A 67,791-nucleotide genomic window follows, 5' to 3' on the forward strand; every position below is an offset into this window, starting at 1 on the left:
TGTAGTTTGGAGTAATGGAGTTTCCTGTAACCAATAATCCCTGCTTCCTCCTTGCACTTAAATTAAAAAGGACACTCAAACCCCAGGCTAGTCTTTTTTTTTTTTTCCTTTGTTGCTTTAATTCCTCCTGGGTCACTGCACCAGCCTCAAACAGGTTGGACACGATAGGGGGTTGGACCCAATGATCTCCTGAGGTCCCTTCCAACCCCTATGATTTTGTGATTCTGTGACTCTCATCTGTGTTCCTGTCCTGTCAGGAGCAGGGCAGAGCTTGATCTCTGGGCGAGATACACAAGCCAAGATCTCCAGGAATTTCTTGTTACCTGCAGATAACACACAGTGCTGCTGCCTCAAGGCTGTCCTGCATGCCCCTAACCCATCCCACACTCTTCAAAAGAAGCATCTGCAAGTGACACCCTTGAATTCCTGAAGAGGTAGAGTGGAAAAATAAAACCTTACTAGCATGTGCCGGAGAACACGTGGAGCTTGGTGCTGCTAAATCCAGAGGCATTGAGTCCTGTGGGACAGCTCTGCCTCAGTTCCCCTGTAGCTCTGAGCCACAAGGCTGCTGGTGTCAGCAGCCAGCCCCTGGGAGAGGATTTTCTGATGGTGGAGAACAGCAGCATCAGGGCAGAGCCAAGGATGCTGGAGGAAGCAAAGGCATGAAGAGGGGGGTGCTTGATCATAAGCAGCATGTTCATTACAGCTGCAGGAGGGGGTCTGTAGTCTCTGGAGGAGATTGTGGCACACACCTGCACAGTTTTTTGTGCTTTATAGAGGGTGGGGGCTTCATTGGGGGGTCTGGCCCTTGTAACCAGGGGCAGGTGCTGGGGCAGCGAGTGCGCATGGCAGCAGCAGTGCCTTTGGTGGGACTGACCCTGCACCTCAGGGTGGGCTTCTCACTGCTGAGGGCTCTGTCCTCTAGAGGTGTGGGTTTGTTACTTGTCACAGGTGAGGGCCTAGCTCTGGTGGTCTGATGGGGGAGGAAGGACATGAGTCCCGTATTTTGCTGCTTCTTGTCAGAACTATGGCAGTGCTGGGTGCCAGCACTTGTGGTGCCTGGAAGGCCATGCTGGTAACGGCTGTGTGCTGATGTCAGGGAGTTGGTAAAATTTGGCAACCTCATTGCTAACCACCAGAGCATCTTCTGACTGGGTGGTTTCATTTTGAACGCAGCCACCTGCAAAAAGCTCTGAGTCATTCTTCCCCCCCCCCCGCCCTTCCTTATGGGGCAGAAAGCTTGCTTTGCCCCAAAATGATTCAGTTCAGTAGAAGTCAGGAGAATATTTGGCTTTCTGACTGCTTACCCAAGGTGTCATGCTGGCTGGAGGTATTGTGGTGGGGAAGCTTCTGTGGTGCCTGGCAGCAGGCTCTGGTCTCTGCACTGATGGTCTGGGATCTGCTGCCAACCTTCAGCCATGGCATCACCCAGCCCCACCATCACCTCCAGCCCCACAGCAGCAGCTCCTTCAAGTTGTGGCTCTTCCTGGTCGGTGTTTGTTGCGTTGTTTCTTCTGTATGGGCCTGTGTAAGTAAGATGCTGTGTGCCTTGCTGGCTTGTTCTGGAGCTGGATTTTTGGCTTTTATGTTTAGCCAAATAAATGGAAAGTCATTTTGTTCTACGTGTACCAGATCCCTTCTGCCATCCTCACACAGCTGGCTCCTGCTATGGTCTCCTCACCCTCCATCTTAGCAGTGGTTTGAGTGATAAGATACTTGGGGGGCAAGGGGGAGATAACCCAGAGGTTTCTATAAGTCATCATTGCTCCCCGTGTCCATCCCCACCTCTGTTCTAGGTATGGAGCAGATTCTGTGATCAGAGCAGATCCCAGGCAAGGTTGGTGAAGGCAGTATCAGCTTACTGCCTGTGTTGTGAAGGTGCTCAAAGGCCCCTTCCTTTCCCAGGCCCCAGGCTGGTAGATGTGGGTGCTCCCACTCCAGAGCAGCTGTGGCTGCAGAGCACATGGCCCGGGGATGGGCCAGACCCATCCAGATGTCTTGGAGGGAAACATCACTGCCCTGCCATTGCCTTTGCCATTGGACCCAGTAGCACCCAAAGGGCAGTTGTCATCACTGGGTGTTGGGCACCCTGTGACACCCCTGGGCCCTGACTGCTGGTCTGGGCTCTGTCTTCCTCCTTGTGTGGAGTCATATCCTACCCAGCCAGGGCAGGAATCAGTCTGAGCCCAGTCACCCACGTGAGTCTCAGGTACAATTTATCTTTATTCAGTGCCGGTTTATATCTTTGTTCAAGAGCCCCCTGGGCTGGAGGTGGCTTCACAGATCCTTTTGGCTTGTGGTCTTCAGGTTTTGGACCCTTCCACCCCACGCTGAGGTGCCCTTTCCCCCTCTGCCTCCTCTTTACCAGTAGCTGCCCAAGGCTGGAGGAGACAAGGGTTGTGCAGGGCAGCCCAGCCCTCCTTGCTCTGCACCTCAGCACCCCCTTTGCTCCCTCTTGCTCACGCCTTGACATCTGTGCCCTCAGGGGTGAAGCTGACGGGGTGGTAGCCCGGTTTGTCGTCCTGCTTGCGGTAGTACATCCGCGTCACCACCATCAAGATGAAGGTTTGCGGGATCAGCAGCTGCACATTCATCTCTGGAAGAGGAGGAGGATCGTGAGGAGCCACCTTCATCCACCATGCCCATGCCCCTGCTATGCAGTGGAGGGGCTTGGTTGGGAAAAGGTGATGCCACTCCCCCATCTCCTGACTTACGCTGTGACCTGGCCTTGGAGGAGAAGGGCGGCGAGCAGGCAATGCTGCCATTGTTGGCCAGGATGCTGAAGATGGCAGGCTGCAGCGCTGTCATGAGGAGGAGGACCTGCAAGCACCCAGGTGGTGGGGACACGCTGCTGCCAGGCTCCTGCCCTTTGCTTTCCTTGCTCTCCTACAGCTGGATGAGGCTCTTGCCTGCCAGCAGCTTCTGCCCCACCATCTCCCTCTGTGCCCCCCTCGTTTCATTCATGCCAGAGGAGCCCCTCACCTAGGGGGCACCAGGCAGGATGGGGGCTCACCTGGAAGCAGGTGAACTTGGCCTTGATGTTCTGCTCAGTCAGGTGCATCCGGGCCTGTCGGAAGAGGATGCCCAGGGCCCAGAGCCCAAAGAGGGTGGAGACACCGACCAAGGTGTTGATCCAGAGCGCCACGCTCTCTGCTGAGATCTGGGGGAGACACAGAAAACATGCCTGGGCTGAGAAAGCTGCTGGGCAAGGCAGGGGCTGGTGGAGGACCCCCTGTCCAGGACATCATCCTGCTTGTCCTTGTGCCCTGGCACTCACATCAGCAGGGTTGTAATTCCCATCAGCAGCCAGCACCAGCCCCAGGAAGATGGCAACAATCCTGAAGAAGGCGTACTGGAAAGTCCCAAGCAGCATCAGTTGAAGCTTTCTCCTGGTACAGGGAGAGAGACCAGTAGCACCCCGAGGTCCCCAAGCCCCTGTCCCAGGACTTTTCTTCCACCCCTGCAGAAGCAGGGGGGGAAAGCCCTCCCCAGGGCCAGGGTTTACCCTGGCTCTCCCTCACTTGCTCATGGTCATTCGGGGCAGACAGGGGCAGCAGCAGCAGCAGGGCCCAGTGCTGACCACCATGGGCACACCCTTCAGGGTGCTGAGCACTGCCTCCTTTCCCCCATAACCTTCCACCATGACCATCATCAGGAGGTAGAAGCAGATGGCAAAGTACCTGGGGAGAGGAGAAAGAAGGGTAGGTCAGGCCCCATGGTCCCTCCAGTGTCCCTGCCTCAGCGCAGCTGACACTCACCCCGTGGTAGCCATCTCCACCACCATCATGGAGCGTGGGATCCACAGCCCAAAGCAGCTGACCACAGACACAACCTGGGGGACACACAGGGTTGGCACACAGCCGCTCCTTCTGCAGGCTGCCACCCTTTGGATGGCCCTGGCACCCTGGGGTGATGCCCCCCCCTGCCACCCCTACACCCCAGCTCACCGCGGGGGCTGAGCTGCTCCAGCAGAGTGTCTTCATCTTGATGGGGCAGCGGATCTTGCGGGTGAGGTAGAAAGCTTCTTCCACATAGATGGCAACTGACAGCAGCGTCATGATGGTGGCGATGCCCATGATGATAAGTTGGGTCATGTCCAGCTCTGCTTGGCAAGGGGTGAGAAGCCGGCTCCATCACCTCCTGTCCCACCTGGGGCCACCACAGCAGGGAGCTGCCACCCACCCCACCGCTCCACAGGTTTGCAAAGCCCTTTGCCTGATCACATCTGGCCATGTCAGAGCTGGTGCTTCTGCCTTGTTGCCCCCGTGTCACCTATCCCCGTGCTGACCCTCCCTCTGCCCCCTCATCCCCGCAGGTAGGGTGGGAGGCTACCCCAGCAACACCCTGCTGCTTCCTCCTCACTGCTTCCTTCTTCCTCAGCTCCCTGCCTGCACCCACCACAGCCACCCTGTCATCTCCATCCCTGTCCTGCACCCACCAGGGACAAGAGGAGGGTCCCCACCACCACCAGCTCCCCACACCTACGCTGCAGCAGCTTCCCGGAGGTGGGCGGCAAGGAGAAGCAGGCTGGAGGCACGCTGAAGTTCATGATCAGCATCTCCACCAAAGGTCGGGGGAACCTTGGGAGAAACAGGAGACCACTGTATAGGGCAGCAGGGACACCCAGCCCAACGGGCTCCCCAGCATCCCCTGGCCACCTCCCCTCGCCCCCAGGTAGCTCCCTTTCTTTACAAGGGAAATCAATCCAAACCCTGCTCTGAAAAGGGATTTTCCTGCCTGCAGAGTGGCCCAGGGGTCCCAAGCACCCACCTGGGGTCCTCTGCTAGCTCCACAGTGGGGTCCATCCTGCTCCGCTCCTCCTCGGCTCCGTCCCAGTGGCTGTGGGGCTGCTCAGCTCTGCCTGCCTCGGCTCCCTCGCCGGCCCACGGGGTCAGAGTCCCCAGGGCAGGGACCGTGGGGAGGCCGCCGCGCCTTGTTCCAGTTTAACCGGCAGCCTCCACTCCCTCTCCCGCTGCTGCGGGCGCCCATTGGCGTGCCCCCACGCTGTCCCGGCCCCATCAGTGCTTCGGCCGCCGGGTTATCGACCTGGGGTGCTGGGGGAGGCGGTTATCGCCCTTGCCAGTGCGCTTGCGCATCCTCAAAGCTGGGGAGCACGGCACCTGTGCTGGGGTGACGCTGTCTATGCACCCCCCTCGGGCAGCCTGGAGACGGGCTTGTGGCCCCGAGGTCCCCATGGGGCTATTCAGGGCCCAGGGCTGCATCCTGCCTCCCCCCAGCAGCGGGAGGTGATGCTGCGGGAAGCCTGGCTGGCCTTGCACGGCTCTGCGCGTCGCGTACCGGGCTTGCAGGGGCTCCGGTCCCGGCAGCGCGGCGCTGAGCCCCGCTGAGATCGGCTCCCGAGACGCTAGAGGGCAGGGCTGGCCCAACGCGCAGCACCCCGGCTCAGCACCCCCGGTTCTTGGAACAAAAACAGAACCCAGGCGTGGGGAAGGTGATGATGGGCTGGAGGGAGCACACTGTGCGGAGAGCTGGGGTGCTAGGTCTGGGGAGCGGGGTATCGCTGTCCTAGATGGACCCCATCATCCTTACAGCTTCCAGCGATGCTTAAATCTCCTGGTGTCCTTCCAGCACCCAAAGGAAAATGGGTGCTGGTTTGTACTTGGTCCACAGGGACCTTCAAGCCCCGACCCTTTGCCCCTCTGGCAGTGGGTTCCTGATGAAGCCCAAGCAGTTGCTATGGAATGGGCTGGGTAGGGGGATGCTGTGGTTGTCGTGGTAATGGGATGGGGGGATTTCTTGCACTGCCACTGCCTTGGGAGCGGGATGTTGTCCATCCTTTGAGGATGGAGCTCTGCAGCTGCCCAGCCCATCATGGAGCTTCTCATCACCCTCTATTTCAGCGCCCTTGTCTACAGGAGTTCACTGGTCTCCTTCCTGAAAGGCATCCCCCAGCTGCCAGCAAAGCCCCATCCCAGGGACGTGGGGCAGCAGAGCTGCTTTTTCACACCAGCATCACCAAGGCATTAGAGCCAGGCATCAGCTCAAACAGCCTGCATCTGCATCCTCTTCTCTCATCCCACCCAGCTCCAGCAATCCCTGGAGCTGAGCACCCTGCCTCCACCTCTCCCATGGCAAGCCCAGGGCTCTATCCTCCCCGTATCCCTGCTGCACATTGAGATGGGCAGTCCTGAGGCCACCAGGGTCTATGGACACCCTTCTCCCGCAACCACCTGTCTCCAAGCAGGCTGATACCACTGGCAAAAGCTGCCAGGACAGGCAGGAGCCAACATCAGGTGATCATCCCCTGACACAGGCAGGACATGGCAGCCATGCAAGGCTCCACTCAAGCCCCACCAGCTCAACATAAGTCCCAGACCCAGCCCAAGGTACTCGTGAGCAGAGCAGCACCAGGCACAGGGAGTCCCTTTTCTGCCACAAACCCCTTCAGCAGAGAAGGAAAATGGAGCACCAAGATGGTACCACACACCCACCACCTCAGAGCAGGAGTGGTGTGAAGGCTCATAGGACCTTCAGCATCAGATAGGCTGATTTGCCCCAAGGAGCTGGCAGAAGGGCCAGTGGCAGTACTGACAAATCTCCCCATTTGCTAAGTTAGCTCTTTTACTTGAAACAAAACTGTTTGACCATTGAAATCCTGCCACCACCACCCCTCACTCCCCAAAACAAGTCAGGCAGATCCTTCCAGCATGCCGGCATCACCCACGCTCCTGCTTCGTCAGCGTTCCCCAATACTTGGAAAAGTATTCAAAATGGAAATATTTGCACAGTTTTTAGAGCTTTTCACCCGTCTCTAATTCCCTGTGGTTATGGTTGGAGGGGCTGATGCCAGCAGACACAGCAGGCTCCCAGATGACCACCATCAGCTTCCCCATGGCCACAACATGGTGGGGAAGGAAAGTCCTCATTCGATGCCCTGGTAGGAGCAGGTAGGAGGCCAAAGGGCATTCCTCCCATCCAGAGCCTGGGTCCATGGTGGATGGTGTGGGACAAAAAAAACCATGGAGGTCAGACAGCCTTGTGAAAGGGACAGGAAAGGCTTTCCCAGGGCACTGGCCCTGTCTGGCCCTCCCCAGACTCTGCAAAGAACTGCTCTGGTGAGGAAACCACGGCTGAGAGTTTGGTGGAAATGGATGGGCCAGATCCTACTGGTGGTAACGGGAGGCTGCCATCACCATCTGCTTTCACACGCCCCACCTCAACCCACAACCACCCAGCGTGACAGCCTCAGCTGAACCTCCACAAATCTGGCAGCACCATGCTCACCACCGGGCTGGAGGGGGGTCCCGAGCCCCTCAGGCATCCCTCTGCAATGCTCAGCAGGGGCCACAGCAATGCCCCCAGCCCTGGCCCCAGCGTGGCAGCGATGGGTCTGGTTCCCCTTGGCCCCAGGTCTGGAGCCATGCCACTGATAGGGACAGCAAGGAGCCCTGCCCATGGCTGGCCCGCAGATAAGGCCGGTGTGCTCCCCAGCGATTGTCCCGGGAGGCAGCCGGTGGGGCGGGAGCCACCATCCCTGGGAGGGGAGTAGTCAGGGGGGCAGGGGGGCTACTGCAGGGGTGTGAGACACCGGCCCCCTGCGGCTCCCTGTCTTGGGGCAGGGAAGGCTCAAGGTGGGTGGCACACAGTGTGGACTCCTTGGCAGAGCAGTACTGAGCTGGCATTTCTGATGGGGACACGCTGCCCTTGGAGGCAGCTGCCTGCTTTCAGCCTCTGCCTCAAGGACACCAGCCTTGGAGGGCCTCAGCCTCCCCTCAGCAGGGAAAACCCCCCTTTTCCCAGCATGGGGGGTTGGATCATTCCCACCAGACACAGCAGGCAAGCGCCCTGCCCGGCTGTGGGTGATGGGATACACGAGTGGGGTGGCTGTGGGGCAGCAATGGTGGGATGAGACTGGAGGCGTGCAGCGTGCCAAGGGTGTCACCCCCAGCAAGGGCTGCATTACCTGTCTCCCCCCAGGATGGGAGTGCAAGACAGAGCTGGGGATTTATGCTAACCAGAGCAGCATACTACTTCCGAGAAAAGCCAGTGCCCTGGTGTCCCATCATCCCTCCCTCGCCAGCTCAGAAAGCAGAAGTGGTGCAGAGGGTGCATGGTAAAAATCCTCCCCATGCCCAGCTCCTCCAGCCCCAGCTCCCTGAGACGCTGACCAGCCTACAAGGCCCAGCTCTGCAATGCATGGCAGCGACTCACATCACCTCTTCCCAAACTGCTGAGACTGTTTGACCATAATTACTTTATTTTTTTTAAGGAGAAGCCATACATAACATATCCCCCATGCATCTATAGATATGTATATGAGTTTACATACTATATAAGATCTTATATAGTGTACATAAATTTTAGTGAGCTGGGGTGGGTGTGCCCTCAAGCATGGAACAGCTCGTCCTGACAGGCTCGCTGGTCGCCCAAGCTGTAGCTTCAATCTTGCTTCCCTACCAGTGCTCCTAGAGGAATGGCCTTGCTGTTCCTGCCCAAGGGTGCCCCGGCCCCAAAGGTGACCAAAGGGGATGCCCAGGGCAAGATGCTGTGCTTCTTGATGCCCAGCATCCTGTTACTGTCACTCCGAGGGTATGTCTCCCAGCTGGATGAGAGGAGGATAGTGGAGCTTGTCCCTGGTGTGTGAGGAAGGAGAGCCCACTGTGAGCAGGAAGAAGCCAAGCAGAAGCTGGATGAAACCCTCCTTCCGTCTGGACTGAGGCCATCGGAGAAGCTTTGATGGCTCCAGCCTTCTCCTCCCTTTTGAACCGAGCCTTGCAGATGGGGTACCTGATAACACCCCGTTTTCTGCCCAGCCCTTCTGGCTTCCCTTCTGTTTGCTTTTCCTCCCAGCAGCCCCACATCCAACAGCCACTGGGCTCAGCATGGCGGGGACCTTGTCTCCTTTGTCTCCTTCAAAGGGGACAAACAAACGGCCAGCAGCCCCCAACGTGGCCAGGGGGATCCTGCGGAAATACTGCAGTCAACACCCTCAGGCACCACTTCCTCCCCTCTCCAAAGCTGCAGATCCAGGGCAGCGTTTTGCTGCCGTTAAGTCAACGTCTGCGTTTCCAGCGGGCATCCTGGTGAAATGCCGCCAGGTTCTTGGAGCCGCTGCCAACCTCGGGATGAAAACGCACCTTGTTTGAAAAACAGAGAGGCTTTTTTCCTGCCACGGCTCCCTAAAATACTGCACACCACAGCTGATATTTGCTTTCTGAGAGGGACGAGGTAAAAACACCCTCCGCGTGGGCTGGAGGCATTTGCTTTGGTTGGGAGTTTTATTTTCATACTCGTCTGTTTCCTGTAAGGATCCTTGCAGGTGAAAATGCTGAGGCTTTTAAAAAGCCCTGCCTCAGAACCACAAATGTTTTCCCAGAGAGCCAGCAGAGACACGGCGTGTCTGTTTTGGGGAGGGGGGGTGCTGCTTCCCCGATGGCCCCAAACCCTCCTGGATCCAAGACAGCCACCCGCTGACCTCAGCCACTCCATGTGGACACCCACGATGGCTGTGGGTCGGGCACAGGGAGCAGTCCCGCTTGTGGGGGAAAGCCTTTGGTCCTCAGTGGGTCTTCCTGAGCTGTTCAAGGTCTGTCCCTGCATGATGCTGCAGGTGGGAGGTGGAAAGCATTCCAAGTGCAGTGGGAACCAGGAAAAACACCTCCCTTCCCCTCCTGTTGCCACTACCAGAGCCATACCCTGGCCAGGGTGCCAGGCAAGCACTCCTGCCCTGCTGCCCACTCCCTCTTGCTTAGGCAGGCAAGCAGGCAGAGGGTGGGAGGGAGTGGACATGCCCAGAGAGGTGTGGGCACACACATAGATGTTAGGTGCATGTGTGGACAGAGGCACAAGTGTGGATGTGTGTGCACACCCATACCTGAGACATAGATGCGTGGGTGCATGTGGCTTTGTCTACCTGGCTGGCATCCCCACCTGTGAGCACAGCACCCCACGGAACCCCACAGGGTGCAGCCGAGGCAGAGGGTGGCAGGGGCCCAGCATCACCAGCTCTTGCTCGCTGACAGCAAAGCAACGCTCAGCCCTGGCCAAGCCTCTCTCCTGGGTCTTGCTTCTTCCCCAGGTCCCTGCCAAGGGAGAAAGTGAAGAGACAAGGTGCTTCACTCCCAGGCTCCAGTGGCGAGGAGGAGAGAGAGGGCTGGGCCAGCACCATTTCCTCCAGACAGATGTGCATTGCCACATACCCCTTCACCCCTTTTGCATCACAGGGTAATAAATAAAACCTCCAGATTCACATCTGGAAGCAGCTGTGAAAGCTGCTGGGACATGCACAGGCACTTTCCCTGGAGAGGGGTAATAGCACCCAACAAAATCCCAGAGTATCTAATCCACACACAGCCAGTTTGGCAGTGAAAACCAAAGCCCTGGCATCCCTCACTGAGCTGTCTTCACTATAATACTAAAAAGATAATACTAAAACCACAGCCATAGGTCAAGAAGACCCTTGTCCAGATGAAGACCCTTCCTCCACTCAGGTGCAGTGACTGAAGATACCACAGCAATTATTATAATTACATGTAAATTGCCAGCCAATTACCTTATAATACCTGCATGTAAATACAATGAAAGAGCAGGCTTTGGCTGGGCTTTATTCATAGAAATCTACTGAGCACCCAGGCCTGAATAAATAGCAACCCATCCTCTGGGTGTGGGGGTTGGTTTGTTGCACATTGGGCAGTGGATATGCTTTTTGGACAACAGTTTCTGGTGGCCCAGCTGGGACAGCCACAATGGGGCTGCTGTGATGCCTTGCTGGGATCAACTTGCCAGCAGGGAGATGCTTCCCTCCAGACTCCAGTGTGCACTGACCCTTTGATCAAGGACTCTGTGAGCATCCTCCCCAAGCTGGAGCAGGTAAGTGATACAATGGTGCAATGCTTGGTGTGAGAGGTATTGCTTCCCTGGTTATTATATACATGCATGTGGGAGGTTTGACAGGCAGTTATATATGCTTGGACATGACTGGGTTTATGAAATGGTAAAGCTTCTGGCAATTGTATGTGTTGGATGGTGACATCTGGAGTATACAAAGTCTTGGTTCAGAGTGTTCTTCATGGGAAAAATATGAGTGCCTGGCAGTCAGCATGAACTCCTTGTTCCCCACTTTAGTTGTATCTTTAAACACTGTGGCAAATTTGGAGGGGAACCCCTAACAAAAAGGAAATTCATAGAACGTTGTACTCAATAGTGGCCAAAATCTCAATTAGAGGATAAAGAAAAATGGCCAGAAAAAGGATTGTTGAATTATAATACAATATTATTCTGTGGAAGGTTTGACAGAGGGGATGAAGTACCATATATTGATTTGTTTTTCTTGTTAGGAAATTATAATGACATATGAAAACAATGTATCTTGCTGTTTTCTGATCCAAATGCAATGGTGATGACGACAGATAATGAAGGCACTGAGGTTCTGTTCTGCTTGCAGCATAGGGGAAAGGTGCCTGAAGCTGGACGAGGAGGAGCAAGACACACAGATGTGAGTGGATAAGGAAAGTGTCAGTAATGGAGAGGAAGGCAGTGAAAGAGGTACAAGGTATATAATACTAGGGAAGGGGTAGTAGAGAAAAGGGACAGTGAAAAGGGGAAAGTGAAAGACACAAAGCTAAAGATTCTCATGTGAGCTCAGGCCTCCTCCTGATGCTGGGGCTTGGAAAGGGGACAAGGTTGAGGAATGGGAAGGGACTTAACTAGAATTCCACTAGAAAAAGATGTATTAAACAGCTGTAAGGGACCACAGGTAAATATTCAATGGCTGTAGTTGGTGCAACGGGAATATGAGAGTTTAGACCTTTTCTTTAACAGATTAAATGCAAAAATGCTAATGTAAAAATCCATGTACAAATATTTGTACATGCCAGAATTCCCTGTACCTCCAATGGGAAAGGGATTCGTTAAATGAACTAGGGGCACAAATAACCTTTGATAAAACCAAAATTTGAGTTCATATTCTACAAAATAATGCCTGGGAAGCACAAATATGTCTCTTACAGGGATTACTTGAGACAAGAGAAAACAAAGAAAAAGAAGTACCTGTCAGTTCCCTTTCTGAGATAAAGAATGCTGTAACCCCTTCTGTATGGGCAACCAAGAAACCTGGAAGCGCTACATCAGTGAAGACAGAATTGAAGTCAGGAGCTACTGGTCAGATGAAAACAGTATCCTGTGAAATTGGAAGCCTGTGTTGGACTGGAACCTATTATAAACAATTTCCTCAAATACAGACTATTATGGGAGTGCTGGTCAGAATATAATACCCCCAATTCTCCCTATTAAGAAGCCACACTCAGGAATACAGATGGGTACCAGGTTTGAGGGCTATCAAGCAAATAGTAGTGCACATCCCTCCGGTGGTCCCTCATTAACCACCATAACCGACTCCAGTGTTTATTTACAGTCTTGGACTTAAAGGATGCATTCTTCTGCATTCCCTTAGAAGAACAAAGCCAGGAGTTGTTTGCCTTTGAACGGGAAAATCCCACGATGGGACAGAGAAAGCAGTTATGCTGGACAGTGCTTCCCCAAGGATTCAAGAACAGCCCCGTGGCTTTTGGTAATGTGCTTGCAAAGGACCTGGAGCAACGGCAAGGTAAGGAGGATAGTGTGACCTTGCTACAGTAGGTAGGTGAAATACTGCTGGGGTGAACACAGCTGAAGAACGTGAAGGAACCAACTGTAAGTCTGTTGGACTAGCAGGATACAGTGTCATGGAAAGAGTTGCAAGTCATTCAAACAACTCTGATTATCATCATTGCAAAGAAGCCCTATAAAATACAGACAGAACACTCTGAGACTGCTCGAACAGACCAAGGGGAGCAGCGGTGACACAGTGCAGGGCACACCAGTCCAGACAGACTGATAGAATCAAAGGAAACCGAAAGGCTGGTGAGATTGCAGAAAGCTTGCTCTAAAGCAGCCTTAGTCCCTGAAAGGGCTTTTAACATTAATGTCCCTGAAAATACAGGGAAGAAATATAAACTGGCTGAGTGTCTGTAGTGCATAAAGACACCTGGAGGGTAATGGAAAACTCCAGATGAACCATGTATAGTTACACGTAGTGCACACTGGGTAACAGGTATGTTTTTCGGACACCACCAGCAGATTTGCCCTTGAGGTGCTGATGTGCTTCATGTGCTGCAGGGGAAGCAACCCTGGGCTCACTTTTAAATCAGCTGTGCTTGCTGCATGTCTGTGCCTAGGGACAGGGGCTGCTTGCAAGTGGCAGCCCTAGGGTTTCAGCTCAGCCCCTGGGACCCACAACAGCCCAAGGGAAAGGCATGAGCCCCCCAGGGCTGTGCCAGGCACCTGGGTGCCAAAAGCACCCTGAGCCCTCTGGTTGATGGAGCCAGAACCTGCTCTCCTGGTTTAAGCACCATATCTTGCCCTCCGCTCTGTAAATAAACCTACAAGGCACATGGCACAGCCTGGCCCCCATGGCACAAAGGTAGCACACAAGCAGTTGGGCATCCGTTACTGGCACAGATAAGGGGCAATTAGAAGGCAGGGAGACAGCTCAATCCATGGCTTTTAGGATTCAAACCACCAAGACTGGAGAGAAAAAACCCCAACAGCCCCCAGCTATGGCAATTGCAGATTCAAGAGAAGCATCTGGGAAATTGCACTTTGCAGAAAGGACCTGGAATGCCTGCCTGGAGGTGCACTGAAGGAGGAAAGAGAGGGGCAGTGTGCTGCGCTCCAGATACAGATCAGCGAGGGCCAGAACAAAGCAGGACTGAGGGAACTCGTGAGAAACCCATGATCTGGAGGCAGAGACCCTCTGGGGAGCTGTTCCAGCTCCTGTGTTGGTCCTTTCCCTGTTGCTGTCTTTTCCCTTTCCGTCTCCCGCTGCTCAAACTCTCTGCTTTGAGTGCTGGGGACAAGCCCATAGGTGGCCATCAAACAGGCAGGCTTTTTTGGTGGTGCAGAGTAAGAGGGACCTTTGAAGTAGCCCAGGGCAGCCGCGCTGTGTCCCCCTGCCTTTCAAAGGCCCGGCCTTGGCTATTGTGCTCGCATCCGGAGCTTGTTTGTGCTCTCGTCCAGGCTCCCAGCCCTGCAGCCCCCCTGCCGCGGTGACAGCCGCCCTGACCACCAGATAAAAGCAGGCAGGCTCACTGGGCAGAGTTGCTATCAGAGCAACGACAAGCAGCAGAGCCCCGCAGTGCAGTCACTGAGATAGCAGGAGCTGACCCTGCACCGCTGAAGGCTCCAGGTCAACAACAGCTCCTGCTCCATCTCCACCAGGCCCATCTGCCCGAGCACTTTGTCTGTTGGTAGGAGCAGTATCAGCCCCACACACGCCAAGGACTTGTCCTCTTGCTGCTGCTCTCCCCCTCAGCCACACCTGGGGAGGGCCAGCATCTTGCCAAAAGGTGTTTAACTGTCAGGCAGGAAGCAACACTAAAGCCTTGGTCTTTGCTGATCACCTCATCTCATCTCCCTGCATCCTCTGAGAAGGAATAAAGCAGAGATAATTGCCTGCCCTCCTCCTTTTAGGCAGGCAAGGAGCACAGAGGGGTCCCCAAGACTTTGGGGGTTAAGATTCCAGTGGAACCCAGTCTTTGCAAGGATGTTTTCACCTGCTGGGGCAGCATCCAACCATGCTCCTCTCTGCTAGGCATCCATGCCAGCCCCTTGCAGGCACAGCAGTGATAACAAGCACCGCCATGTCCACTTCCCTCCTTGGGTGGAGGCATGGAGGCAAAAAAAAACCCCAGAGGTCTCTGAGGAGGGGTCCCAAGGGATACCCCAAGTCTGAACATTCATAGGAACAGGAGATTGCACTGTCCTTGGCCCCATGCTTCTCCCCAGCCCATTCCCAAGGTGCTCAGTGCTTTCTGGCTGCTCTCTGGCTGTCAGGCAGGAGCACTGGGCCAGCTGCAGACAATGAGAAGAGGCAGGCCAGGTCCAGGTGCTTCCCCAGGAAGGATGCAAAGATGGGTGTTATTTTGAAGAGAAGGCAGAGGTGTAGCCAGCTCTCAGCACTACCTGATATATATCTTCAGTTCCTCAAGTGTCTCTTTGTGGCTGTATGTGGCCCACCCCCTGCCTCCTCTACCCCTTTGCTACACGAGAATAGGCTGCAGATCCTTTCCCAGACTCTGGTGCCCGCTGGGCTCCCTCTCCTTCCTCAGGCTCTGCTGCAGCTTATGCAGGGACTGTGGCTGAAGATCCAGACCTCCCAAGGATGGCCATTTGCACCCAGATTGCTGGGAGGGAGCAGGATGGGGTGACCTCTTCCAAGGCAGCACAATGTCTTTTTCTGCAAGGATCAGATCCAACTATGTCACCTATCATTCAGTCAGGGCAATTGAGAAATGTAGCAGCAAAGTCCAAAAAAACAAGGTCTTCTAGAGGATGGGGATACTCACAGTGTTGTGCAATTCTTGGGTATTGCACTGCTGGCTGGGGGAGACATGGGCAGAGAGGGCAGGCTCTCCCAGGACTTGCACCTGCCAGCCCCAGCATGAAGCACAGTTGCAGAATGATTCCGGGGTTGCAAAAACCTGGATTTCCCATCTCCCTTCTGGGACCTATAATTGACTGCACCCCAGTGCAACCTACAAGTTGAGCAGGGAGCACAGCCAATGCATGGCTCAGATCTGCCCCTAGGAAAACAGGAGCTGGCACAGCCGCTTCTCCAAGTGGCTATGATGCAAAAGAAGCAGCTGACACAGGGCAGCAGACCTTTGTCCCTGGGTGTCTATTGATTCCTGGCCCTGTACCCTGGGGTGCCTCACAGCCTGTTTCACGGAGCACATAGCCCACAGGAGGCCTTAGACCACCTTGCCTATATCCCACCCTGTGGGCTACCACATCTCTCACAGCCGCCAGCCTCAGCCCAGCGGCGTGCTCTTGGCTGCAGCAACTCTGACTTAGCACCACGCTCCAGCACTTGGTTCTGGGCTTTTCCATCCCTTCCAGTTTGAAAAGCTACCTTAGCCCCAGTATTTCTTGCCTTTAAGAAGTGCTCAAGGCACCTCCCAACGTTGTTTCTGATAAGCTTCTCACAAGCACGGGGCATCCTTTCCAGCCTGTTTATCTCTGTGCTTCTTGTTTTCCCTCTGTTTTTTAACTGCCTTCCCAAAATGGGGGTAGGACAGATGGTCATGCGAGAATCAGCTGCACAGCAAAACTGAAGTGAAACTATTTTCCTTTCCATGTGTTGCTCTTATGTTTCAGCACTAATCCTGCAGGATGGACACTGCCACATCACAGGATACTGCACAAGGGACTGTGGAGTCATTTGAGCCTGAGTCAGGGGACTCACAAGCCCCCAAAGAGTTAAGAGGAAACAGGGACAAACATTATCTTAAAACAACAGGGCCAAGCCACAATGAGGAAGAATGCCCTGATGAAAGCTGGTCTAAAGCAAGGTGTCAGGACAAGTACGGAGGCTCCTGCACTGAACTGCAGGCAGGAGCTGGGTCAGGCAGGGAGTGGAGCAGGCAGAGGCAAAAGAGGAGCTGGGATGCAAGCTGCAGATGCCCGTGACATGGCACAGCAGGTCTCAAACAAAAGTCTGCTGCAGTCTGAGTTTAAATGCTCCTGGCCTTTGGGAACCAGAGACCTCTGGGTGGATGGTGATGGCTTTTCATTTTTATGGTCCTGAACCATGCTAAAATCGTGCACACAGAGACTGTGCATCTTTATGGGATGAGAAGTCAACAGTCACCCACCAATCCTACATCTCCATCCCCAGCTTTGGTTGTCTCTGTTCCTCCTAAAAATGTTTGGCTGAGCTGGGCAGCCTGAACACCTACATCTCCTGCAGTACAGACACTGCTTTGCGAGAAACGAGCCAGGTCCGAGGGAGGGGACTCCAGCCACTGACAGCTGGGAGCCAGCCAACTCCTGCTCCCCACCCACAACCAATGCGAGGTGCTGGCACTCTGCTCTCAGGTACCATGTTGCATTTGGAGAACCATCATTTTAAGGTATTTCACTGCCAATGCTGGCTGTGGTACAAAAATATCTCAGTTTCTAGAATGTCAGCTCTCTTCTCTTTTTCCTGGCAGGTGTAGAAACGAGGAGCTGCTCTGCACATGGTCAAACATATTGTGAGAAGGAACAGAAAACACCTTCAAGCAAGTATCTGTCAGGGCAAGTCGGGGCTGGCACAGCAGGGCACACAGCACCTCCCCTGCTAGCTGGAAGGGAGGCACAGTGAAGGGAGGCCATGGGGAGACATGAATGAAGACTGACCCTTTTCTAGCTTGCATTTCAGCATTGCTCCTGGGAACCTCCTGAGCTCTGCTGCAGGTGTCCCTCCTCCAGAGGGACCTCAGTGCAGAAACACTGCTTGGAGCAGGGCGCCCAGGAGGAATGTAACAAGCAGGGCAGGGCTGGCTCTGGTTACCCCAGGCTATACTTTACTGAGGAGCAGGTTGCATCCAGACCGTTGTGGTCAGAAACAATCAGGGTATCCAGCCTGCAGGACTGATCTAATCCCTTTCCAAAGCCGCTCACTCCTCTGGTTCCCACAGAGGCACCCAGCAGCAGCATGTCCCGCAGGGCAGCCACACACCAAGTGACAGTGGTGTGTCCCTCCCATGACCAGCATCACCACACTGGAGCTGCCCTGGATGTGCGGGAACTGGTGGAGTCAGGAGATCTCATGAAAGGAGAGCTTTATTCTGCTCTCAAGGAGGAAGAGGCTTCCAAATCAGTTTCCAGTACAAACTTCAGTGGTGGAGCGCACTTCTGTGAGCTTGTAGAAGACGCAAGAGATGTGATGTGACTATCACAGTTCGTAGCAAACAGCCCATTGGTGTGTGAAGTCCTCTAGGAGAAAATGGTGAAGATTTGGCATATGTAGTTGTCACTTCTAACTGTTCCAGTGGAGCTTGGCTCAAACCGCCTCTGACAAATGGAGCTGGGGGGTCCACCCACCACCACGTCTTGCCTGGGAGCTGCTTTACAGAGAACTTGTCTCCAGACAGCCACGTTGAGTTTCAGATCTAGTTAATCCCCCCTTTACCAGTGCAGGAATGTATTGCTTTTCACAAAACATAATCCTCTTTGCAATCATGTGTTCTGCCAAACTACAAACTTTCTGCTCCTGTCCTTCTTTCCCGGGAGAGGATTTGAAGCAATAATCCAGGCCTACCCATTTATTTTTTTAATGAGCAAGGGACAAATGAGCACGGCATTGCAGGACATGAGCACACCTAAACCTCAAAGATTCCCCAGTTCTGGCACACTTTTGAGGGAATGCTCCAAGCTGGGGGATGAAGGCTAGAAGCAGTGACCTTCACTTGCACTGGAGCCCAGAGGAAGTTGTGGCCATAGCCAGGGCCCACTCATGACCATGGGTAATTTTGGAGACAGCAAACACCAGTGGGTGCTAGAGGAGGACAACATGTTCTGCAGGGTCCATGCAGCTGGCATCTTTATGAGATGACCCACCAGCTGAAAGGAAGTGGAGCAAATATCATAGCCCTGGTAGTCCTGGGGAACCAGCAGCAGATGGCCCGTGGCAGGGGGAGCTCCCTTCACAGCCCCAGCTGGTGGCTGGCCAAGTCACAAGCATTACACTGACAACCTCCAGTACCGAGGGTACCTTACATGCTCCCTAAATTCCCCCCAGTATATTATTTACCACTTGGACCCTAAACCCACTGAGCTGCCTCCTTAACCCGTTTCTCCCCCTTCTGAAACACACTGAAAGAAGTTGCATGCTAGAAAATGACTAATACATTCGCATGACCAATATGTTACACTTCTCCTTCAAGTTCATAGGAACAAAACAGAACCTCCCTGCTCTACACCTGCTATCCTCCAGAGACAGAGAGCTGTGCACAGCGAGGAGCTCCCGCTGCAGCACAGGGTCACCCTGTGGGCCCCGCGCAGCCCATGCCCTGACACATGCTCCTCCTGCTTCTGGTGTTCATGCACTGTTGGGGCTGGTTGTCACAAAGGCATGCGACACTTCTCCTCATGCCAACAAAACAGCAATCTCAGATAGCACCACATGAAGGCAAGGCACCTCACTCAGATATAAAAAGGTGGCTCTGAGCACACATGACTTGCTGGGACCTGAAGACGCTGAGCACTTCCCAAGCCACAGCAAGCCTGGTTTGCACCACCCAGGGAGGAAAACATTTTTTCCTGCCCCCTTCCCTCAAAACGCTGAGAGGGTGGGAATGATGAATCCATGACCTGCTCATTCTTGCGGCTGCCACATACTGTGGTAAAAGCATACCCATCCCACGAAGAGGCGTTAAACTTGCATCCCTAAGCAACAGACAGCTGCCTGGCTTCCAGCCCTGCCCGGGGGGAAAGCTGGAACTCCAGTTCACCCACTAAAACACATGTTGCTCTGCAGGCAGCTCCAGGCCATCCCAGCAGTATCTGAAGGCAACCTAAACGCAACGTGGTTCCCTCATCCCCCTTCCCCACCGCAGGGGCTGCTCAGGTAGGGAGCCAGCCAACAGACCAACACACACAGCCGGCGGCAGGAGGTTCCCTGAAGGGCACTAAAGCTGGCCAAGGGTCTGGACCACAAGTCCTGTGAGGAGCTGCTGAGGGAGCTGGGGCTTTTTATTCCTGAGAACAGGAGGCTGAGGGGAGACCTTGTCGCTCTCAGGGTTGCAGGGATGTTGGGGTCTGTCTCTTCTCTTGGGTGAGAAGCAACAGAATGAGAGGAAATGGCTTAAAACTGCACCAGGGGAGATTTAGGTTAGATTTCTGGATGAATTTCTTTACTGAAAGGGTAGTCAAGCCTTGGAACAGGCTGCCCAAGGAGGCGGTGGAGTCACCATCCCTGGAGGTATCTGAGACACATGGATGGAGCGCTGAAGAACAAGACCCAGAGGTGGGCCAGGCAGGGTTAGGCTGTGGCTGGAACCGGGGATCTAAAGGGTCTCTTCCAACCCAGATGATTCTACTACGATTCTAAAGCCCCCACCCCGCTCCGCAGCACCCCGCTCCGCAGCACCCCAGCCCCTCCGGGCGGGCTCTGAGGAGACGGCACAGCAGCCGCGGCTGAGCCCCCCGCCGACCAGACGACGGGGCGGGGAAGGGCGGCGGCGCCCCGCCCTGCGCATGTGCGACGGGCGGGGCGTGGCGCGCGGAGCTAAAACGGCATTGCTGCTGCCGCGCTCGGATCCCGGCGCCGGGAGCGGAGGGGAGGAGGAGGGTGAGGTGCGTGAGCCGGCCGTTGGGCGGGCGGGAAGAGGCGGCCGCCGCTGTGAGGTGAGGAGACGAGGTGACGAGGCTGCGCGGCGGGAGCAGGGGGCGCGGGGCGTGCTGGGGCTGCGCAACACCTGCGGCCCCGGTTGGCGGCGCGGGGGGAAGCGGGGGGGGAGAGGCGGGAGCGCGTGTGCGCACGTACGCACGTGGCGGCGGGAGCGGCGGAGGCTGCAGGGCCGGCTGACCTTGAAGGCCGGTAGGGCACCGCCGCGGGGGCGGCCCTGCCGCTCGGCCCCGTGTGTGGCGGCAGGCCCGGGCGGAGGGGAGACGTGCCCGCGGCGGGCAGCCTATCGCCCGGCCCGCTTATCTGGCGGGCTCCAGTCGGGCCCTGCCCGCGGTATCAGGGCCGCCCCGCGGGAGGCTACTCGCGATTAATTTCTTTCAGGATTATTTATTTTCCCTAAAGGCTTCCCCCCCCCACCCCCTTTTCTCCCCGGTTTGCCTTGTTTATGCGGCCCGCGGGGATGGTGCTTGTCTCCCGGGCCGCTTAGCCCGGGCTGCGTCCCCCGGGCTGGTGCAGGGAGTTCGGCGGTGGGCTCGAGGTGGGGGAGAAAAGTGGGGGGGGGGGACCGCCTTGTGATCCCGGGAGGCTGAGGAGCATCCCGAGGAGCATCCCTGCCAGGTGGGAGCCGGCGCCTCGGGTTGTAACTTGGAAAAGGCTTCTCCAGGCTGCCGGAGATTCATCTCCCTGTACCCTTGCCCCAAACAAAAGGAGCAGTGAGCGGGTGGCCACCTTTGTTCTCCAAATAAAACCCGCTCGTGCTGCGGAGCTCTCAGGTGTGAAGCTCGTCCACGTGTACCTGCAGGCCGGTTCAAAGCCCTTTCCCAGCAGCAGTGTCAGAGGGCATACTCCAGTTGGGTGCTCCCAGCCTGAATGCCTGTCCCAACCCAAACTGTCAAGTGATGTAGCTTGTAAAGCTCTTTTGAAGCATCTCTTCAGGCAGAAATGCTGAAGTAATTCAGTTGCAGCTTGCCTCTCAGATAAGTTTGCAGTCTAGAACTAGAAAAAGTAGCTGAAATGCTTTTCAAGAGTAGCTCTGCAAGACTCTCCAAAACTAAAGTTCCTTCATAAAGCAGTAAATAATGCAGCTGTCTAGAAGGGACCTTGCAATTAGAAGTATTTGGGCAGAGCGGGACTTTGTGCTGCTTTGCTCTAGGCTTTGTGTCATTTCTGGCTAGCAATCTTCAATCTTGTCTTCAGTGCCATCATTGAGACAGGTGGTAGGGACCTTAGATATGTGATGTCCTTTATCACAGATGAGCAAGTGCATCTTGCCAACCCTCCCATAGTGGAGGTGGCCCTACTGTTAATAAGATCCTTGGCTAAAATTAGCTGTTTGAGACTGTATTCCTCATTTATACACCTCCCTCCCTGTCCCCAGAGTTCAGTAGGGTCAGTTTGTTTGCCAGACCTGATGTTTGCAGTGAGAGTCTGTAAACTTCAGGTTGTGTTCAAGGTTGGTGTAGGTTGACCCAACACCATGCCTGATGTAGCAGCGTGCACATGGACAGGCATTCTGTGAGTGATGGTGACTGATCTTGGGCGTTTCATGCAGTGGTGTGGGGAACAGCCTGACAACCTGTTGTTCTTTTCTGAACTTCTAGGGCTTTGGTGAAGTTGGTAGGCACTTCTCCAGAAGGTAATGGACCATGCCAGAGCGGCTATCTCTAACTTGGTAAGATACAGTCCCCCTGTGTTGTGCCTTGGTGTGCTGATGATACTGCAGGAGAAAGGTTCAGCAACACCCAGCGGAGAAAATGATGAATCCGAAGCACTGTTAGGTGCTGTGTGTGGGTTGAGACAGATGTCCCTGTAGCTAGCTGGCCATGATAAGGATGCGGTTAAGCAGTTCAGAGCTGCTGGGGTTATCTGGTTAACTGGTACGATGTCTTTAGTCTCTCAGGAAGCTTATGGTGGGGGGGTGGTGGTGATGGTGGGGGGTGGTGGCAGCAGGGGAAGCAAACCTTGAACAACGTTCCAGGAGGAAGTGCTGTTGAGGAAGCTGATTGAATGCCTATCAGAACAATCAACGTGTGTTGTGTTACGTGACTTTGGCAGTGAGAATTCATCCACAAGCCCAGCCTTTGTATGTGACCTGTGCTTTGAAACAAATGTGGAGGAGGAGGTAGCTCTGAGCTTGCTCAAGCAAACCCTCTAGTCCCAAAGAGCTCCAACTGTGAAATGACCCTAGACGAGGACTGTGAATGTGATAGCTTGGTCTCTGATCAAGTATGAAGAACCTGTAGTGTGAGGGAAGCCAAGCTATCAACCAGCTGAGCAAGGACACTGCTAGGATAAACTGTGGTGTTGCCCTTTCTGAAATGTGAGCAGCCAGCTACTTCATTGTGGCTGTCGGGGACAGGAATGGAACTGCAGGTCTGAAATTACGTTGGTTTAGTTTTGAGCAAGTGAGCTAATGTCTGGTCTCTGACTTGTAGTTTGAGAGTGAACAGAGAACTGTGGATGAGACACTGAGATTGCAAGAGGCTTGTGTGTTTGGCACCATCAGTTTCGATGCTCCAGGACTGTTGCTCCCAAAACTATTCCTCTGGCCTTTTAGCCAGCCTCCTGTCTGTCTCTGGCACAACTGTGGCCACAGACAAGTTCAGCAGCTCTAATGGAAACTGAGTGGCTCTGCTCAGTGCCAGGCTATGCCTGGAATTGAGTTTAACTGTCTTTTAATCTGAACGACTGCCTTGCACGCAGGCTGCTGTTGTGTGTGGGGGTGATTGGACTGTGTTGCAGCTGTTCAGAAAAGTGGGCTCCAGAGTGGAAGCTGCTCTGCTTGGGACTGATAAAGCCCTGTCGAATGGTTCCAGTTGCTGGGGGATGTGGGAGGTGTATCCTCAGCTTTCATGGTAGCTGAGGTAACAGAATTCCCATTGGTCATCTCTCTTCAGCCTAGCTGTTCTATCATACTTATCAATAGTCTAATTTAGGAGTACCCTGGGGCAGTTTAAAAACAAGATTATGTAGATACTGGGTGAGAGTATTTACGTCAAAGTGGATGCAGCTCAAAGGCACAATCATGGAAGGGTTGCCTTCCCTTTCCTCTGTTGTCATCTAAGTTCCCCTCTTTCATCTTCGGGTCAGATCAGTGCATTGATTAAGACCAGGAGTTTCTACTTCAATCAGCCTTTGCTGTGAGTTTACATGGGAAATGCCAATGCCATTGGCAGTGTCCAACCAGTGTGGCTCTGAACTTGTGCAGGACAAACAAGTGTGGCATAAGCTGTGGAGGCCCTGAGTGGGTCTGCATCTGTCTGTTCAAAGCAGTCAGCCTGATTTATTGACAGCCAAATACTTGGGTTGCACTGGAATGGTTTCATATGAACAGGCTGTATTTGGTTTGGGCCACTGGTGTGTCTGGCTGCAAGGACTGTAGGTTGGTGTAGCAAACTGTTCTATCACATGACTTTCTTTCGCCACAGTTTGGTGGGGAACCAATGTCCTACACCCGCTTCAGCATTGCCCGGCAAACGGATGGAGACAACAGCCATGTGGAGATGAAGCTGTCTGCTGATGATGAGGAAGGAGGAGAGATTGGGAGACCGGAGCACCTGCATGCCAGCATGCCTCCTCCACGGAGGAATGGCAAGAACCTCTGCTTCCTAGTCATTGCAGCTGTTCTCCTCCTCTTGATCGGTAAGGCAGGGCGAGAGGCAGCTGCGTGAAGGAGACTCTGGTACTGGGCATATCTGAGGCTGTTAACATTTGATTCTGTATTGTTTCAGGAGATAATTAAAGAGCCTGGATTGAGGCTGCAGCCTTTTGTCACTAATTCTGCTTAGCTTAAATTTAGGGTACAGATTTGGCACAAAAGTGGGAAGTTTTAACAGTGGAACTATGACTTAGCTAAAGGGCAAGCTGGTCTGTGCACAAGCATGCTGCTTTTCCCTCCATTAACTTTTAACACTTCTCTAGAGATGTGGGTATAAACATACCAGTAACGCCTCTGGTGCTCATCTCTCAAGGGTTTTAACACTGCCACTGACATAAAGTAAGCATTTTCCTTCCCAGGTGGTGCTGCAGGGACTCTGCCAAGCAGAAGATCAGATTTACAGTGTTCCTTAAAACATACAAGCTCAAGACAAAATGTCAGGCTGCATATCCCCATTTGGCCTCAGGCATGCCAGCTTGTCAGAAATGGTGCGAGGGCAGAGGTGCATCTTAACCCCTGAAGATGCTTTGAATGCACTTGTATGGCAGGGGGCTGGTTTAGACATCTTTCTGCAGCACAAAAGAAATGCCTGTTCTGTCTGTAGGGTTTCTGATTGGCTACTTGAGTTACCGTGGACGAATGCAGAAGGCTAGCAGGTGTCTGGATGGAAGTGGCAAGTGTGAGGCTCCTACTACAGCTTACTTAATGGATGATGATGAAACTGAGGAAGAAGAGGTTCCTGGACCACCTGTCTTGTACTGGCCTGAGCTTAGAGCCATGTTGTCAAATAAGCTGTCAGCCAAACGTCTTGAGGACAGTTTGAGGTAAAGGTTCCAGAAAATTTAGCTACACTTATGGGAGAGGCACAGCCTGTGAGCAGAATCATAGAAACACCTGAGCTGGAGGAGACCCTTAAGGTTGAGTCTGTCCACAGCCTAACCCTGCCTGGCCCACTTCTAGATCATGTCCTTAAGCACTTCATCCATGTGTCTTTTAAATTCCTCCAGGGATGGTGATTCCACCACCTCCCAGGGCAGCCTATTCCAATGCTTGACTACCCTTTCAGTAAAGAAACTCTTCCTGATTCTAACCTAAATCTCCCCTGGTGCAATTTTAAGCCATTTCCTCTCATTCTATTGCTTCTCACCTGAGAGAAAAGACCAACCCCAGCATCTCTGCAACTGCCTTGCAGGTAGTTGTAGAGAATGATAAGGTCTCCCTTCAGCCTCCTTTTCTCAAGACTGAAAAGCCCCAGCTCCCTCAGCTGCTGCTCATAGGACTTGTGCTCCAGAACCTTGAGCTCCTTTGGAGAACAAGGGCCGTAAAGATATTGTGGGGTGGTATGTAATTAAACGTGGGCTTAAATGGCCCATCGTGTGTGGGTTTGCAGGCTGATCACTGCAGTGCAAGCTGGTGCTATAGCCTAAGCTATACATGTTACCTTACAGGCAAAGGGCAAATAAATACTCCTTTGAAGCTGGCCAGATTGAAGATGACAGCACTGCCGTCTATATTCATGACCAATTCACCAGCTTCCACCTGGATGAGGTGTGGAACGATGAGCACTACGTTAGGCTGCAGGTCAAAGGCAGGTATGTTAATGAAGAGGTGAAGATCCCTTTCTTGCAGCATGGGTATCAATAGCCTTCAGCAAACATGAGTTTTGGTGAAAGCAGTGCTGAAAGCAGAAGGGGGTGAGCCACTTACCCCTCTCCAAAGAGGGCCTCAACTTAACCAAGCAGTAGCTACTCCTGTCTCTTCTCAGGCTTTCTAAATCCAGAGGAGCTGGTAGCAGCCCTCTGGATTTTTTCCTGGAACAGTTGTTTCCTCAAAGCGTGCTTAGGAAGTGCAGAGAAAACAAACTTAAGTAAAGTGTTGGCTGAAGTGCAGATTCCCTGTGTCTAAATCTGCTAGCATGTGTGACTGTGTCTTGTCACACAGACAGGTGTTGCAGACCTGCCAGTGGCTCAGGAGGACATCAACAGGCATTGTGCTGGCTGACAGCTTGTAACCTCCTGTCTTATTTGCCCCTTTATGTCAAGAGGAAATGAATTTACATAGCTGAAGAGGAGGCTAGGAGACTTGGAAGCACAGATTCTCTCTGCTAGTTGTCTTAAAAATTAGCCTTTTTAATGGCTATGAACAACCCCAGAAATTCTTTCCTGAACATACTGGGATGAGCTTGCCTGTTTCAGGCTTTGCATTGGTTTGGTCAGGCATGCAGCCTGAAACATGGGAGCTGGGTAAATACAGAGTTTGTGTGTGAAAGAACATAACACTGTCTCTTTACATTTAATAGTACCAACAACAGAGTGTCTGTGGTGGAAGATGGTAAGGAGGACGAACTGGAGAGTCCTGATGCGTATGTGGCGTACAGCAAGAGAGGTTCAGTTGTTGTAAGTGACTCTAAGAAGATCCTGGAAATAAGCTTGCATGCTTACTGGGTGACAATGTCCAAAATATACACTCCACATCCTGAAGTGACATAAAGCCTTCCCTGGTTACAGAGCTGGGGTGGTGCTGGGGAGAGTGGGGTAAGGAATAGGCCCACATAATTCTGTTACTTTGGCAAGTTACAGAAGTAACTGTTTAAACTTATCTGCTAGGATCAGGGCAGGAACCCTGAGTGAAGTGTGGCTCCATCAGGCATGTTGCTGTGATCAGAGTTTACATTGTTGGGCTTGAACTCCCTGCTGTTAACAGGAGTCACTGTGACTATAGGGCATTTGGCCTGACTTACAGACATAGGACTGCTGCAGTTATAGCCAGTGTTTCTGTTCCAGGGCAAACCAGTCTATGTAAACTATGGTCTGAAGGCTGATTTTCAGAAGATACAGAAACTGGATGTTTCACTGAATGATACTATAATCATCTTCAGAGCTGGAAAAATAACCCTTGCTGAGAAGGTAAGCTGTCTGTGCCCCGAAGCCTGGCCGAACTTGGCAGCAGGAAGCTGTGCTTCCTCCTCTTGCAGACACACCTCTCTGCCTCTGTTCAGGTCTCTAGAACTTAGGTATGTAGGCTTGTCCCTGCAGGCCTGGTCTTGCTTGTTTGCACTGAGCCTCCATGTGCAGGTCTGGACACCAAGGCTGAACAGAGCTGGTTAGCGTTCATGGTGATGTTGTTCTTGGCCTGTGGAAATCTGTCTGCATTTGGAGTGGTGGAGGCAGAGGGAGATGGCCTGGGGGCTACAGGGTACAGAGCTGGATGGAATTGCTAGATGCAACCGTAGGGCTGCTAGAAGCAGAGCAGCTCTTGCTGCTGCAGCCAGATACTTTAAGTATCTCACTTGGGCCCTTGCTGACTGTTCACTTGGACCAGGTGAAGGTGCTGGCACTGCTTTCCCCAGCAGCTGCCTTGCATATTGCTGTAACATTCCTGCTGCAGTGAGTAGAAGTGAGTATCAAAGCAGCCTAAAGGATTCGAGTCCTTCTGTACACAAAGCTGTTCTAGGTCTGACCCAGAGCTACCCCTCAAAGGAGTGCTCCTGGAGAGGCTGGGGCACAGGGCTCTCTCCTGTCAGACTCTGCCTGCCTGCATGCATTAGGCATAGGCAAGGCTGAAAAGTGCTTCCACAAGGGGTGCTTGCTGGTTTTCCAATCCCCTTCCCACTTTGCTAACTGGTGTCTTAGCCTTGCAAGAGTGTTTGTATTCGTGGTGTGTTGTAGATGGTAGGTGTATTAAACAGGGACCTGACAAGGCCCTTATTCCTCCATCTTCCATGTGAAGATGAGCCTCCAGTGGCTGCTTGTCTTGTCTTGAGTCTAACTTAATCTTGGGAAAACAAATGGAACATAATCAGAACTAAATTGCATCTTCTAAGCTGCTCTGAGGAGCAGGTGTGAACTGAAGGAATCATAGGGTGACAACTTCCTCCTGTATCTGTCACTATTCAGGTGGCTGTTAAAACCTGTTGGGCATTGAGGTACACAGACCTTCACAGTGCTAGTCCATGTACCTGCCTTAGTTTCCCTTGCTGCCTGTGCACATGTGCAGTTACTGTTGCTCTGCTTCAGGTTGCAAATGCTGAAGAGGTGGGAGCAGCTGGTGCCCTGATGTACCTGGACCCCTCTGATTACAGGAACACAGATGCACTTGTCCCCTTTGGACATGTGAGTATGTGACTGGCTCTCCTGTGTGCTGTTCTCATGACCCCTCCTCACTGTAGGCTGCAGCAGTTGTTCTGCAGGCCTCTGGCCCAGCACTGCTTCATGCCCTTCTGTAGATGGAAACTGTTAGATTCCTCTGAGATCTGAGGACTCCTCTTGCTTTTCACAGGCCCACCTTGGAACTGGAGACCCTTTCACCCCAGGCTTCCCTTCTTTCAACCACACCCAGTTCCCACCATTGCAATCTTCTGGACTACCTAACATTGTTGTTCAGACCATCTCTAGCCAAGCAGTAGGAAGGCTGTTCAGGTAACTGTTTCTCCTGGCTTGTGAGCTAGGCTGCTGTCGCCTCCTTGTAGGGATGAGACGGTGTGGAGGTGCTGTGAGCCCAGGGAGCTCTCTGCTGGTCTCTGCTGTGTATCACAGGGAGCACCTGCTGGAACTGGCTGGAGAAATGTCACTTGTGTCCATGTCTTAAAGACTGAACTTTATCTAGATTTCTCTTGGCCCTTGCATCCTAACTCTCCCTGGACAATCAGTGGGACAGGACTGCATGCTATTTCCTGAGCAGACCCTGAACAAGGCTGCACTGGCAGATGCAGGCTTGCTTTTTTACAGGGTAACTAAATGACCTCAGAGCTGGATAAGAAGTTCAAAGGTACTCTCTCCTTTTTTTTTCTTTTCCTTTTTTGTTTCTTCCCCTCAGCAAAATGGATGGAGAAGAGTGCCTTCCAGAGTGGAAGGGTGGCATCCTGAGATGTAGGGTGATGCTGAGGAACGCTAGCAAGATGATGGTGAATCTGACTGTGAACAATGTGATGGTGGACAGGAAGATTTTGAACATCTTTGGTGCTATCAGGGGATTTGAAGAACCAGGTAAAAGCAACTACCTCATGAATCTGTCTTGAGGAGAACTCTTCTTTTGTGGGGACTGTGTTCTTAGAACAGAAGCTCAAAGCTGCTTTTCTGATAGATGGTGTTTGCAACCTGAAGCTTGCAGCTCAGATCTGTTTCCTTTACAGATCGGTATGTTGTGATTGGAGCCCAGAGAGACTCCTGGGGCCCAGGAGCAGCCAAGGCTGGTGTTGGAACTGCCATATTGCTGGAACTTGCTCGTGTGATCTCAGACATGGTGAAAAATGGTAAATATCTGTGTACGAAAGTGGGGGGGTGGGAGGTGATACAGGTTTAGTTCTGTGTGGTAACACTGGAGAGCCCAGTTGCAGAATAATCCTTTAGAAAGGCACTGGAGATCTAACAAAACCTCCCAAGAAGCTATTGCTTGTCCAGTATGGACAACTTGTCTGTTGTGAGAACTTACTTGTAAGGGTTTGGCTGGGTTTCTGCTTGCGTCTGGTTTGGCTTGAAAGAATGTCCTTGGATAACACACGATGCACACCTCAAGCTTGAGCTGTCTACTGGACAGACAGGCCTGAAGGAGGGAAATCACTGAAGTAGCTGGCCAGCTGGAGTGGTGGGGCTGCATTGTGGCACTAAGCATGAGTGCTCTGTCTCCAGGGCTAATTTGGAGCACAGGCAGCTAAACAAAAAATGGCCAAAATACAGGCAGCATGGCTTTCCTACTCAGTTCTGCTGTAGGGCAGGATACAGTATCAGTGCACCTCCGAATGCTTCAGCTCTGAGAAGGAGGTGACTCATCAACCCAAGCCTTTGGTGTGCTAATCTACACCTCTGTGGGGGAAAGGCAGACATCTCTTTCTCTGTCCTTTGCAGATGGCTACAAACCAAGGCGCAGCATCATCTTCGCTAGCTGGAGCGCGGGCGAGTACGGAGCAGTCGGTGCTACGGAGTGGCTGGAGGTACTGCTGCTTTGATGGACTTCTGTGTGGTGACTGTGCTGCTGTGACTTCCTGTAGATTAAACCTCCTTGTGCTGTGCCACTGCTCATCTTAAAATACTTGTTTTTTGTTCCAGGGTTATTCTGCCACGCTGCATGCCAAAGCCTTCACTTACATTAACTTGGATACTGCAGTCCTAGGTAACCTGCTGCTCTTAACTTTCTTGAAACTGAGTGGGACCAGAATAGCTTGACAGACCCCCCCCCCTCCCTGAACCCCCAGAAACATGGGCTGTGCCAGAAATTGATGCTGGATGTCTGGCTGAAGGCTGATGTGACTTTGTTTATTCTCTTGTTGATGTTGAAGCTGGGAGGCTGCTGTAGCCTTAGCCAGAAGGACACAGTGCTGTTAAGGCCCAGCAGACTGTTCTGTGTCGGTTAAAAACCCTCGGGCAGCAAGCTGGACATCAGCTGTTGCTCAGTCACAGGGCTGTGCAGCTCTAGTAGCAGTGGTTCATAGTGCCAGAGTGTTAAGTGCCCTTTCTTTTTTGCAGGTTTCAAACACATGAAGATTTCAGCTAGCCCATTGCTGTACACGCTGCTGGAGAGGACTCTGAAGGGGGTGAGTTGAAGGATCTTGGGCTAATCAAAGTGCTGTAATTTTTAATCAGGAATCAAAAGCACCCAGAGCAGCACTGAGTCACTTGCCCCAGCTGGCACCTTCTGAGCAGAAAGCCCTGCTTAAAAGAAAGGGATGGGATATTCTGGAGGATCCTGTCTGAAGTTAGCTGGGTTCTGAGAATTGCAGTTCATGTGTGTGGAGTCAAGTCAGCAAATGTCACGTTTCAGTGGGAGATGAATGCCTGTCCTGCCTGAGCTGTGTCTGGAGAAAGGTCAGGGGAGACACCTGACTCTGGCATCTGCACGGCACTGCAGGCTCCAGGATGGACCTGGAAACCTGAGCGGAGGTCAGAACAAGTGCACTGACTGTCATTTCTGTACAGGTGAAGGACCCAGTAAAGGATTTGGGAAGCCTCTATGACAGAGTTGGCTCTGACTGGGTAAAAACAGTGTAAGTATTGTCATGCTGCTCTTCGGGAAAGCAAACTTCTGTAAGGGAACTAACTAAATAGCTTTTGCTCTCTCTGCTGGAGTGTCCTACCGTTGTCTGCGGTGGGCTTTACCTGTTGCAGTGGGATCAGGCAAGCAGGAACAAACAGTACAGCACTGGCTGTACTTAGTGCTGCCCCAAGCTACCTGTAGGCAGGCCGGATACCTCTTTGGAGAGCAAGAACAGCCTTGTACAAGGACTGGTCACCAGAAATGGACAAGCAGCCCTTGGCACTTGGCCAGGATTCCTTGCTAAAGCCAGTCTTGCCTAGACAGGATAGTCCATTTAGCTCAGAGCTTCAATTCTTGGGCTTGTAGCTTTTCTACTGGGATGTCCAAACCAGTTGGTAACTACTCAATACTTATTGTTTTGCAGTGTTCCTCTTGGGCTGGATAATGCAGCATTCCCTTTCCTGGCTTACTCTGGAATCCCCGTGGTTTCCTTTGGTTTCTGCAATGTGAGTATTGTCTGCCTTCCTGGTGTACTCTTTCCGTGGAAAGCACTGCAAGGATATCTGCTTTCCAGGCTGGCAGAGCACAAGGTGCTCTCCCAAGCTTATTGTCCATGCAGGAACCTCTCTAGGGGAGGAGATGCAGCCTCAGGACTTGGTGGCTGTGGCAGTACTTGTTGTGAAGGCTGCTTCTGGGGAACAGTTGGCCTACAATCTCTGTTCAAGCCCTGAACATGTATTTTGCTGGGAGAGGGGGCACTTGCTCTTCTAGAGATGTCAGTGATTCAGTAGCTAAAAGCACTAAAAAGGTGTTGAAATGTTGCTGCTTCAGTAAAAGTCTGTACTATGGGTTTCTAGTTAGCAAGTAAGAGAGTGTTGGGGAAGCGGTACTGTTGGCCAGAGCAAGTACTAATTCACTGCTCAGGTCAGCTGCAGCTTGGGGTTGGCAAAAATGCAGCCATGCAGCCCTGCTCAGTTACTGCAGGTGCTGCTGGGACCCTTTCTGGTAACAGCTTCCTCTGCTTGGGAATGCTTCAATTTTGTTAGTGTCACGCTTGTTGCACAAAAAGCCTTGAGTTACCCTACCTGGAAGGGTTGGAGGGTGCTGCCAGCACATACTAAACTGGATGTGGGGGCTTGCCAGCCTGCACTTCTGCAGTAAGCTCTGAGAGGTAAAAGGTGTGTATGTCTTAGGGTGTAACAGACTAGCAGAGCATCCTTCTGATTACAAGGAACTCTGAGAGGGCTGAGATGCAGGAGCTCCATGAGCTCCATTCCCTTCCCCTGTACTTTGAAGTTTTGCCACTCAAGTCTCACTACTAATCAGCATGAGGAGATGGGATGTGGTAGATGTAGCAAGCAAACTGTAATGGGATGTGAAAAATCCGAGCTGGAGAAGCACTCTTGCCTGGCTTAAACACCTTCTTTCTTGCAGAACGATGAGGAATACCCCTACTTGGGAACAACTCAGGACACTGTGGAGAACCTGAAGATGAATGACAAGTTGTATGCTCTTATGCGTGCTGCTGCAGAAGTTGCTGGGCAAATAGCTGTCAGGCTGACCCATGATCATGAGCTCTTCCTGGACTTTGAGAGATACAGTGAAGAACTGCTAGCATTCCAGGAGAAGTTTTTACCCTACGATCGGGATGTGAAGGTAAGAAAGGCTCTGAGTGCCCTGTAGACTGTTGCAGGGCCGTGTGCTACTAAGGCTCTACTGCTGTTAGATACAACAGAGTGGACATCTTTAGGCACAAGAGCATAGCAAGATGTGACCTGAATCTGTGTTCCTTACAGAGCAGCATAGCTGTGGCAGACAGATTTAGCTAATCTGGCTGTGAGGAGCCCAGTGAGGAAATGGATGCCATGGTTTCTCTTCTGGTTATCATTCACAGCACACTGCAGCTTTGCATCTCATTTGCACCTCTGCTGAAAGCTTACAAGAAACTGTGGGTGGGGAGGGACTTTACTGAGCTCAGTGACCTCAGAAGAGCCTGCCAGGAACTTGCTCTGCTACTTGGTTAAACTGGGGGGTGGAAAAACCCCCACACTTCCTTTTGTTAAAAGCAGCAAAAGAAGAAAATCAGGTTTGCTAACAGCTCCTCCTTCACAGATGCTGGGGCTGACCTTGAACTGGCTGTTTTTTGCCCGTGGTGACTTCCAGCGAGCTACAGATGCACTGAGAAGAGACATTGCAAACAGTGACAGGGAAAACAGGGTTATCCGCAGAGCCCTGAACGACAGGATCATGAAGGTGGGTACCTGTAGCTGGGAGTGTGCTAGCTGGGGTGGGCCTCTTCCTTAGGAGCTGTGGGCTCTGTGTAGGACCGGTGTCTTTCTGCTTGCTTGGTGTCAACCTGACAGGCTTCTGCACTTGCTGTCAGGAGAGGAACTGGCCCCGGCAGAGCTCCTGCAGGAAGAGGCTGTGTGGGGACCAGAGGTTGGGAGCTTGTGATGGGGCAGGAAAGAAAAATTTGGGAGGTGGGAGTATAACCCCGAATCTGTACCTCTACTCCAGGTGGAGTATGACTTCCTCTCCCCGTACCTCTCGCCAAAAGATGCTCCCTTTCGCCACATCTTCTTCGGGAAAGGCTCCCACACCCTGCAGAGTTTGCTGGAGAACCTGCAGCTGCTGCGTGCCAGCAAGACGAGTGTGGATGTGGATGTGCTGAAAGAGCAGCTGGCCCTGGTGACCTGGACCATTAAAGGTGCTGCCAATGCCTTAGCAGGTGATATCTGGGATACAGACAATGAATTCTAGACACGGTAAACACCTGGTTAAGGTACAGGATTAGGGAAACCCACTCCCTAACACAACGTTATTTTTTTCCATAGATTTTTCTGGCAACAAATCTTCTTTTGACCAAAGTTGAGCATAAAATTTAAATCTCACCTTGACAGATTCACAGGAGGCAGTTTTAAAGCAGGTACTAAGATGACCATGAAATCTCCTCTGACCAGGCTCCCTCCCATCTGACCACAGTCCAAACCGGTCACAGCTGCTTGTGGGGCTTGCTTTCCAGTGTACTTGAGAACTAAGAGCTCAGGTGATTCCTGAACCAGGTACCTTGAGTGGGAGGTATCTCATCTATTTAGGGTTGTAATTGTTGGCCCCCTAAATGTAGTGACATGAGAGAACGGAGTCCTTGCAACACTAGTAATGAGGATCCCTTCTCTGGCAGGGAGCAGCAGAGACCAACCTGTAGTTCAAAAATAAACCAACGTGGTAATAGCCCACAAATGCTGGATTATCAGCAAGCTCTGAAGTGCCTGGCTTGCCTTCACTCAACACCAGTGTCCAGTGACATCTTGGAGGCTTGCTTCTGCTAGGACAGGCTCAATAGCTCAATACCCAGGGAAAACAACCCAAAGATTACTTAGTGCCCCCTTTATATCTGTAGCTGGCACCTCAGCAAGTCCTGTGGCATTGAGGAATGGCTCTAGACTGACACTTCAGACCTTGCTGCCCTGGGGCCTTTTGTGAAATTGAGTCTCTTGCTAGCCAAACCCCATTTGACTGATGCCATTTGGCAGGATGGCTCTTGTTTGGCACTGAGATATTTATTTGTTTATTTATTTATCAGTGACAGTGTTCACTATAAATGGTGTGGTTTTTTTATAGAAGATAATTATCGGAAGCAGTGCCTTCCATAATTATGACAGTTATACTGTCGTTTTTGAATAAAGCAGCATCTGCTATTACAATCAAACATGATACTGGAACTTTGCATTTAAAATAATCTAAACAGGCCCCTCAAAAAAAAAAAAAAGAGCTTTTGAAAACTAGCAATTAAGCTTTCTGAGGCAAAAACACTTCTCTGGAAGAAACTTGAAGGTGTAAACCTGGTAGCAAGTCTCTGGGTTGCGTTCCAAAATGATCCTTGAAATGCTGAAAACCTGGGTGAAAACTCAAAATGCTAGAGATTTGGTTTCCCTGTGGGGTCTGTGTCCCTCTGGGCTTCAGACTCCCTCTTTGCCCCCCTTTCTGGATGCTGTGTGCTCACATGGAGAACACAGCTTCCTCCCCAGCCCTGGTGGAGGGGCTCACTTTGTAGCCCGAGCTCCACCCGCAAACTTCTCGTCCCTCAGATTAGGCATTAACTCAATTTTTCAATGGCAGCTTCCTGCAAACTTCCAGTACCTTATGTATCATGAAACCTGACATTATCGGGGGCAGTGTCTTCCATAATGTGTAAAGAACAAGGTAGTTTTTGCCTACCACGGTGTTATATCGGAGGCAGTGACCTCCATATGTTGCACTATGGGTGTACGTAATTATCGGGGACAGTGTTTCCCATAATTGTTCTATGCTTATCATGCAATGTCACCTGCAAAGCTTGATGGTTAGTATCTAACATGATCAATTTCCTGCAGTCCTATTTTTTTTCCACTCTCCCGTGGTGATGCAGATACAAACTTCGGTCTGTTATGTACTTCCCTAGATTCTACCTTCTCTGTAGCCTGAACTGTTCTGAATAGCTGTGCTGTATTGAAGTGGCTTCCTGCCTCCAGTCACAGGACTGGTGCTTGAATGTGTAGTGGAAACTAGGCTAATTAGATGGTGTGTTTTGTGATTTAGTAAACTTCCTTCAAATCAGTTTCGAAGACTCGGGCAATTAAAGGAGTATGGAGGGCTTTGGGTTGGCTCCTGTCTGGTGGGCTCTGGTCACTGCTCTGTATTATTGTGTGTAGTAGCTAAGAGGCTGGCCTGCTTTGGAACTGGGGAATACTGGGGGATACTGGTGTGCATGCACGCAAAGCTGCTTGCTCACCAGGTCTCGCTGGAAGCTCCATTCTTGCCTCTTGCATGTTGTGTGGACTGGCTGAAAGTAGTGGCACCTTTCTCACTGTGCCACTTCACTCCCTGACCTGAAGCTGAACGCTGCTGCGGTGTGACACCTGCCAAACCGTGCTGCTTGTTCCCAAAAAGCTGTATGCTGCAGTTTGATCTGGCATTTAAACCAGAACCAAGAGTGTGACCTGAGCCTTGGCAGTAGTCCTTGAGGGGAAAGAACATTTTTCAGCTGGAGCTGGGCCTCTGCAAGGAACCACACAGATGAGCCCCCAGTCTAGTTACTGAGCTCAGTGCTGCCAACCTCGAGGGTTGGATTTTTATCTGTCTCTAGAAGCCTGATGCCCAAGCTTGGCCAGCTCCTTGCTCTTTAACTACCCTGCTGTCTCCAAGGCATGTGTACAACCCTCTTGGTGTTGCTGTTTCCTAGTGACACTTCTCTGGATGGCATTTAAGAGCTGCTGTCTGGGAGTCCTCACTGCAGTGTTTGCATGCATCTTGATGTCAGACTTAATCATGCGCTTTATAGTCAGCAGTGAAAGAGAAAAGCCTGTCTCTTGACTGGGCAGTACGACTGTAGCTTACTGGGAAGTTGGGATGCCTTGCTCAGTGCGGGCATCTGAGTGGTGTGGGGTGCTAACTCTGTTTCTGGATTACCTGCTGTCTGCTTGAATAAAGTTTTAAAGCTTTGAACACTCAACTTCTCTCAGCAGTTCTTATAAAGTCGTGAGGTTATTGTGGCCATGGGTGAGCTTGGGCAAGTGGAAGGAGGCTGTTCTCCTGCCCCATCAGGGCTGCTGACCCACAGGTCCCTTCCCACCTTGCTGTGCAGTACCAAGTCTGACCTGCACTGTCCTGCTCAGCCCCAAGAGGCCTGGCACTGAGATGGAGGAGCAACGTATGCAAGACTCCTGCCCCCACACCTTCCCTTCGTAGCCACGTCCTGCCTCCTGGCTCTCTTGACTACCCTGTTGACCCTAAGGAGCCTGTGGTCTTGGGGTGGAGAATTGGAGAAGAATGACATGTCTGATTTTCCACCAGTTGTGTTTTTACAGGTCACTGCTGGCAAAAAGGGGACTGGGTAGGGCTGTGGGTGCCCATATCTTTGTCCCATGATGCCAGAGCTGGCCCCTGCTTTGGCCCTGCTCCCTGTGGTCAAGGTGCAGGTGGGTATTTAGTTAATCTTTAGAGCCCCGAAGAGCTTTGGCAGAGCAGGAGCTGCATCCCCAGCAGGCTGCTGAGGTGAGACTGCACTGGTCTGGGGCTTTGCATTTTAAATAAGCTCTGCTGTTCTCGCCTGTCTTCCCCTGCCCTTGGTGCCCATCTCACCTCCAGCTTTACGAAGGCTGTATCTGCTGCTATTTGGGGTGGGAGGCAGCTTCTCCAGGAGCTCCCCTCTCCTTATGGGCTGTCCCGGCATAGCTTTGGTCCCTCCTCTCCGAAGAGGGATGATTTACTTGTTGGAAACACGTTGTTTCCCGCACCTCCCTGCCCAAACCTGGCAGGGCTCCTCTGCCTGCAGTGGCTGTGCAGGCACACGGAGAGGCAGAATCGGGACTGCGCCGAGCTCTGCTGCGGCCAGGCACAGCCAGCCCCGCCGGGCCTGCGAGGAAAAGGGGGTACAGCCCCTCACACGCACCCCTGGGAGCAAGAATTGTGCCTGCGCTTGGCAGCGCGGGGCAGCCCGTGCCCTGCGTCCCGTCCTGGCGCCGCTCCGCGGTGAGTCTGCCCCTCCGTCCATCCCCGCAGCCCGCTCCTCACCCATCCGCCTGTCCGTCGGTCTCCTCTCGGTCCGTCCGTCCCCACCCCCCCGCCGTACCCCCCGCCGTTACGTAAAGCGGCGACGCGGCGCCTTTAAGAGCGGGGCCGGGGGCCGGGCGGACGCGCGCCGCCCCGGGAGCTCGCGCCGGCGGCAGGAGGTGGCGGCGGGGTAGGGGGGGGCGGGCAGAGGAGCCGGGGCTCCAGCAGCGCGGCTCCGGCGGGCCGCGGCGGGGGGCGGCCCCGAGGGGGGGGCTCCCCCAGCGTGCGAGGCCGGGGCGGGGGCCGGGACCGCGTGCATCATCCGGGGGCAGGGGGCGAGCGGGGCCCCGGGGGTGCCGGAGGGCGGGGGGCTGAGCCCGGGGGTGCCGGAGGGCGGCGGGGTGGCCCCGGGGGTGCAGGAGGAAGGGGGCTTCTCCCGGGGGGTGCAGGAGGCGGGGCTGGGGGCGCTGCCCCGCGGCCAGGAGCTGGTGGCCGCCGGAAGCGGGGAGCGTGGCGGCGGCGGCGGCGGGGCACTGGGCCGGTGGCACTGGGTGCCGCTGGGGGAGCGGACGGGCCTGCAGGAGTGGGGCGAGCGGCCCGGGCCGGTCACCGCTATCGGCAGCCCCAAGCCGGGCGCGGAGCCGCGGCGGCCCCGGGAGCGGGGGGTGGCCCGGGCGCGGCGGCGTGCGCGGGGCGCGGACGAAGAGGCGGCGGAGGGAGCGGGGGGCAGCCCCGGGGCGCAGCCGCCTCGGCGGGCGCGGGGCGCGGTGCGGGGGGTGCAGGAGCACGGCCCCAAAGCCGGGCAGGAGCAGGGCCTGAACCGGCGGGCGCAACAGGAGCGGGGCGGGGGGCGGCGGGAGGTGAGTCCCCCGGCCCGCGCCCGCTGGTGGGTGCGGCGGGGCCGGCAGGAGGAGGGGGAGGCCCGGGGCGGGGTGCAGGAGGAGGGCGAGCTCTTCCCGGGGGAGCAGGAGCACCGGGGTGGCACCCCCGCCGCCAGGACCCCGGCGCACCCCCAGAGCCGCAGGAGGGCCGCCCGGGTGTGAGGCCGGACCCGGCACCTGGTGCCCGCCGCCCCTCGGGGCATCCCGCCCGCGACCCAGCCACCACCGGCGTCGACCGGCGCACCCCGCCCCGGCGGGCGGGCGGGTGCCTCCTGCCTGGCATGCCCGCTGTCCGGAGCGCCGCCGTGCCCGTCCCTTCCCCGCGGTGACGCTGCAGACCCAGTGCAGGATGCGGTGGTGAGCGCACAGGTGAGGAGCGAGGTGTGAGCCCCGTGCTGGGGGGACAATGCGAAGGGGCAAGGGTGGGTTTGGGGAGGTTCGGCACTGCGGCGCTGCCCGGGCCGGTGTCAGTGTGTGCCCGCTGCGCCTCAGCGGGCGCTGCTGGCACCGTGCCCTGCAGCACTGCGGGCTGCTGGTGCTGCTGTTGTGACCAGGCGCCGAGGGGGCACTAGCCCCAGCTGGCATCGTGCCCGACCCCCTGCTCCTGCTTGCTAGGGCAGAGCAGGCAGCGAGGCATGGTGCAAGTGGGTGCCCGGTGCCCCTGAGCCCCCCCCCCCAAACCACAGCGGAAGCCTGGGGAAGGTTTTTGGTTGGTTTTTTTTGGTTGTTATTTTTTTTTGTCTTGGAGAAAAGGCGGCTTTGCTCTGCTCTTCCTCTTCCCTGGGCCCGGGGGAGCTCCGGATGAACAGAGGATCCTTGTCCTCCAGAGCCAGCAGCCCTGCGCCTCAGGGTGTCGTGCTGCAGCCGGAACCCAGAGCAGCGGTGAGGTGTGGGGCACCTCTTCCCACCGGCTCAGCAGGCACCTCAGCTGTGTGGCCACGTTGCAGCGGGTTTCTCTTTAAATGCTCGGGACCCTTTGGGTATTTCTGGGCTCTGTTGGTTTGGGTTGTTGTGTTTCTTTAATAAACCTTAACTTAAACCTGGTAAGGTGGTGCTGACAGCCCAGGCGAGGATCCTACCTTGCCAGGAGGACCCTGCTTCTCCTGCCACAGCTGAGCCCCTCACTTGCTCTGCAGGTGCTAGCTGGGATGGGGAGTACAGGCTGCTGGAGGAGCCAGGGCAAGGGCATCATCTCTGCTCACAGAGCTGCTGCCAGCCAGGGGCTGGAGGCCGTGCTGGGCCGTCTGGGCAGGGCAGGCCAGGGCAGAGCCTGGCGCTGGTGCTTCCCCACGCACTTGCCTCCCTGGGGCCACCTTGGCGCAGCATTCTTGGGGCTGCTCTGGTGTCACTGGGCTCTGGCGTTGGCTTGCCACCCCACAGGGTTGGTCCCCCTCATGGGCTCTGGTGGTCTCCCCTTTCTTTACTCAGCCCTTTCTGAGCTGGCTCAGGGCAAATTCATCCAAAGTTTTTCAGTGCTGGGCTCTGTGAAACTTCCCTTGAAACAGGACCTGCCTGAAATGTCTGAGCAGGTCTGTACTGCCAAGCCCCTCTTTAGGGACAAGGCCCACCAGGGACCCTGGGTGCTACAGCCTGACCCCCAGCTGCAGCCCTGGTCCTGCTGCTGGCCCACACTTGCTGCTACCCACAGGGTGTAGGGCCCGAAGCAGCCCCTGCACCGCCATCCTGCTGTGCCGAGGCCTGGGGGTGTGGGGTGGGGGCTGTGCAGGCTGTGCAACCTGTTACCAACCCCTGGAGCTACCTGGGCCTCGTTAGCCCGGTATTTGGTATTTGTTAGTGCAGGGTGTGGGCCAGCCCTGCCAGCAGGGTATTGTGGGTATGGCTGGGGGGGGGCTGGTGATGCCTCCCTTGTCCTCTGGCAGGTGCAAGCCTGCTGTGCCCACTGTGGCTCAGCATGGGGGGAGAGGGGGAGGGAGAACAGCCTCCACAGGCCTGGGAATTGCTGCAGGCTTGTAGCCGAGCCCTGTTCCAGCCACCCAACAGAGCAGACCTTGTCCTGTGCCTCAGTTTCCCCTTGAGAGAGGAATCACAGAATCACAAGGTTGGAAAAGACCTTTAAGATTATCAAGTCCAACCGTTCCTGTCCTATGCTAAATCATATCCTTGAGTACCTCATCTACCCATTTTTTTTAAACACATCCAGGGTTTAAAAAATCTCAAGGCCCCATTCTGCCCCTGGACCACCAGGAGTTTGAGCCCAGTCATGGCTATGAGGGGCAGCAGCCATCTGGGGCAAAGCACTCCAGGGGCCATTACCAACTCATATGGGGCTTGAGGGGCAAGGCAGGGCTCTGCCCCACACAGTCCCCACGGGGACAGGAAGGCTTGAAGGAGAAAGTCTCGCTCCAGCCCTCTGCTGAGCAGCCATGGGAGGGGGGGCACTGCCCATGCTGCAGCCTGGCTAATTGGACTGTTGTCAGTTGGCACTAATGACCAGCAGATGCTGAATGGCCGGTGTGCTAGGAAAGGGGTGAAGGTTTAGACTCCTCACATACCCAGCTCTGGGGGGATCCCACCTCCCCTGCTTCTGGCACCCAGTATGGAGGGGAGATGCCATAGTGTGGACGTTGCTTGGGGCCCATCTGTCCAGAGACCTGGCCTACTCATTTCATGCCAGCTGTAGCCGATCCCCAGGGCTTGTCCTGCAGCAGGGTGGGGATGGGTATGGCAGCACCTCCAGGAGAGAGGGGTCAGTTGAATCTGGAGCTTATGCCAGTTCCCATCCTCCCTCAGCAGGGCCAGGGGTTAAAGCCCACCCATGCCCTGTAATGGGGATGCGGCTCCACAAAAGCTCTTTCAGCTGCCAATGCAGGGTAGGGGGGTGGCCCTGGATGCTCCCGAGGGGGTCTGGAGGGCCCGGGGTTGGCAGACAGGGGATGCCGAGCTGGGGGGCAGGAGGCAATCCTGATCTCTACCTCCCGCTTTGCCCCAGGGGGACCCCGTGGCCGGTGTCACCGCAGCCTTGCCGGCCCCATGGCTGAGCTGTGACACCGCGGCCCCTCGCACACCGCCCGGCTCGCTACGACCCTGGGGCTGGCACTGCCGAGGGACCCCCGCAGCACCGGCACCGCTCAGGTGAGAGGAGCGCGGGGCCGGCGGGCACAGACCAGCCTTGCACCGGGGCCAGGCGGCGGGTCCCCACCGCGGTAGCCCCCGCTGCTGTCTCCCCGCTCCTAGGCAGAGCCCGCGGGCAGGGTGCCGGGGGAGGGGGGGGTGCTGCTTTGCCTGCTTGTCCCCCAAAACACCGCGCCGTGTCCCGGCCTTGGTGGGAGAGCTGGGGGCCGGGGTGCAGCCGGCGCCGGGAGCCGTAGGACGGGCTCGGCTTGCCCCGGCGCGACCTGCGTGGAGGGGATTTGGTGGAGGAAAGAGGCTTAGGGAGGGGATTGGGGTTGCGCCGGGCTCTGGCGGGGGCGGGGGGGGGGGGGGGGGGGGAGTTCCCCCACCCAGCTGCGCCTCTCCTCGCCAGGCAGCCGCTGCTGCGGGCAGGGGCTCCGAGTAGGTGGGAGACGCTCGGTGCCGGCGGGCAGGGTCACGCCATGGGGCCGGGCTCCGGGAGCCCCGAGGCGGCAGCGAAGGGGAACCTGGCGCCCCGGCCTCCCCGTCCGCCCCCACCGCGGGGATCACCAACCCTCCGCGCCGGCCCCCCGAGCGCTCCTGTTTGCCCGAGCCGGCCGAGCAAGCAGCACCAGGTCCCAGCACCGAGGGAAGCAAAACACCCACCGGTACGGGGTCCCACGGGGGAAACGTGGGGTGGAGTGAACGGGCGAGGTGCTGGGGACGGTCCCCGGGGAGCCGGGTGGCAGCAGCAGCAGCAGCATCCCGGGGGCGGGCAGGACGCGGCCGGCAGCCCCGCCTCTGGTGGGAGTGGGGCGCGTTTACACGCGTGGGTATGTATGTGCGTGCCCGCATGCCTGCGGTGCGGCGGCCGGGCCGGGGAGTGTGTCACCGCAATTTGGGGCCGCCCCCGGGGCCCCGCCGGGGCTGAGCGAGCCGGGACACTGCCAGGCCGGCCCCGCCACGGCCGGTGAGATCACTTCCAGGTGACACGGCCGCAGGAAGGTGGCAGGCGGGCTCCGGCAGCCAGCGGGGTGATGTGTTGGAGGTGAGTGGGGGACCCTATCTCCCCCCCCCCGAGTGCTTGTTTTAGGGACCCGTCGCTTCCTCTTCTGGAGGGTGGGCACAGGGGATGCTGCGGAGCCGGTACTCAGGAATGCTGGAGGGGATGTGGGGCCAAGCGTGGTGTCCCAGGGGGCTTGGGAGGTCCGGTATCGCTCACAGTGGGGGGGAGGTACGCCCTGTGGTCAGTGTGATTGTCACCGTATCAGGGGACAGCACACCCTGAATGGTGGATGTTTTTTGGTGGGAGACAACCCCCCACCCCGGGGTTTGGAGTTGCAGGCAGGTGGGTCGGGTGGGGGGGGCACATGGCACAGTACTACCCATCCCCTTTCAGGGCACCTTGTCACTTCTGTTTCATCTGAGCCTGGGCAGGCCAGGAGGACCTGTCACGTGGAGGGGGTGCCTGGGGGCTGTGGGGACAGGGACCCTTCTCTTCTCTGGGACCCCACGGCATCGCTCTTGCTGGGCAGGCTGGCGAGGGTTTCGGGGCAGTGTGGGGCGGCTGGGGCCTGAGGGGAAGTGGCATAGCACGTGCATCAGTCACCGGCCCGCGGCGTGCCAGCACGGTGACGGCCTGCTGCTCCCACGCCATGGACCCGTCCCGCCTTGGCTCCAAAGCTGAGCTCACCTCTGTGGTATGGCAGGAGGAGCCGCTGAGGGGCTACCCCCGCCCAGCCCCCACCCCTCCGGTCTGCCAGAGCTTTGGAGGGGTGTTTCTCTGGGGGAGTGCAGGATGAGCTGGTGCCCCCTGCCCTGTCACGGTGACACCCTGGTGTCACTCCCCTGGCTACACTGGAGTCTTGGGGGATGCGTAGGGGGGGCAGGTGTGGGGGAGGAGAATGGGGGTTGTGGGGGTGCGTAGGGGGGGTCAGGATGGGGTGTCGTGCCCCATGGCATTGTCATGAGGAGCAGATTGGTCCCTGGGGCTCTGCCATGCTCCAAAGGACATGGGTCCCAGGTAGCTGGGGCGGGGGGGCCTTCAGCCCCCTTGCAGACTTGCAGCTCTGGCCCTATGGGCTCAGAGAGGGACTGCGGCTCGGCAGTGTTGGGGTACAGACCAGTCCTGATGTGCAGGTAGGGGGTCCCCCTTCCTCGGGGGTGGCTTCCCAGTGCCACCTGCCCCTGCTGGGAGCCGTGCCCGATGCAGCACTTGGCAGAGGTCTAGGAGACCCCCCAGCTCCCTGTGAGGGGGTGTGGGGAGAGAATTGATCCTGAGAGGAGTTCTCCTGGCGTGCCCACCCGGCCCCCATCCCGGCAAGGCCCGCCGGGCCTGGCTGCTCTCCCGGCCCTGCCGTGCTTGCGCCAACGCTGCCGGGTCGCTGCGGAGCAGCCATCTTCCCAGCGCATCCCATCCCCCTCCGTTGGCGCCGGGGAGTGGGAAGGATGCTGGGGATGCTGCCAGCCCCAGAGCCCCCACCCACCCTCACTCCTCCGCAGGTGCTCAGGAGGGGGGTTTGATACCTCCTCACCCACCCTGCTTGCTACAGAGCCCTGGCTGCTGTGTGATGCTCTCCCCTCCTCCTCCACCCGGCTGCCTGCTCCGCATCCCTGCTGACAGGCTGCACCGTTCCAGGGTGGGGGGGAGAAGGGGGCCGTGAGCGCAGCGCAGGCAGTGATGCCACCGCCTCTCCGCTCGGGTGCCAGAGGGGGAACAGCAGGTGGGCTGCCGAGCCGGGAGGAAGACGGTGGTGCCAGGCTGGGATCAGGGTGAGGAATAGGCGCCCGAGGGGCTGCCCCCACCTTCTCTTTCCCCGTCTCCTCTCCATCCATCCTCCCCCCCCTCCCCTCCATCACCGTCGCGGTCACCTTCACCCTCTCGCTGTTTTCCGGAACTGCAGCAACTTTCTGCCATGTGATCCCGAGCCTGGCTCCAGCCCTCGCCGCCCCCAGGCAGGCGCGGGCGTCTCCGCAGAGCCCCCCGCTCGCCACCGCGCTGCAGCCGCCACCGCCGCCCCAGCCATGGGCGAGAGATGCGACTACCAGCGCCTGAGCAGCGCCGAGGAGGAGGAGGAGATGCTCGGCCCCCTGCCCCACAGCTTCTCGGACAGCACCGGGCAGCGGGCCCTGCGGCCGGGCAGCAGGCGCCCCGCTCCGTCCCCCCAGCAGGACGTCGCCCCGGGCATGCCGTGCCGGCGGGTCAGTGTGGGGGGAGCCGGCGGCGGGGGGAGGGCGGGGAAGCGGCGGGGGCACCTGACCCGGCTGGGTGTCCCCCGAGACGTGCAGTGTCCTTCTGTGGGGTGCGGGTTGGCAGCTGGTGTGTGGCAGGGGGGAGTCCCTGCATGGCGTCTTCCCACACTCATGGTACCCGGCAGCATCCGCGGTGGCGTGGCAATGGCATGCCCTGCATGGCTGTGCTCCCATGCCTACCCATGGCATTGGGGCTGCCTGTTCCTCCTTACTGGGGAAACTGAGGCACGGGGGAATGGCATGCAGCATGTCTCTGACAGGCCTGGCACAGCTCAGGGGGAGCACAGTGCCTGCTGCAGTGCTGCAGTGTGGCCTTGCAGGCTGCCATCTGCATTTAGGGGTGTCACGGGGGGGGGGAAAGGGGTGTTGTAGCTTGAAGGGTGTCAGGCTGTGCATGGGGGTATTACCGGGGGTGATGCGGAGAGTGTAGCTGCCCTGGAGTGTAGGGGAGTTGTTGGGGTGTCATCATGAGTAAGGGAAATTGGGAGGGGGGGGCGGTTTGTGATGTTGAACACCCCATGCCAGCTTGGGTACGTGGCCCTGCATGATGCCAGGTGTGAATGGATGTCACCCGTGCCCCACTGACAGGTGGAGGTGAGGAGGATTCCACAGAGGGGGTGGGCACCCATGGGCGCACAAGGGGTGCAGGCAGCTCCAGGTGTGCGTCAGGCGGAGGCGGGGGAGCCGGCTGCTGCCGCCGGCTGTGCAGCGCCGGTGTGTTTGCGCACGTGCGGCCAGGCAGGGCGGTTGCTGGGGGGTTTGCACGGAGGTGACGCGCGTGTGAGGGGGTGGCTGCGGTTGTGCAGGAGGCAGGAGGCATGCGGGGTGCCGGGGCTTGCGCCTGTGTGGTCCCAGGGTGCACATGAGAGTCGTCGCTGCCCGTGCATGAGCCCGGGTGCACGTAGGTGCATCCCAAGGGCTGCAGGGGTGGGTGTGTACAGTGTGGCTGGTGTAGGGCACAGGCTGAGTGGCACCTCTGGCAGGGGTCTTTGCCCCTTGCCATGTCATGGGGGCTGGACAGGTGTCTGGTACCTGCTCCCCCCTTCCCTGGACAGGGGTTTGCTCTTTGCTGGCAGGACTCTGCTCACCCGTCTCGGAGCCCAAGTTGTGTTGTTACCCTCGTACCTGTGGATCTCTCACAGAGAGGGAAACTGAGGCACTGAGCTTTCCCTGATATGGTGTGTGAGGTTGGGTCCCTCTGCTCCCATTTGGACACCAGTGCTCCCAGTGCAGGTTCGAACTGCGTAACCTCACCGCTGGTTTGGCGCACAGGAGGCAACACACTGACCCCAATGGGTGCCAGTCTCGGTAGGTGCCAGTGGCAGTAGGTGCCATCCCCAGCTGATGGGGGCGATGCACCCTGTCAGGGCAGGGAACCCCCTGGCGTCCCCGGGGCCGGGGAGGGGGGAGCTGGCGCGTGGCAGAGGTTGGTGCCGAGGGCACCGTGCCCGGGTGTCCCCGCTCAATGGGCTGCTTGTGCCGGGCGCCTGTGCTGCCGGGTGCCAGCCGGGATCCCGGCAGTGGAAGCCACAGCGGAGGCTCCTCCGCGGCTGGGGGAGGCGGGGGGCGGGGGATGATATGTGCTTAACCCCCTCCCGGCGGGTCCCCGGCACAGCGAGAGATGTGGTTGGGGGCGGGGGGGGGACGACGGACACGGACGGGCAGGCGGGGGCTGCAGCAAGAGGTTGCCTTGGGTCTTTCCTCTCTCACGCCGCAGCTGCCGGCACGGCCAGCTGTTCTCCCCGGGGAGCCCTGGGCAGGCAGCAGCGCTGGGGTTGGGTGCCAGCCCCCCTGGAGAAGGGGAGCGAGCCCCCTCCGGGTGCTGCTGGCACCCCGCGGCAGATCCCGCAGGGGCTGGCAGCTGGGCAGCGGGTACGCTTGCCAAAGCCAGGCGCTCCCCCCGCAGTGCCCATCGCCCTGGCACCGTGTCTGTAGCTTCGGTTGAGGAGCGAAGGGCCGGATGTCTCTTCTCCCTCCCTCCTCGCTTCCTGCAGGGAAACTGAGGCCCGGGAGCGTTTCCCAAGGCCGGAGCGAGTTTCCATGGAAATGGGAGCGGGGGTCCGGGCTCCCAGCTGCCGGCGCCCGCCGAACAAGGGAGAAAGCGGCACATTGATGGGAGCCCGGCCCCCTGGGCGCACGTCCCAGCCCCGGCCGAAAATAACCCCTCCCGGGGAGCGCTGCGCGGGCAGCCGGCCGGGACGGGACCCCGCTGCTGGCCGGGGGTCCCCAGAAAGCGGCTCCAGCCGGGGAGGGGGTGATCCCCAGCTCTCCCTACTGCCGCCCCACGACCTCCCCGTCCCGGCCCCGTTGCGTTGGGGAAGGGGAGGGACGGGCCGGGAGGATCGAGAGCCGGACGGAAGGAGGGGGAGAGCCACCACCCGCGTCCGGCCGACGGACGCCCCGAGCCGCCCCCCGCCCGCCCCGGTGGGGGAGATATATGGGGCAGCCGAGCCCGGGGGGCATCTCCTTAGTCCAGATGACGGAGCTGCGGGTGCCCCGGCTGCGCTGAGCCGGCTCTGCCGCGGGACGCCGGCGCCGGGGAAGGGACACCGGCGGTGCCAGGGGCCGGCGGCGGGCAGCCAGGCAGGATGCGACGCTTCCAGGCTTTGCGCCGATCCTTCCCCTTCCTCACCCGCTTCCGCCTCTACCGAGTAAGTGCCGACCCCGTCCCGGGCAGATCCCCCGCCGCGCTCCCCGCGTCTCGGCCGCGTCCCCGCTGCTGCGGGACGGGACGGGACGGGACCGGCCGTCCCCGGTCAACCGCGGGCGCGCTCCCAAGGCCGGCGGCTGCTTTCGCCCCGCGTGCCCCCGGTGCCCCCGCGCCCAGCTGCTCGCCGCGCCCGCCGTATTTTTAGCCCGGGTCTGAGGGCTGTAACTGCGGGGACCCGGCCGAGGGTGAAGGTGCCGGGGCCACGTCGTCTCCCGAGAGGGAGAAGAGGACGGAGGGGGCTGCCCCGCTGTGCGGACGGGACAGGATGGGAAAGACGGGGGTGCCCCCCCTGCTTCCCCTCCGGCTGGCAGCCGCGGCTGGCAGAGCCCTGTGCCTACCCGGAAAGGTGGCGATGAAAGTTCAGGGGAGAGCAGGGAGAGCAGGCAGGGATGGGGAGTGGATGCGTCTGGGGTGGATCATGGGGAAGTCTGGGTGAGACCTGGTCCCATCACCTCCCTTCCCGTCATCCCGGCGGGGTGGCGCCGGCAGCGTTGGGGTGCCTTGCAGCCCCAGGGCACTGTGAGCCCCCCTGGAACCCTAATGTCTCTGTCTGCCCCTACCCTGTGGCTGCCCGTAGCAGAGGAGACACGACATGGATCTATGCCCCAGCCCAGCCATCTGCATGGGGATGCCTTAGGATGTGGGGTTGGGGGGTGGGAGCGCTGAGAGGCAGTGCCAAGGTGGCTGTCCCTGCTGGGGACAGTTGACCCTTCTCCAGTCGGTACCTCCGCGGGAAAGGGGAGCCTGGCAGGCACGGTGCCAAGCATGGGGTGCCCCTTGGCTGGGGGCCACTGCTGGGCACATCTATCCGATGCCCAGAGGCTCTGCCACCTCCTGTGTCCCTGGCACTGCTGCTTGGGGACAGCCTGTGCTGGAGAAGGAGGGGATGGGCTGATGTTTCTGTGGGCATGATGGAGCAGAGCAGGGGTCCCTGGGAAGGAAGGGGGGCATCCTGCCTCTCCCAACCCTCTTGCAAAGCTGGAAATGGGCTCAGGAGATGAACCCTGGTAGCATCCCTCACACCCTACCCAGGCAGCACCCCCAGCTGCTCCATGTGACTCTGCTGGGAGGGATGGGGCACGGTACCCCCTAACCCAGCGCGGTGTCCCAGCAGAGGCTGAGCTGTAGCATGCAGGCAGAGGAGGGCACGGACTGGCTGCTGGAGCTGCTCACCGAGCTGCAGCTGCAGCAGTACTTTCTGCGCATCCGGGACGAGCTCAACGTCACCCGCCTCTCCCACTTCGAGTACGTCAAAAATGAGGATCTGGAGAAGATTGGCATGGGGCGCCCCGGTACGTGTGTTCCCCCCAAACCTCCCCCTGTACCCCTGGCTAGCTGTGCAGCACCATTCCGGAAGCACAGAGGAACACGCGGTCCGTGGGGCTGGAGGGGACACCCAGCCTGTGCTGTGTCACTGAGGGTTCCTGTGTCCTGCAGGCCAGCGGCGGCTGTGGGAGGCGGTGAAGCGAAGGAAAGCCATGTGCAAGCGGAAATCCTGGATGAGCAAGGTAGGGATGGGAGAGGGGCAGGTGTGGCAGGGAAACTGAGGCAGGCAGGAGGAGCTGGACCTCTCCCCATGCTGTGCCCTGGTGCTTGACTCTCCCTATGCCACAGCTCTCTAGAGACTGGCAGGCAGAGGGGCAGAAGCCCTGCCATGCATGTCCTGCCTGAGACATGACCCTGCCAGCGTGCGCCCCAGTCCCACGCCGGCTCCTGGGTCACTTCCTGGTGAAGGATGGCCCTGCCACCCCAGCACTTGGGCATTTCATTCCCCTCACGTTATTTGCATTTTTGCCAGGAATCTAATTTGCATCTAGCCAGCCACAGAGCCTGTGCATCTCTCCCCAGCCAGCTCTGTAGGCAGCAGCACTGCCCAGCTCCCTGCCCACCCCTCTGCCTCATGGTGAGGGGGCACAGCCTTACACTGGGGGTGCACCAGAGCAGGGGACCTTGGGATGCTCACATATGCCCCTGATGCCATCCCATCCAAAGCTGATGCAACCCCAGCACCCCCAACACCTTGCACCCCCAAAAGAGCAAGGCATTTGCCAGCTGGGCACTGGCCTCTCCCCTGCGTGACTCATCTGGATGGGAACAGGACAGGCTTTTAATAGAAGGCTGCTCCCTCACACTGGGCACAGAAATTCCACCTCCCACCCCAGCCATATGCACACCCCGCAAGAGTCCTGGCTGCCAAGCCTGGGATGGACCCCATCCTGTGGGGCACATCATCGGTCTGGGCTGTGGGAGAGGCAGGGACAGCCCATCCACGTCGCCTCTGGGCTGGCGGTGGTGGCAGCGCATACTGCAAGACCCACGTCGCTGCAGGGATGTGTCACCACACTCGGCCCAAGCTGGAGGTTTCTCTTGGCTTTGTGCCCAGGCACATCCTGTGGCCACAGCCTGGCTCAGAGCCACCCGGCCACTGGCCTGGTTTGCTGGAGCTGCCAGGGAGCTGCTGTGGGGCTGCTGTGAGGGGCACAGCCCCTTCTCTCCACACAAGCTGCAGCTCAGCGTGCGGGCAGCTGGAGGAGCAAAGCCTACTCCCACAGCCCGGTTCCAGAGGGGACAGCCAAGGCAGGGGGGCCCTCCCTACTCTGCTCACTTGGGGACCAAAGGACCTGGGGTCCCTCTGTGCCCATGTCTCACTTGCCTCTATGTCCCGCAGGTGTTCAGCGGGAAGCGCCCCGAGTCCGAGCTGCCACCCCAGCCCCAGAGCACCTTCCGTAAGCCCCCCACACCGCCACCCCCCGAAGCTGGGGGCCAGCACTCCCTCACCTGCCTCGTGCGGGAGCGGGACCTCTCGCTCTTCGAGAAGTTGGGCGATGGCTCCTTTGGCGTCGTGCGTCGCGGCGAGTGGTGCACACCGGCGGGCAAGACGGTGAGGGGGTCATGGGGAGGAGCTGGGCATGGGGCCACCCTGGGGGTAAAGACACTTCGGGGCTCACCCCCACTTTGGCTGTAGCTGAACGTGGCGGTGAAGTGCCTCAAGACGGACGTGCTGAGCCAGCCGGAGGCACTGGACGACTTCATCCGGGAGGTGAACGCCATGCACTCCCTGGACCACAGGAACCTCATCCGCCTCTACGGAGTGGTGCTCTCCCACCCCATGAAGATGGTGAGTGTGGGGGGACGGGGCTGCCCCTGATGCTGCCCCATGGATGTCCCACATGATGGGGCAAGCGAAGCCGGCTTTGGCATGCCCAGTGGGACACAAGAAGGCTGAAAACCAGCACAATTAGGGTGTCTCTGACCTGGCTGATCTGCTCTTCCATTCCCAGGTGACAGAGCTGGCCCCGCTGGGTTCCCTCCTGGACCGCCTGCGGAAGAACCAGGGCCATTTCCTCATCTCCACCCTCTGCCAGTACGCCATCCAGGTGGCCAAGGGCATGGCCTACCTGGAGTCAAAGCGCTTCATCCATCGTGACCTGGCTGCCCGCAACATCCTGCTGGCCTCCAATGAGCTGGTCAAGATTGGGGACTTTGGGCTGATGCGAGCCCTACCCAAAAATGATGACCACTACGTGATGCAGGAACATCGCAAGGTCCCCTTTGCCTGGTGAGCACTGGTTAGAGGGGGGCCCTGGGGGTGCAACACCCATGACCTCCTGATGCTCACGTCCATCCCCACACAGGTGTGCTCCTGAGAGCCTGAAGACACGTACATTCTCCCATGCCAGCGACACCTGGATGTTCGGGGTGACCCTCTGGGAGATGTTCACCTATGGGCAGGAGCCCTGGATCGGCCTCAATGGCAGCCAGGTGGGTGCACAGCAGGGACCTTCACCCCCACCTTGCCCCAGCAGCACCGGGGGGCCTGGAATCCTCTGACGGCACTGCCTACCCCACAGATCCTGCACAAGATAGACAAGGAGGGTGAGCGGCTGCCACGGCCTGAGGACTGTCCCCAGGATGTCTACAATGTCATGCTGCAGTGCTGGGCGCACAAGCCTGAGGACCGACCCACCTTTGTGGCCCTGAGGGACTTCTTGGTGGAGGTGGGCAAGCGGGTGGGGAGGGGGACATGGGGGTCCCTGGTGCCCCCATCATAACAGTTCTGCCTCACTGTGGGCAGAGTTAAGTGTATTGTTAGTTAAGTGTATTGTTGAGGTGGGAGGCGATTGAGATGGGAGGTGACATCGGAGGGCTTGGGCCAGGTTGGGAGGTGGTGGGTGGTGACATGGTCACAGCTGGAGGACACCTGAGTGCCACCTTGCCCCTGTGGAGCATTCAGGTGGTGCTGGTGCCCATGCCTACCCCAGGAACATTGGTGGCTGGGAGGGGTGGTGTTGCCTCCTGCTGTTTTTGGGGCTCATCAGCCCCAAAGCTAGGGGAGCAGGACATGATGGGGGGGGCTGCATCCCCTCTCCTCACCCCTCTCTCCTCCCAGGCCCAGCCCACTGACATGAGGGCGTTGCAGGACTTCGAGGAGCCTGACAAGCTGCACATCCAGATGAACGACATCATCACAGTCATCGAGGGCAGGTATTACACAGAGGGGGGCACCAGCTACCAGCTTCGGGGCTGTCACCCTGGGGGCGGGGGGCGGGATCCTGAGATCAGAGGGGCCACGGGCACTGGCAGAGCTGTGGGAAGCAGGGATGGGAATGTGGACTCTGACCCTCTCCCCCCCATCCCCGGCACACCTGGCTGCGTACCCCACAGGCAGGCAGAGTGGCCCCCACTCCCCTGGGAGCCATGTGGTTCCCCGGGGGAGTGCAGAGCTGGGGGGGACACGGCTGTGCCTGTGGGCAGTGTGGCCCTGCCTGTGCTGCCTGTGCTGCCTGCGCCGTCCACCCCCGCTGACTCACCCCACTGTGCCCGTGGGTTTGCCGGGCCTTGCCCCGGGAAATCGCGCACCCCAAGGCCGCTCCCCGCTGATAGCGGCGGGGGACATGTCACCGGGCTGGGAGAGGCACCGTGGGCTTGGTACCACGGCGGCGTGACCTGTCCCTCCCTGTGCTTCACTCCTTGGCCCCTGCCGGCCACCCCGGGGCACGGTCACCCCCCTCCCCTGCCCTAGGGACCAGCAAGCCGGGGGTACCTGCGGTCCCTGCATCTCCATCCCAGGACGTGCCTGTTCCCCCTGCAGCGTGGGGACAGCAGCGGCGCTCCAAAGGGGCTCAGTGTCCCTTTGCCCCAGCTGGCACACGGGAGGCTGCTCCCACCGCAGCTCCAGGGGGATGAGGAGGAAGGCTCTGTCCTTCCCTCTCCCTCTCCCCCTCCCGGGGCCGGCTCCCCGCGGTTAGTCACGGCCCGGAGGTGAATCAGGCCGGATTTGTGTGTCTGCAGGGACCGGCTTTCTCCCGGCCGCCGCCGCCAGGGATGACTCTTGCCCAGGGTCTGGCGGTTTAATTGCAGGGAGGGGAGGGGAAGGGAGGGGAGGGGAAGGGAAGGGAAGCGGCGTCGGCGGAGGGAGGGAAGGAGGGAGGGAAGGAGCGGCGGAGGGCGGTGCGGCCGCACCAGTGCGCCTTCATCGTCCCCGCCGCCGCATCCCGGGCAGGCTGGGGGTCTCGTTCCCCCGCTCCGCCGCCGGCCCCAGGTGAAACGTTGCGGGAGGGGAGGACACGGACGGAGCAGGAGGGTGGCGGGAGCGGGACGGGAGGGGACGTGGAGGGCTCTAAGGAGTGCCGATAGGTCGGGGAGGGCCGGGAAGCACGGTGGAGCCGGGGCGCAGCTTCCCCTGCCTCAGTTTCCCCGAGGGACGCTGGTCCGCGGTGGCCCCCGGTGGGCACGTTTTTGGGGTCGTTGGGTCTGGGCAAGCGGGGGGGTGGGAGGGTCTCAGGCAGGGGGTGGCAGGAGCCCCAGCGGCTGCCGGCGCTCCCGAGGGACCGAAGGGGAATCCCTTCCCCGTGCCTCAGTTTCCCCCAGGGCGGCTGCCCCCCCCCCGCCCCACGCCTTGCTGGGGGGTACCCTGACGGGGAGGGCAGAGCTGGCGGCGGGGGGGCGCTCCTCCCGGGGGCCGCATCCGGCCCCGCCGAGGCCGCCCGGGGCATCGTAAACACCCCCCACCCCTTTTCAAGCCCCTGCCTGTCCTTCGGCGGGCTCCGGGCGTGCGTACGTGTGTGTGGGCAGGGGCAAGGACCTACCTGAAAGCCCCCCGGGGACCCAGCCGGCCGGGGGAGGGGGCTTTCGGGGGGGAAGCGAGTTTGTGCCGAGGGTCCGGGCTCGGATCCGGTGAGACGGGGCTGGGAGGCGGGGGCGGGGGAGCGGAGGGACCGGACCGGCCACAGCATCCCGATCCGGCGGGATGCGGCGGTTGTCGGGGAAAGCGAGAGGACGGGACCTCCCGGGGCGGGGAGCCGTCTTCCCCCGGCCCGCCGCGGGTGAGGGAGGTTGCCCGGTGCCGGCTGGGCTCTGCCGCAGCCACGCCGAGGGGTCCTGGCGCTGAGTAAGGCGGCTGGCTGGCGGCGAGCGGGGAAGGTAAACAGGAAAAGGGCTGAGCTGGTGGCCGGGGGTGACTCACAGGTGACTCCAGGAAACCGTGGGGCCCGTGCCAACCTCGCCGGGCTGGCACCGCGCTCTGCTCGCCGCCCCCTGCCCGGCGCACGCCCAGCCCGCCGGCTGCGGGGGGCCCTGGCAGACCGGGAGGAGGGGGATGTGGCGGGAGCGGCGGCGGGAGGTTAGGCTCGGGGTGTCCCCACACCCCCACATTGATTTGGGACAGGCTGGGGGGGGGGCACTGCTCGGGGTCCTCTTCCCTACATCCTATGTGTCCCTATCCCTGCACACCCCCCGAGCTGGGCAGCTGCTCTGTCCCACGCTGGGCTCTCCTGGGGACAGGCACCGTGCCCTCCCTATTCACGTGGCACTGTTGCAGCTCAAGTCCTGCCTGCCTGTGCCCCCTTGCCCATGCCAGCCTGTGTGGGGCTCACTGATAACACAGGAAGGGAGCAAGGCAGACCCCCACAGCCATCTCTCCCCCAGCGTGGCCCCCCCAGTTTACCCTGTGGTGCTGGGATGTTTGAGGGTTTGTGAGCAGACACCACGCTCACCTCTTGTGCTGTCCCTGGCTGCATGGGGCACAGGGGGACCAGTGATGAACAGCCTGGGGCAGGCATCACCCCAAGGCTCCTGCATGCATTGGGGAAGCTGAGAGGAAGGGACATATCTTTTTGGGTGCAAGCAGGGAGGTTTGTTCCCCACCAGCCGTACCTTCAGCACTGCTAGGTGCAGGGGCTGTGTGGGGAGGGAGGCAGAGCTTACTGCCAGCGTAGGGTTGGGGTCCTGGGTACCCAGGTTACCTTCCCAGTTGTGCCACCACCTGCCCGTGTGGCCTTGGGCGAGTCAACCTTGCCTCCCCCCATGTCATGGGGGCAGGCGTGTGTCCCCCCCCCCTCCATCCCCTCATTGGTAACAAGGTCCTTTTTATTCCTTAGGGCCGAGAATTACTGGTGGCGGGGTCAGAATAAGCGGACCCTAAAAGTGGGCCAGTTCCCCCGAAACACGGTGACCTCGGTGGCGGGGCTGTCGGCCCATGACATCAGCCAGCCGCTTAAAAACAGCTTCATCCACACAGGCCATGGAGACACCAACCCACAGCACTGCTGGGGGTTTCCTGATAAAATTGATGAGTAAGAAACTTTCTGTCTTCTCTGCATCCCTTGCCTGCTCTCTGCCTTCCCTGCTACCTGCCAGGCATGGGAGCAAGCTCGTGGCTTGGCTGCCCTCCCCGCTCCAAAGCATCTCTTCCTAACCCCCGCTGTGCTGGGGATGGTGGCTCCGGGTAGGGTCCCCATGGCTGGACTAACTCCCTCACCTCTTCTCACTAACAGGATCAGGGGTGCAGGGGGTTGCTGTGCTTGTGGAAGGCTGTCCTGGGAGGAGCACCTCCTGGCAGTCTCTCTTGGCTGTCCCAGGGTGTGGGGGACATTAGTAAGCAGCACCCTGGAAGTGGCCACTTTACCTCAATGCTTTTTTGGCTGCTAAACCCTCACCTTTCAGTGCTTGCATGGGGGGAGGCTGTGGCAGGGATACAACCTGGCTCTCAAGCATTTAACAGCATGAACCTTTGTAAAAAGCAAAACATGGAAAAAAAATCCACCAAAATGCTTTCTCACCCCTCCAGCTCCATCAGGAGAGACTTCAGGTGGTCTGCGGCGGGGGACACAGGGGTCTCTGCCAGCACATGGGGGGGGAACGTGGGAGGGCGGGGGGAGGAGAGTGTTTCAGAGCCTGGAAAGCTCCTGCTTGGTGCATCCCCTGGGACTGTGATCCCCACTGCTGTTCGGCATCCCAGCCCTGGGACAGCTCTGCCAGTGCCCTCAGTCCCAGCCTGCCCCCCCCATGGCACCCCATGCCGCGGGCTGTGCTGGGAGCCCTTGGAGGGCTGAACCGAGGCACCACGCACGCGGACCCGGCTCGTGCCCTGGCAGGCCTCCCTGTGCCCCGCTGCGTGGGCACAGGCGCTGGGTACGTGCCGCCCGGGCCGCCGAGAACGCACCAAGCTCAGCACACGCCCAGGCCTTCGGGCTGCACCGGCTCCCGCCGGCTCCCTGCCTCACCGTGTCTGGCTTGCGATGGCTCGCCCGGGCCTCCCGGCACCCCACTGGTGTGGCGTACTGGGGTGCCGTGCCCTCGGCGCAGCATCGCACCGCAGCACCGTCCCAGGCACCGCACCCCACACAAGTACCCTGGGCACGGCACCCTGCTTGCGATCCCTGGGGTACAGTGCATCAAGCACGTGGAGCTGGAGAGGGATGGGTGACACCAGGACGGCACCGGGGTCTGCTTCAGCGCCAGAAGTTGCTGGAGTGTGGTGCCCCAAATGCTCGCAGGGGTACACTTGCTGTGTGGTGGAGGGGCTGCGGGAGGACCTGAGGGACAAAGTGTGGGAGCGAAGGGTCACACGTGGCCCCCACTGACCCCCAGATGCTCTCCTCTCTCCTCACAGGCTGTACCTGGGAAATCCCATGGACCCTCCTGACATTTTAGGTGTGGACCCGAGTGCTGCCAGACCCACCCAGCTTCCAGGCAGGGCTAAAAGTGAGCAGCTTTTCCCCTTCCCCCTGTCTGTCAGCTGCACAAAGCCCCCGTCCCCGTGCCCTGCCGCCAGGGTGGTGGGCCGGCCCCCCTCCTTTCCATCTCTCTGCTGCCCCTTGCTTTTCGCAGCCCCAGGGGGAGCTGGGGTGACAGGGCACGTTGTCACCTGGCCTTGTGCCACTGCCAGCAGCGTGGGCGGCCAGTGGCTCTGCCCAGCTGGACTCTGCCCTGCTGCCCTTCGTCCGGGTCCCTCATCCTGTCCCAGCCTCCTGCGACTGGGCTCCCCAGTACAGGAGATCTCAGGGGAGCTGCCGCAGGGAGGGAGCTCAGACGCTGTGCGTGTGCCGCAACCCCCCTAAACCTGCAGCTTTCCCTCGGGGGGGAGCTTCCCACCAGCATCCTCCCTGCGCCCCGCTGGTGATGGGGGACGCGATGAAGCATGCGCCCCACTAACGAGCGCCCCGGCTGCCGCTTGCTCCACGCGCTCACCCCGCGCCTCTCCTCCTCTCGGGCTCTCTCTTCTCCCGCAGGGCAGCCGCCTCCGCGCCCGCCTCAGCCTACCGTCCTGCTCACCAGTAAGTCGAGCTTTTTCGGGTGCTGTTCTCCCTCCTCTATGCCCTTCTTTTTCTGTCTCAGCTCCGTTCGCCCTTCTTACCCCCGGGTACTGCTGTGCACCTATGGCTGATGGCATCTGCAGTGGGGATATGGATGTAGAGCAGGATGGCCAACCTGGGGTGGGGGACAGGGTGCTGGGGGGCTGTCTGGGGTGGGGAAGGGCAAGCGTACCCTACCAGGTAGCCCCCCAGCACCCTGCCTGGGTGTGTATCACTGTACTTAAGGGGGGACCAATGTTGGCTGAGGCTATATGACCATTTGGGGGGTTGGGGATGCAGGTACCCCCCCTTGCACCCCAGGGATTGGTGCTGGGACCCTCACCATCCCTCTCTATCCCTTCCTAGAGCCCTGCTACGACCCAGTCAGTGAGGAGGAGGAAGGCTTGCCAGGAGGTCTCCGGAAACTCTGCCTGAAGAAGCCAGGCACAGGGAAGGGTCTGCGACCAGTCAAGCCGTCGGCACGGGTACCGGGCACCAAGGTGGGCGAGCGTCAACCTGGACGTCTGGCAAGTGAGGGGCCAGTGGGCAGCGAGGTGACTCTCATCGACTTTGGGGAGGAGGTGCCCCAAGGTAGCCCCTCACCAGTGGGGGAGCTGACAGCCCCGTCGTTGGCCAAGCTGGCCATGGAGGCCTTCTCCTTGCTGGACAAGACCCCACCACAGAGCCCCACACGGGCTCTACCCCGGCCTCTCCACCCCACACCAGTGGTGGACTGGGATGCCCGCCCCTTGCCTCCACCACCCGCCTATGATGACGTGGCACAGGACGAGGATGACTTTGAGGTCTGCTCCATCACCAGCCCCCCAAGCCGGCGGGGCAAGACCAACTATGGCTTTGTGGATGAGGGTGAGCGGGGACCGGTGCTGGAGGACAACCTTTTCCTGCCCCCAAAGGAGACCAAGCAGCCCAGCCTGACGCAGACCACTGAGCTCTTTGAGGAGCTGCAGCAGGAGTGCATGAAGAGGCTCAATGTTCCCCTGGGACCAGCCACTCCCACCGATGACAAGCCCCAAATCCCCCCTCGTGTCCCCATCCCACCCCGGCCCCTGCGCCGCAATGAGCCTGGGCGCTGGTCAGGGGAGCTTTCCCCAGCTTCAGGGGGTGAGGAAGACCGGCCACCCCAGATTCCCCCTCGGGACCCACTGTCGCAGCCCACCTCCCGGACACCCAGCCCCATGGCACTGCAGGTGGGTTCCCCCCAGCAGCGTGCTGCCCTTTGCTCCTGCCTCTCCACCTCACCAGGGAAGCCCATGCCCACCACCCAGAGCTTCGCCCTCGATCCCAAGTATGCCACGCCAAAGGTCATCCAGGCACAGGGGAAGGACTGCTCCAAGGGCCCCTGCATCCTGCCCATCGTGAAGGATGGGCAGAAGGTCAGCAGCACCCACTACTACCTGCTGCCTGAACGCCCTGCCTACCTGGATAAGTATGAGAAGTTTTTCAAGGAGGCCAAAAGCCCCGAGGAGGTGCCGGCATCCCGCCTGGTTACCACAGCCACCGTCCGCCCCATGGTGCAGCAGCCACCGCCAGACTGTAAGGCCAACTTCTCCTCCAACAACAGCAACCCTGGGCCCAAGTGCCTGGTGAAAACCTCCTGCAGCCTCCAGAAGATTGTCTACGATGGCCCGGACGGCTACCGCCCTGCTGACAAGATCCGACTGGTAAGTGGCATCTCTGGCATCTGTGGGAAAGGAGGGATGCAGTGGCCATGGGCTCGCTTGGGCATGCACTGTCCCCACCCTGTGCCTCAATTTCCCCATGTTCAGCCCTCCAGGGATGGCTCCGAGGGGGTCTCCAAATACTCTGTGGGGCAGGTGTCATTGCAGCTCCAAAATGGGGATTGCGAGCCCTTTTAACCCAAATTAGCCCTGCCCACGGCTCCATGGAGGGGGAGGAAAGTGGTTGTCCCTGTGGTCCCCTTGGGCTCTCTAGGCTGGGTCCATGGTGTCTGTGCCTAAGCCCAGAAGGTGCTGGACATACTGAGAAGGGTCCCAGCTCTGGGCTGAGCTGGGGTGGGGGTCAGCCCCAGAGTCCCCTCGCTCCAGCCATGGGCTCGTTGCTGCCTGGGGTGGTGGCGAGTGCTGACCATGGGCTCCCCCCAGGTGCAGGACATGGTGCACGGCGTCACCACGGAGGAGTGCCACGCGGCCCTGCAGAACCACGGCTGGAGCGTCCAACGGGCCATCCAGTACTTGAAGGTACCACACGCCCCTGTCCCTCCAGCCCTGCTCCCACAAGAGCAGTGGCACCCCATCACCCTCCTCACCTGTCCCCTTGCAGGTGGAACAGCTCTTCTGCCTGGGGCTGAAGTCCCGTGTCGAGTGCCACAGAGTGCTGGAGATGTTCGACTGGAACCTGGCCCAGGCCAGCTCCCACCTCCTGGATCCCTACAGCACCACCCGCCAGAAGTAGGGGCACGGGCAGGTTTTGTTGGGGGAGGGGGAAGTTTCTTCATGCCACACTGCTCTTGGCCAGCTGGTAACATCACCCCTCCTGAGCTTGTGTCCTCTCCTCTCCTTACAGGCGGTGACAGCGGGGATGGGACGAGCTGTGTTGGATCCAGAGCAGGCATCTCGCTGTGGGGCCACCCCCCCGCTGGTGCCTGCTCCAACCTGCTGCTGGACTCTGGACTGAGCCCCTGCTTGGGGAATGGGGACACCTCGAAAGGGAGCCTGCCCAGCGCCCCAGACTTGCCCGGGTGCCTGTGCCCCAGCTTCAGCAATGGGCTCTGTCCCCTGTCCCCTTGTTGAATTGTTTTTGTAAAGAGAAATGTAATTTTAATATATATATTATATATATATATATATATACATAAACCAAACATGTTCTGTGGAGAGGAGGAGGGTGCCTGTGGCCATCTCCTGGGTTCGTCCCCACCAAGGCACAAGGACAGGCCACATCTCCAGGCTCAGCCCTGCCAGCAGACAGATTCCAGACCCCCAGGACTGCAGGGAAGGAGCCCAGGTGCAGGGTGCCTGGAGTGGGGTACACGTGTGCTGTGGTGCCCAGCAGGCTCTGGGGATCCCCAGGGAGCTGAATCACACAGGCACGGTGGTGGCTCCCAGGCTGCTTTGGGGTGCAAAGGTCTCCCCATCCGGTGCTGCTGGGGTTTGTCACGTGCTGTCCCACCCCCCGGGACCAAAGCTTGAAGGCTGGGCACAGTATTTCCCCCGCTCTGAGGGGCGGTGCTTGCCCGCAGCAATGCCCCTGTGTAGGGGAGCCCCCTGCGGCACAGCCCCCCCCCCTCGTTGCCCCGACACCCCACGCAGTTCGGCTCCCGGCCGCCGCCTGAGTCATGCCCAGGCAGGGAGTGGCGGGACCTGCGTCTCGCCCCCACCCACGCGAGGGGCGTTGTGCAACCAGATGCCACCGCGCAGCAGGAGCCAGGTGCTGATGGGAGGGATGGGGGGCTGGCCTCCATTGGGTGCCAGGGCTGGGTCCCCCCAGGTGGGTTCCCTGAGGGGCCACTTTGCATCAGCATCAAGAAGAGGGGGGGGGGGTGCTCTGTGCAGGGGGACCTTGGTGCCCCAACCTAGCGAGTTGTACCTTAGCTGCACCTGGTCCCCAGAATGCCCTTGTTCCAGAGCTGGTGGCTTCAGAGGAGAGACCTTGTCATGCACAGTGAGTGACCTGGCAGGAAGGGCTGCCCTGGCCTGGCTGTGTGTCCATCTGTCAGATGGTACCTGGCCCCATATCACCTATGTACCATGAGCACCCACAGCTCCGCTCATCTCTGGTCCCCCAGACCCCCAACATACAGGCACAGGGAGGTTTGCTGGTGCTGCTGGGGGCACAGCCACACCTGCTTTGGGCTCTCTGTGCCTCAGTTTCCCCACCTAAGGTGCAGCTACCACAGCATGGCAGCCACGTGGGATGGCTGTCAGTGGAGTGAGGAAAGCACACACCTTCACCAGCTTATTTCCCCCTTAACCGATCCTGGAGCTGGACTGGGCCCCGTGAAGAGGCAAACGTGTGTTTGCTGCAGTGGCCCCACTGGGTCCCTTTGCACGGCCAGGTGCACCTGGGCCCCGAGAAGGTGACCTGCAACCCAGGGCAAGGCCTGGCCCCGCCGCCTCTGCAGGAACAGCCCCCCCCGCCAGCCTGCGTGGGTGTTTGCCTGATGCCACAGATAACCCCTGCACGCAGGTGCCGGGGGGTGGGGGGGCGAGGCGGCAGCGGGAGGCTGCGCCTTCCTCCTTCCTCCTTGGCAGCTAGCCCACCCCTGCCAGGGGTTATCAGCTGTGCAGCCAAGTGTGGCAGGGACCTGGCAGCAAATGGGGAGGGGAGGGGGTTAGGGGGAGGAGTGGAGCCCAAGACTAACCCACCTCTCCCAGAAGTGCTGGGACCCCTATACACTTGCTGTCCCAGGACCTTTGGGCCGGGTGGCTTTGCAGCCCAACGGGTGCTCCCCAGGGGTGGGTGCCCCAACCTTGAGGTGTCATTCATGGGGTCACTTTGGAAGGGGCTTTAAAACCTCCCACGGCAAAACAGGTGCCCCCCAGCATCAGAGGATCCCCAGGACTGGGATGCAGCCACCTTCATGGTGGGCTGTGAGGACGTGGCTCTGTCAGTGCCCCAGGCAGGGCATGCGGTTCCCTTGTTGTGTGTGTCCCCCACCTCCTCCGCCCAGGGGAGTGCTCACTGACGGAGGGAGCCACCCCATTGCGTCGTTCCCCAGGGACAGGGAGCACTGCAGCCCTGTCCCTGCTGCCAAGGAAGCACCATGGGTCGCAGGGGCTGGTGGCCGCTCTGGAGCTGGGTGCTGTGGGGGCTCTGGCTGCTACCAGGTAAGTGCTGGGGTCGATCACACTTTTGTTGGTCTGACAGGGTGTCTGATACCATCTGGGTGATGGGTCACAGGCTCAAACGCTCCAAGTTCGAGCCCCAGTGTCTGGCCGGGATTTGCTCCCGTATCTGCTACTGGTGCCACAGCCTCCGCGTGGTTCCCTGGTCCAGGTATGGGAAGGGGGGGTGGTCTGTGAGTCAAATGGGGACTCTAACCCATGGGGACAGGAGAGCTGTCTGTCCTGCTCCCAGCTGTGTGTGCTGGGATAGAAACCTGCTCGGACAGTGACACGTGGCCTGGGGTCACCTTCCTCCCGTGGTAGGGAGGAGGGATGGGGGTGATGGGGACCCCAGGCTGGGTTTTTTTTTCCCTGTCCTGCACTAACAAACCTGCTGTGCTGCAAGCACAAGCTGGGGAGTTGGGTGAGCAGCCCCTTGCGCCCACCCCAGTCCCGGCAGAGTTGGACAGCATCTCCACTGCGGACGGCAGCTCCAGCCCTGAGCTGCCCCCGGTCCTGGGCATGTGCCAGGCGTTCTCCACCACCACAGCCGCCCAGCTGGAGCGTCCCTCTCCCACCAGCAGCCCCACCGCCTCCACCAGCAGCCGTGGCTCAGGTAAGGCCAGCAGGCAGGTAGCCACAGGCAGGTTCCTGCCTGCTGGGGCTGCCGAGGGCTTGATCCAGCTGGGGCTGCCCTGTCTCACCCCGCAGACAGCCTGGTGCCACAGGTGGCGGCGAGAGCGCTGGTCCCAGCCAGGAGCAGTGGTGAGCTGGGGGGGCCACCCAGTGCAGTAGCTCTTCCCAGGGGTCCAGCAACGCAAGGAAGCCCCCAGGTAGGGGCAGGAGCTGGGATTTCTTCTCCAGGTGCTGCCAGCTACCCAACCAGTGTCCCCCCACCTCCCACCACGGCTCAGCATGGGAAGCTTCCATCCCTCCTGACAATGGATCTTGCCACAGGCGGTGGCAGTGCTAGGCCAGCCATGGTCACATCTTCCCCAGCTCCAGGTGTCCCTGCTGTAACAGGGACAAGGAAACCACCATCAAAGAGCAGCACCACTCCCAAACAGGCTGTGGCAAGGTCCAGTATGCTTTTAGACAGTGTTCAGGGAGAGACAGTCCTGGGCACTGTTCCTGTGCAAGAGGGGACTGAAGCCAAGCCACCCATAGATCCTGATGGTGCAGTGAAAGGTGCCCAGCCAGGACCAGGCAGAGGTCTGTCCCCATCAGTGCCACATGTCCCAGCTGCTCAAACAGTGCTGCGGGCAAAAGCACCTTTCTTGGTCACTGGCAAATTGACTGACACCAATGAGTTGGTGCAGCTGGGTGATGCTGTCACTGCAGAGGGGATGCTGTGGACAACGTGGACCACGGTGCCATTGCTCTCCCAGGATGAGCACAGAACAGGGACGTCACCGCTCAGCATCAGCAAGAGCTTTGAAGAGTCTCATGCATCTGGCATGCTCCTGTTCCAGAAGGTCACACTAGAGCTGGATGAGGCCACCTCACCTCCAGCCACAGCAGGCAGCATTTCTCAGGACATGGGTAGCCCCGTGAAGGTGGCAGCAGCCTTAGCCAGCCCTGACACTGGTGTCCCCAGAGGTCCCACCCACACAGCCACAGAGGGAGCCAGGACAGTGCCCCCCCTGCCTGCAGACCCCCCAAGCGCACCCTTGGCAAAGATCTCTTTTTCTTCTGCTGCCATTGGCACCAGTGAAGCTGCAGAGCCAGGGACACGGGTCTTACCCAACACCAGCCACAGTGCTCCACAGGACTCCCCTGTGCTCCCCTCTCAACTGCCTTCAGCCCTCTCCCTGTGGCTCACCAGCAGTGCTGTGCCAGACACAGGACAGATGTTTTCCCCCAGCCATGGTGCGGTCCCTGGCACAGCAAGAGATAGGCTGCCTGGAACCAGCACTGTCACCCACTCCCAGGCCACCACACCAGCTCTGGGCACACCAGCTATGGTGACAGATGTCACCACTGCAGAGCACAACCTCACCCCGTCACTCACAGCTCTGGGAGGCACCAGCACGGAGCTGGTGCCCATCAGGAGTGAGCTCAGCGACAGAGGCACAGCAGGCACTGCTTCCCTGGAGACCAAGGCCACCCCAGTGTGGCTCAGCATGTGGCTGCTCCCCTCCACAGCTCCTGACAGCCCTGGTGATTCTGCCCTAGGGCCCTCCATGCTCTCCATGGGGTCTGGGGCCACCACAGCAGAGGCGGCCGCAGACAGATCCCCTCCAGCCAGACTCAGCGTGGCCACATCCTTGTCCCTCACGGGCACTGGTGGGGCAGAGGCAGATGGGGCCCCTGAAGTCACTGCTGTGCCAAGATCTTCCCTCGGTGGCTATGGCATTGGGATCCGGACAGCCACCCATCCACCCTCCATCATCATCAGCACCCCAGCTAGTGAAGCAGAGATGGGAACAGCGCTGGCAGCCACAGTGTTGTGGGACACCACTGCCACCCTGGCTGCACCGAATGCATCTCCTGGCCACAGTCAGCCTGGTCCCACCGCGGGCTCAGCACCCCTGGGAACTGGTATCACCCCTGGACCTGCACCAGACCCACTGCTCCAGGCTGAGCCCCAGCGTGGGGCAGCTCCAGAAGCAGAGACGTGGTCAACCAGCACTGCTCCAGGCACGAGCACGGCTGTGCCTGGCACTCCAGGGGCATCCAGAGCAGCCACTGCCCCTGTGGCATTGCCAGCCCCTGTCCCTTCTCTTCTGGAAGACAGTCCTACTGCAGGCATGGCACTGGGTGTGTCTCCATCCAGCATCACCACAGCAATTGCAACAGGCATGTCACCACTGACCCTGGCTACCCCACTGCCAGTGATGGGTGCTTCAAGTGACCCCTACCCTGATGGCAGCACTGCAGGGCAAGTGGTGGGGAAAGTGGAGGACCTGGGTGCCAGTGCATCTCCTGTCCTGGGAACCAGCACAATGAGGCCAACTCCCAGCCATGTGATTGTCACCTCCAGGCCACCAGCACGGCCTGCTACTCAAGGTACTGATGCTTCCAGAACCAGACCACTGGCAGATCTGTCTCTCCTGGCTCCCAGGGGTGGTCTCTCAGCCTCATCACCCATGCCTGACCCCAGCCTAGAACTGACCATGGCCAGCCCCCTCTCCAGTGCCACCAGCAAGACACCCCAGCCAGTGACACTACTGCTTCCCAAAAATGCACCCACAGAGGGTGGAAGGGGCAGATCCTCACAGGCAGAAGATGGTAGCACCATGCAGGCAGCTCCAAGCTCAGCACTGGTTGAAAGCCCAAGGGTAGGTGCCACGACAGGTACCCTGCACAGTGGCAACCTGGCTCCAGGGGCAGACCCGACAGCGTCACTCCACGCTACAGCCAGTGTCACTCTTTGGCCAAGCGCGGCTGCATCAGACCACACCTATGGCACTGCTGAGCCCACCACAGACATGGGCGTGAACATGGCTTCTCCCACCACAGGGACTGGACCTGCAAGGCTGTCCCTAGCAGCACACCCTGCCCCAGGCAGCAAAAGCTCCATGGCTGTGGCCATTGTGGACACAGCGTCACCCACGGCTCCGGAGCCGGTTACAGCACCCTCCCCTGGCATCACTCACAGCCACGCTGAACGAGAGGTGAGTGTGTCACCTCCTGTCCCTGGGAACACCCATCCAGTGGTGATGGCATCCTCCGTTGCTGAGGACAACTCCTCAGCTGGGCTCTCCTCACTGACTGTTGGCTACACACGTGCATGGGAGACTACAGCCGCATCCTGGTCAGGTGTTGGGGGTACCACCACCCAGCCAGACGCCACCCCCTCTGCAAGTGGTGCTGAAGGTGCAGCACCCCCAGCTGCCAGGATCAGCACCCATGTGCCTGCGTCCAACGCTGCTGCCACAAGCCCAGCAGCTGTGCCAGCTGCCAGCACGAACCCCAGCAACATCATCGTGCCAGCCACCTCACCCAGCGGGGAGACATTGGTGGTGACTGCAACCCCCACAGCCGTGCTGTCTACCGTGGTGAAGGCCACCACCACCAGCAGTGCCCTGTCCTCTCCTGTCATGCACAGTGAGGCAGGTGGAGGCAGGCAAAGTGTCCTATCCCCAGCAGCACATACTGCCTCCATGGAGACGGCCACCATGTCCTGGGATGTCCCCCATTCCAGTCCTACCATCACGCCTGCTTCATCCCTGCTCAGCCCACACAGCACAGCGGAGGAGCCAGCAACAGCCACCTTGTCCCCACTTGGTGTTGGTGCAGCTGGGGAGCTGGCAGCTGGGCAGACCTCCTCAGAGCTGGCAACTGGCACCCCTTCTCCCACGGCTATCACCAACCATGCCATGGGACTGGCAGTGAGCATGTCTTCCCCTGCCACCCAGGCATTTCTGGGGGCACCTGTCCAGAGGGAGAAAACAGCCATTGCTGCAGGCAGCACCTCGGCCATCACTGCAGGCAGCACCTCACTCACCACTGCAGGCAGCACCTTGGCCATCACTGCGGGCAGCACTGCAGGCAGCACCACAAGCAGCACCTTGGCCATCACTGCAGGCAGCAACTCACCCATCACTGCAGGCAGCAGCACCTTGGCCATCACTGCGGGCAGCACCTCGGCTATCACTGCGGGCAGCACTGAGGGCAGCACCACAAGCAGCGCCTTGGCCATCACTGAAGGCAGGACCTTGGCCACCACTGCGGGCAGCACCTCACCCACCACTGCAGGCAGCACTGCAGGCAGCACCTTGGCTATCACTGCAGGCAGGAACTCACTCACCACTGCAGGCAGCAGCTTGGCCATCACTGCGGGCAGCACTGCAGGCAGCACCACAAGTAGCACCTTGGCCATCACTGCAGGCAGGACCTTGGCCACCACTGCAGGCAGCACCTCGGCTATCACTGCAAGGAGCACTGTGGCCACAGCAGCAAGCAGTGCCATGGACATTGCCACAGGCAGCACCGTGACTGTTGCACCCACAGCCCAAGAGAGCCTGACCGAGGTAGCAGAAGGTCTTCTGGCACCAGGCACCACAGCACTGAGACCACAAGCCACCACCAGTCCTGCCACCACCCCAGCTTCCACATTTGTGACCCAGAGGGGACCAGCCACAGCACCAAGGACATCTGCACTCACCACCACTGTCCACAGAACTCATTCCCCTGAGCCCCAGCCCACCCATGGGCTTATCAGTAAGTAGATGTTCTTCTTTCCAAAGCAAAGAGCAGGAAGGGGTTGTCACCCACATGAGCACTGTGATGGCTGAGGGTAGAGCCCTGGGGTGACTTGTCTGCATGGCATGTTGGGCTGCCAGATCCATGGGGAAAGGTGAAACAGGCAATATGAGAGCATCTTGTTCTTAGTTAAGAACTTTGTGGCCGGGGCAAACTCGCCCTGGCCACAGGAAGGATGGAGGAAACATTAATTTTTTTTGGCTTCTTTATCAATCTCTTGCCCGTGTCAGCGCCAGCAGCCTCGCTCTACCCTTTTGGTGTGGAGGGAGGGGACCAAGAGTACATCCAGAGGACAGTGGATTTTAACTCCCCCCTGTTCAAGCCAGAGATCGGGTTCCCCTTTGGGAAGTCCTTGCGGGATGTTCTCTACGTGAGTTTTCTCCCTCACCAAGCACACGTGCAGCCTCTTTGGTAGGAACAAAACCATGGAAATAGTTCAAAAAATTAATTTCATCTGAATGTTGGGTTGTTTTTTTTTAAATTTAAAATGGTGGGTTTCTGCTCTCCCATGGAGGCTAAAAGCTGCATGGGCTGGGCAGGAGCTGCCTGCAGTGTGACAAATAAGTTATTTTGATTAGTTTACAGATAATGGACAGATCATTTTCCCACCCACGGACAACTATGTCCCCTCCAACCCCAACCCACCTCCCACAGGCTTCAGCGGCCAGGAGGATTTGCCGATGGTGGCCGCCTTTTGGGACGACGCGGATTTCTCCCAGGGCGTAGGCACCACTTGGTACCAGGTCAGGGGCACCAAAGATGTTATTCTGGGAGACCCCAGCTCCAAGCTCATCCATTAAACACTCTCTCTTGCCAATTGGCAGGAGTACTCCACCCTCAGCTCTACCCAAGACCCCCTTATCCATGATGTGGAAGCAAAGATCAGGAAATACATGGAAACCCCCTATGTAGCAAAATGGACCTTGAAGGTGACGTGGGAGAAGGCTCCAGCATACCCAT

At 58.2% G+C, this 67,791-nt stretch overlaps 3 protein-coding genes across 5 annotated transcripts; 2 read left to right on the top strand and 1 right to left on the bottom strand.

The window, feature by feature from the left end:
• Positions 1-2,205: 2,205 nt before the first annotated feature.
• SLC51A (solute carrier family 51 member A) lies at positions 2,206-4,875 on the bottom strand. The gene is made up of 9 exons (XM_084267281.1): positions 4,771-4,875; positions 4,486-4,580; positions 3,948-4,102; positions 3,759-3,832; positions 3,522-3,680; positions 3,278-3,389; positions 3,014-3,160; positions 2,715-2,820; positions 2,206-2,596 (listed from the first exon to the last, which is right to left on the bottom strand). Exons 1-9 carry the CDS (start codon positions 4,803-4,805, stop codon positions 2,460-2,462), a joined length of 1,020 nt encoding a protein of 339 aa, XP_084123407.1. The 5' UTR covers positions 4,806-4,875; the 3' UTR covers positions 2,206-2,459.
• A 15,224-nt stretch (positions 4,876-20,099) lies between these two features.
• On the top strand, positions 20,100-36,288 carry TFRC (transferrin receptor). Of its 2 annotated transcripts, XM_084267440.1 has the most exons (20): positions 20,100-20,169; positions 21,772-21,842; positions 23,599-23,812; positions 24,433-24,652; positions 25,277-25,420; positions 26,128-26,224; positions 26,612-26,734; positions 27,845-27,940; positions 28,107-28,246; positions 28,644-28,813; positions 28,960-29,079; positions 29,672-29,757; positions 29,873-29,936; positions 30,290-30,357; positions 30,740-30,807; positions 31,222-31,303; positions 32,232-32,453; positions 32,910-33,050; positions 33,315-33,504; positions 35,171-36,288. In XM_084267440.1, exons 2-20 carry the CDS (start codon positions 21,810-21,812, stop codon positions 35,236-35,238), a joined length of 2,346 nt encoding a protein of 781 aa, XP_084123566.1. In that variant the 5' UTR covers positions 20,100-20,169; positions 21,772-21,809; the 3' UTR covers positions 35,239-36,288. The 2 variants fall into 2 exon arrangements, with proteins under 2 accessions (XP_084123566.1, XP_084123567.1); XM_084267441.1 differs by having other exon boundaries at positions 33,315-36,288.
• Positions 36,289-38,258: 1,970 nt separating this feature from the next.
• Positions 38,259-59,641, top strand: TNK2 (tyrosine kinase non receptor 2). Of its 2 annotated transcripts, XM_084267233.1 has the most exons (17): positions 38,259-38,578; positions 41,160-41,302; positions 48,358-48,535; positions 48,681-48,751; positions 49,912-50,124; positions 50,209-50,361; positions 50,525-50,802; positions 50,879-51,005; positions 51,095-51,241; positions 51,634-51,728; positions 54,623-54,817; positions 56,137-56,228; positions 56,756-56,800; positions 57,185-58,500; positions 58,942-59,037; positions 59,120-59,247; positions 59,363-59,641. In XM_084267233.1, the coding sequence occupies exons 3-17, from the start codon at positions 48,373-48,375 to the stop codon at positions 59,367-59,369; spliced, it is 3,126 nt and encodes a 1,041-aa protein (XP_084123359.1). In that variant the 5' UTR covers positions 38,259-38,578; positions 41,160-41,302; positions 48,358-48,372; the 3' UTR covers positions 59,370-59,641. The 2 variants fall into 2 exon arrangements, with proteins under 2 accessions (XP_084123359.1, XP_084123360.1); XM_084267234.1 differs by lacking the exon at positions 56,756-56,800.
• Positions 59,642-67,791: the final 8,150 nt, after the last annotated feature.

The sequence above is a fragment of the Gallinula chloropus genome, assembly GCF_964237585.1.
Source record: "Gallinula chloropus genome assembly, chromosome: 8".
Classification (NCBI taxonomy): Eukaryota; Metazoa; Chordata; class Aves; order Gruiformes; family Rallidae; genus Gallinula; species Gallinula chloropus.

What these genes read in the sequence shown, in the direction of transcription:
- TFRC (XM_084267440.1), top strand. Translation starts at nt 21,810, where the DNA reads ATGGACCATGCCAGAGCGGCTATCTCTAACTTG. An exon ending in CACTTGTCCCCTTTGGACAT is followed by an intron (nt 27,941 to 28,106) that starts GTGAGTATGTGA and finishes TGCTTTTCACAG; the next exon opens with GCCCACCTTGGAACTGGAGA. An exon ending in GTGCTACGGAGTGGCTGGAG is followed by an intron (nt 29,758 to 29,872) that starts GTACTGCTGCTT and finishes TTTTTGTTCCAG; the next exon opens with GGTTATTCTGCCACGCTGCA.
- TNK2 (XM_084267233.1), top strand. Translation starts at nt 48,373, where the DNA reads ATGCAGGCAGAGGAGGGCACGGACTGGCTGCTGGAGCTGCTCACCGAG. An exon ending in TCTCCCACCCCATGAAGATG is followed by an intron (nt 50,362 to 50,524) that starts GTGAGTGTGGGG and finishes TTCCATTCCCAG; the next exon opens with GTGACAGAGCTGGCCCCGCT. An exon ending in TCGGCCTCAATGGCAGCCAG is followed by an intron (nt 51,006 to 51,094) that starts GTGGGTGCACAG and finishes CCTACCCCACAG; the next exon opens with ATCCTGCACAAGATAGACAA.
- SLC51A (XM_084267281.1), bottom strand. Translation starts at nt 4,805, where the DNA reads ATGGACCCCACTGTGGAGCTAGCAGAGGACCCCAG. An exon ending in GGAATTACAACCCTGCTGAT is followed by an intron (nt 3,161 to 3,277) that starts GTGAGTGCCAGG and finishes TGTCTCCCCCAG; the next exon opens with ATCTCAGCAGAGAGCGTGGC. An exon ending in CCAAGTTCACCTGCTTCCAG is followed by an intron (nt 2,821 to 3,013) that starts GTGAGCCCCCAT and finishes GGGTGCTTGCAG; the next exon opens with GTCCTCCTCCTCATGACAGC.